Source organism: Budorcas taxicolor, chromosome 5, assembly GCF_023091745.1.
Source record: "Budorcas taxicolor isolate Tak-1 chromosome 5, Takin1.1, whole genome shotgun sequence".
In the NCBI taxonomy this organism is placed as follows: domain Eukaryota; kingdom Metazoa; phylum Chordata; class Mammalia; order Artiodactyla; family Bovidae; genus Budorcas; species Budorcas taxicolor.
In genome coordinates this window covers 108,140,131-108,212,219 of record NC_068914.1, presented here as the reverse complement: position 1 = coordinate 108,212,219, position 72,089 = coordinate 108,140,131, and the positions used below count along the sequence as shown (strand labels likewise).

General features: G+C 40.1%; 1 protein-coding gene across 1 annotated transcript; it reads right to left on the bottom strand.

The window, feature by feature from the left end:
* Positions 1-32,758: 32,758 nt before the first annotated feature.
* Positions 32,759-71,083, bottom strand: SLC17A8 (solute carrier family 17 member 8). The gene is made up of 12 exons (XM_052640811.1): positions 70,983-71,083; positions 64,443-64,695; positions 57,248-57,366; positions 55,316-55,430; positions 53,805-53,892; positions 46,718-46,804; positions 45,984-46,123; positions 45,703-45,852; positions 44,584-44,716; positions 40,111-40,221; positions 34,496-34,623; positions 32,759-33,103 (listed from the first exon to the last, which is right to left on the bottom strand). Exons 1-12 carry the CDS (start codon positions 71,081-71,083, stop codon positions 32,759-32,761), a joined length of 1,770 nt encoding a protein of 589 aa, XP_052496771.1.
* Between the last annotated feature and the right edge of the window lie 1,006 nt (positions 71,084-72,089).

Genomic DNA, 72,089 nt, shown 5'->3' with positions numbered 1-72,089 from the left:
GTTTTGTTTTTTTCATATTAAAGATCCCACAAATAACTGGCTTTAAAAGCTGTATATTTGCTATTGACAAGCACATCACCTTAAGCTTTCCTCTTTCATAGCATGCAGCCCAGGGTCTTGTAATTTTTTGTCTCCTGTCTGTTTCATCCATAGGAAACTCCTTGAGGGCTGCTGGCAGATCTCATTCCTCACTTTTAACCCAGTGGCAAGTATACAGCTGGTGCTCCATAAATATTCAATGAATCAATCAATTAATGAAAAGCTCCATGAGTGCAAGGACCATATTTAATACATTGTCTTATCTTCCACAACACATAGTGAATGAATGAATCAACATCATTAAGTCCTTGAGATATGAAGAGCTTTAAAAATACTAACAATTTAAACCTAAGTTTTAATCTTATGCCACAATATATGGACATTTTTTTTAAGTACAAGAGTTAATTCTTAGAGATCTTTCAAGCTATGGCCAGCATTTAAGAGTCTGAACATCTTTGTGACTATGTCCACCAAAATTTTCAAACAAATCTCATTGAGTTCATACAGTGTTCTGGTGTGGAGTCTCAATGTTACACGTTGTCTCTCAGTGATAGGAGAAGCTTGGGCTGAGGATAAATGGAAGCTCTCAAGATCAGACTAAGATTAGCAAAGCCTGTAGCTTCAGCCTGGGTTGTGCTCTTCTTAAAACTCAAGCATATCTGGCAGACATGAAAGAGACCTGCCAGGGCTTCATTCACTGTGAAAATTTAGAAGGTTCTTGGAAACTAACTCCTCCAAAACTGGGTTCAAGGACAAGCCAATGGAAAACTGAGGGGTGATTCTGAGTACTTTTATTTGTGAACTGTTTACTTTCTCAAGGAATCTCTTGTCATGCATGATACTGGCTCACACAGAAATTCAGTCCCTTCCTAGATTTCTACACATCAATATATAAAATCCAACTTCACAGAGTCTTTTAAAACAATATATTTATTTATTTGGCTGCACTGGTTCTTAGTTGCGGCATGCAGGATCTAGTTCCCTGACCAGGGATCGAACCTGGGCGCCCTGCATTGGGAACACGGAGTCTCAGTCACTGGACCACTAAGGAAGTCCCCAGAGAGCCTTTCTTTGCGTGGCAGACTTGATAAATGTTTGGGGAGTCAAGACTTCTGTCAAATAACTTAGTATTGCTCCCTCTTTCCTCTTTGTAGGAAAAAAAAAATGCAAATTTACCTATGTAGAGAAATATCCGAGTTCCTTTTACTACACCTTCTCTTTCTAGTCTCTGCACTGCATATATTTTTACACCAAATGACTGAAAGATAGTTCCCTAAAGAAGACATTTCTCACCCTAAGAATTTTCTACCAGCTGTTAAAGAATGAAGTTTTGCCACTTGACCTAAGATTCCTAATTGTTAACCTTCATGTGCTAAGAACTCTTGGGTTCTCATGACACCCAGAATAAAGGCAATCTTTCTCAGCCTCCCTTGCTGCCAGGTGTAGCCATGGAATGAGAGAATTGACAGAGTAACTTACTAGTCATGTCCTTACAAGGAAGAAGCATACTCTCCACTTTCTTTGCACCTCCTTCCTGTTGGATGAAATGTGGGCATGATGGTGAAGGCTGGGGCAGCCATCTTCGACCAAAAGGGAAGATTGTGTGTTGAGAATTGACGGAGCAGCAAGATAGGAGTTCAGGTCTCTGACACTTTCAAACTACTGTGTCAGTTCTGAACTACTTACACCTACGCTATGTACGCCAGAGAAACATACTTTTCCCTTGTTTAAGCTGCCATTTTTTTGGTTCTTTGTGACAGCCACTAAAACTGTATCCTGCCTAATATTCATCTTTACACAGATATTGGCAAACATCAACGGCATCAATAAATACTGTGACAGGCATTTTAATCAGATTATCCATTAGAGTAAGCCCTACTCATTTCCTTTCTATTGCTTTTTTGTTTTCCTTTTTCATGTAGAATCATTCTGCAGACTCTTATCAAGTTGACAGATCTCATTGTTTGAGGCTGTAAATAAAAATTTTAGCATTTTATATGGGATGGGATTTTTTTCCAATCATTTCCAATGAATGCTTCTGAATATAAATTTAGTTTACATTTAAAGTTTTCTGTTTAAATTTCTTAAGCATATAATTTTAATTCCTTTTAGATTTTTATCTTTTATAAATGTTTTTGGTATGAAGTCATCAACCATACAGAAAAACAGAGTATCTTTCTTAAAACCCTGAGAAATCACCAACTCATCAAAATCATATTTGGTTCATTTTCTTATTTGAAAGAAATAAAACCTTACACATAGTTGAAGGTCCTGTCAACCCCCAATGCCATCCACTTTCCTTCTTCTCCAAAGTTTGCCATTGTAATGACCTTTGTATGTGGCCATTCCTACACATATTACATTTTTATTATATACCAAGTCACAAACAGTACATAGTACTCTTTTGTGTGTTTTCATACTTGAAATAAATTTTGGATTTGAAATAAATTTTATTCACAAATAGAATTTATGAAATAAATTTTTCTGCAAATTGCTTTTTCAACACGAGGCTCTAATTCATTTGTTTTAATTCTGCTTCACCATTATCTGCAATGTCGTCATTCTCCCATAAATAGACATGAAGGTTTTTTCCAATTTTTCACTACTTCAATTAATCCTGCAACAAGCATTCTTGCATCTAACGCCAGGCATACAGGTTCAAATGTTTTCTAGGATATGCACTTAGAAATTAAACTGTAGTATTGTAGTGTTTAAACTTTAATAGACTCCTGAATTGCTCTACAAGCTTGCTCTACCAATTTCTACTCTTATTCCCCTATATTTTTACTAGCATATCATATGGTCAGTTTTCCTACTTTGGGGTATGAAATAATAACACATTTATTTTGGATTTCTTTGATTACTGATTTATTTGGCCTTTGGGAGAAGGAAATGGCAACCCACTCCAGAACTCTTGCCTAGAAAATCCCATGGATGGAGAAGCCTGGTAGGCTATAGTCCATGGGGTCGCAAAGAGTCAGACATGACTGAGCAACTTTTAATTTATTATTTATTATTTTGGCATTTAGTTTTCCAATTCTGTGACCTGCCTCTATATTCTTTGTTCATTTTAGCACTGGGTTGCCTGGATTTTTTGTTGATTTGTAACTAATTTTTATATATGTGGGATCTTAAATCTTTCTGGTTATATGCATTGGAAATATCTTCTCTCAGCCTATGGGCTATCTTTTAATTTTGATACATAGAATTTAAACATGTTAATGTCAATTCTTTTTTCTACAAATTGTGCTTTTGTCTTCTGGTTAAGAAATCTTTTTGCTGTCTTAAATCACAAAAAAATATGCTTCAGTATCTTATTCTAGTAATTTTGAAGTTTTGCTTTTCAAATACAGCTCTTTAATCTATGGAAAAATAAATGTAAACAAATTTAAATGTATAATTCTGAAAATACTAAATTCTGGCTTTTCTGACATTTGACGGATAAGTTAAAAAAACAAGATCGCATTTTTAAACAAATGACATCCAAAAGTATCTGGGAAAATATCAACAGTAGATGAAAGAATTCTGCCATATGTACTTTTTACCCTTTTTGTCACCTTTTAAGTACTTACAGGATCCTTTCTTCCATTTCTCACGCACTGTGTGATGTTTAGTTCATGCACCACACCAGATCTGCTCATCCTCATGTGCTCTGCAGCCCTGCTCACTTGCCCTTCTTCCTAGATTGGAGCCATCCCAGGGATGGCTCACACTCCAGCTGCTGCCACCATCACCTCATATCCTAACATCTTCAGTTTTCTCAGCCTCCCCCGGGATGAGGACTGGGCTGAGACATGGGCTCCACTGTGCCAACAGCATGGGAGCTATAGCAAGTCTGGTGCAAGGCCAAACCTGGCTGAACTCCATGAAGACTGTAGTTTTTCCAGCCAGTGGTTGTCCAAAAGGGCTGAGTGAAACAGGGGCAAGAGTGAGATTCTCAATGCCTTGTAGGCAGGTTTTCACCAATGAGCCAGAAGATAGAAACAAGACTGCAGATATATGTCATGTCCTTATTCTTCTTTCACAAAGGACTGTTTTGAAAAGCAGTGAATCCACATGACTGACCCCTCAGGAGATTTCCCACATTAGCTAGCCATGTTTTCTTGAGAAGTGAAATCGTTCAGTCATGTCCGACTCTTTGTGACCCCATGGAATCTTTTCTTGAGAAGGCATACCTAAACTTGGCAATACACCAACTTCTATTGTTTTCCCTCCATCTCTACTTTAGTCCTTTTTCCCCTCTCTCTTGTGTCCTCAAGATTGCATCCTTTCCTCCAATAAGTGTGCAAATTTTGCTTCATACTCTCTTTTCTAGGGACCGTACACTAACAGAATTTGCTTAAAAATTAAAAAAACGTGTGCTATCCATCAATAACTAAAACAAAAAATTTTTAAATTAAAACCATAAAGTTTTAATAAAAAATTTTAGGAATACAATTTGAAAAATTTGTAAATATTATATAATGAGTTTGTTTGTTAGTGATTTTCCTTATCTGAGCCATATTAAGAAGACACATTGGGAATTTGTGATTGACTAAATGCGAAGGTTAAGGGATAAGGGATGTTAAAGTTTACACCTAGGTTTTTGTTTTGGGCAACTGAATGAATGGCAATGTCATTTGTTTCATTAAAGCAGAAGGAGGTCTATGTGTGCAATAGGGCAGGACCTCGGGGTTTAGGCAAAAGACTGTCAGGGAAAATGATGAATTTATGGAATCTGAGAAGTGTGAGATAGATGTCTTGCAGGTATTTGCTTAAATGGGACTAAACGTAATGAAGTAGATTAGGGTTGAAGATATTGATTTTGGGTGCTATGCTTGACATTATTAATTAACCATCCAACGACCACTCCCTCCCATCTTCCTTGCTAACAGAACTCTAATTTTATTCACGCAGTGATGTACTCAGTTCAAAGAATGAAATAAAAATTGGTTAAGTCAATCCTTAGAGAAGGAAATGGCAACCCACTCCAGTACTCTTGCCTGGAAAGTTCCATGGATGGAGGAGCCTGGTGGGCTACAGTCCATGGGGTTGCAAAGAGTTGAACACAACTGAGCGACTTCACTTTTTTTTTTTTCATAGTTCCTTTTGGAGAGGGAAATGGCAACCCACTCCAGTGTTCTTTCCTGGAGAATCCCATGGATGGAAGGGCCTGGCGGGCTGCAGTCTATGGGGTTGCAGAGAGTCAGACACAACTAAGCAACTAATACACACACACACACACACACACACACACACACACACACACACAAGTCAATCCTGGTAACCCCATTTCTCTTTGTCATTGGTATGATACATGACTTACTTCTAAGGCAAGTGAAGTCCACTGAGCAAAGATTTTCCTCCTTATAAAGCAGAGAGCAACATGAGAAGAGAGCCCTCTTCTGCCTTCAAAACCCCCCTCCTTCCCACTTTAAAAGTATTATGTGAGAAACTGAGGTTTGGAGCTTCACCGGCCATCTAGAAACTGGTAAGATGGCTCCGTGAATGCCAGAGCTGAAAGATGTAAAGAACCTTGGTACCTGATGACATCTCTGAACTGCTGAGCCAACCCTGGAACACACTATCTCCAGATTTCTTGTCCTGTGAGGTATCTGATATCATCGTTAGGTCATTATTGTGTCCTCTGTTGCTGCCAAAATCTCCCTAAATAATACAGATATCACTTGCACATCCTGGTAACTGGAGCTATAGGTTAGATGAGACCAGCAGAAAAGGCTTTGGGTATAAGTCTAAAAAATACCAACGTTAAGAGGACAGACAGAGGAGAGTGGAAACAGCCAAGAGGTATGGGAATGATTAGCTTAGGAAATGTTAATAATCCCGTAAACAAAGGTAACAGGTCATACTCTAGCAGCACCACAAGGAAACAGATGAAAAGAAATGTAACTGAAAGCTGTCAGTTCAGCTCTGTCATTGCAACTCTGTCCAAATGTTTGGCCAAAGATAAGGTAGAAAATAGGAGTTGTAGGTTTTTATCTAAATAAAGGTGTTTTTTTTTTTTTTCCCAAATTCTGGAAACTTCTTTCTTTTCTTCACCACATTATCCCAATCTAGAATTTGTTTAGAGTCATTCATTGATAAAGTAAGCATCAAGTTTCATGCTTAAGAGTTTCCTGTGGGCTTGGGTCATGAAATTCACTTGCCCTACTGAAATGATCACTTGTCAGCATGAAGCTAGCCTGATGAATAATTCTGACAACACCGCACAACTAATCAGGGAACTGGCCAACTTCAAATTTCTCTACTAGCTCCTGTTTATGCCAAGTTTTTAATTGTGAATGGAAATGATAAGGTTATCCCTCTCCCTTTGCATAGAATAAATATTTGTAGACTCATTGACATTACACTATCCATATAATCCATGTATTCTTTCATTGTGCTATGGGTGACTTAAGGGACTAGTACTCCTTAGGACCACAGCATAAGAAATGAGGTCAGAGAATACTTCATATGAGATAACAGTGCAATTTTAGAAATGTTCAAGGTAAACTAAGTTAGCACTAGGAAGAAAAAAGGTCATGGGAAAGAGCTCTGAAAGTCAAACAGAAATGGTATGAAATTTTGGCCCCACCACTTAAAACTGTGAGAAATTAAGCAAGATGCTTATAAATACTTTCCGAATCTCAGTTTTCTCTCTGCCAGATAGGGGACAAATAATATCAACTTCAGTTTGTCCTCTTACTCTGAGAACTAAATCGTGTCTGCAAATAATTAACACAGTGACTGGATTATAAGTACATTTTTTATAAATATGTTGCAAAAACATTCTCCCAAGCAGTCATAAATTTCTCAAATACAGTGTCTTTCTTTGGATAAAATAATTTCTATTTTTCTGCAGTCAGCTCTATTCATTCTTTTTCTTCATGGTTCCTATGTTTATATTTTGCTTAGGAAAGTTGTTCTAATTTTCAAGATTTAAATACATTGTCACATATTTTTTCATAATAATTTCTTAGTTAAAAATATTCCATTAATCTGAGACTTGATGTTTAATTATGACCTAACTTTTTTTCTTTTCCAAATCAATATTCAATAGTCTCTCTTTTCCAATGCTATTGAAATGATAATTTTACCATAAATTCCATAAATGTATGCCTCTGTTTCTAAATGTTATCTTCTCTTTCAATGATCAAATTATCTATTTTCACATTAAGTGTCACATTATTTTAATTAATATCACCTAATAGTACATTTTACTATGTGGTAAGGCAAGCAGACACTTTACTCTCTGAGCCACCAGGGAAGCCCCTAAGGCAAGAACCTTATTCTTTCTTAAAATTTTTTTATTCCAGCTCAATTTTTTCTAATCAGATGAACTTCAAAAATCAGTTTATTAGTTTTCCTTTTAAAAACATCTAGCTGTAATTACTGTTGGGACTGAATTAAAGTGATACTTTTACGAAATTCAGTCTTCCCATCTAGGTCTACTTATTCAAACCTTCTTTTGTGTCCTTTAATAGAACTTTCTATACATTTTTAGGTTTATTTTTATATATTTTATAGTTTTTATTCTGTCTACAAATCTTGTTCTGTTTCTGATATGTGTTTTACACTTTTATTGTAAGATAAACAGGAGTTTTATATTTTCTAATTGGTCATCACTGATACACAGGAAAGACATGGTGTCTAGTTTTTCATATGATCATGTATGTATCCTTCTGAATGTTTATATCAGTCTTACTAGCTTTTCCATTGTTTTTCTTGGATTTTTAAAAATAGTACATCAGACTTTTACCAAAAGTAACAATTTTATCTCTTCTACTGAAGTGTAAATATTTTCTTCTTTTTCTTATTAAGTTGTATTTTTAAGCCCTCCAGTGTAATGTTGAAATGGAGCAGTGATAATATGCCTCCTTGTCTTATTTCTGGCTTTGGTAAGAATTTTTCTGATGTATCACCATTATATACAATGATGCTTTTCTAACTAGTTTTGTTAGGCGATTTTATCAGGAACAGGCATTGACTTTCATCAAATGCTTTTTCAGAATCTACTTCTATCTGTTGATAAATAGCTTTCTGAATGTTGAAGCTTCCTTGTATTCCTGCGATAAACCCTACTTTGCTGTGATATATTTTTTTCTACATTGTTAGGTTTAATATGTTAATGTTTTGGGTTTTTTTCCCCATCCATTTATAATATGGGATGAGTGTAAATTTTCCTTGTTTATGTGCTCTCTGAGCTCTCTCAGTTCCAGTTCAATTCAGTTCAGTCACTCAGTTGTGTCCAGCTCTTTGCAACCCCATGAACAGCAGCACGCCAGGCCTCCCTGTCCATCACCAACTCCCGGAGTCCACCCAAACCCATGTCCATCGAGTTGGTGATGCCATCCAAACATCTCATCCTCTGTTGTCCCCTTACCTCCTACCCTCAATCTTTCCCAGCATCAGGGTCTTTTCAAATGAGTCAGCTCTTCGCATCAGGTGGCTAAAGTATTGGAGTTTCAGCTTCAACATCAGTCCTTCCAATGAACAACCAGGATTGATCTCCTTTAGGATGGACTGGTTGGATCTCCTTGCAGTCCAAGGGACTCCCAAGAGTCTTCTCCAACACCACAGTTCAAAAGCATCAGTTCTTCTGCACTCAGCTTTCTTTATAGTCTCAGCTCCATGCCCACTCTTCTATATGTTGATTTGTGATGCTAGGTTTGGAACTGTACAAACTGCATTTCTGCTTTGCCAACTGGCTTCTTCCTAGTCTCTGACTAACAAAGGAGATGACAAGGCTAGAAGAGGAAGAAAGGATTTGCTTCTCCCTGACAGCTTGCCATGATCTTGCTGTCTGCCTCCTTTTCCTGTGTACAGTATCCTAGCAACACTTCTTCACCCAGCCAGGGCAGTTTCTTCTCATAGCAACAGCTGAATCCAGTTTGTTGTTTTTCTGATACTTTCAGAAGCAGCCTCAGCAACCACCACATCCCTCCATCTCCCCACAAGGCTGATACACCAGCACAGGTATGGCAGCAGCCTCTCTTCAGAGATCTGAGTTTCAGCTCATGGGCCCTTCTTCATATGTCTATATTTTAATATGTTCAACTTCTTTACTCCTTCACACCCTACCATGTAAACTGCTTTCTGCAACTGCTACAATTCTGATACCTTAGACTTCTCCTTTTATCCTTTAGGTTACCTGGGTGACAACTTTACAACTAGTTTTCAATTCTTTCCATCATTTTCAACAATTGGCAAGATTTCTGTCTCTTATTGAACCTTCATTGGTCTTCTGTGCTTGTCTGGCTTTGTTAACATGGTCTGGTAGCCTCTTAGAATGAATGAGAAAGCTTTTTATAATTTTTTCACCTGTTCTTTGAAGTTCAATAGAACTTTTCTATAGATCCTTCTGGGCCTGGTGCCTTTTAATAGGTATATACTGAATTTAATTTTCAACTTCTATGAATATAGGTCTATTTTTTCAACTTCTATGAATACAGGTCTATATTTTCCAAGAAAATCATCCATATCAACTTTATTTTCAAAGTTGTTCCTATTAAGCTGTCCACAGTATTCTCTTAAAATTTTACTATCACTCATATTCTAATTTGCCTGGCTACAGAATTTTAGATTTCAAAATCAAATCCTCTAAAAATTTGGTCTGCTAACTTTTAGCATTCTGGCAATGAGAATCCTGTTCCTACTCGGCTTCTCTTTGTTTTATACAGAAAGCTTCCCTTTCTCTTTTCTTTTTTCTCCCTTTGTAGAAGTTTTCCATTTTTTCCTTTATTCTTTTAGAGTTATGAATTTTCACAGGGCGGATGTGGTTGCATTCACTCTGCTTATAATGTCTTCAGCCCCTTCAGTGTAAAAGAAAGTGTCTATTCAGTCCTAAATTTTTTTTTCCTATTGCTTCAATAATCATTGATAATTTTCTCTCTGTGTCTAGAAGTCTTATCAGTTGAATATTGGACCAGCTTATTCACTTTCACATGCTACCACCATTGATGGGATAACAGGGACTGAATTTAAGCTCTTACCTTAAACAACTAGATAAGCAAACAAAATATATGAAACAATGGGGCTTTTTGGACATTGGATAGTAGAATTCAGGATTATCATCCCTGTGGAAAGTGAAAGAAATGAGGTGAGTCTTATGACTGGCCCAGCTTCTGCATGGAGACAGTTTCCATGCCACAAGGCAGGGAGGATGCAGCCAAACAGAACTCACTTGGCAATCTTGCTCAGTTGAGGAGACAGACCTCAGAGTATGGGAAGGTACCATTTCTCAGCTATCAGACTGACCAAAATTAAAAATTATGACTGCACTTTCTATTGACAGAATGTGGGAAAACGGGCAGGCACCCTCACACATGCTGATGGCTATACAAACTGGTAAAACCCTTCATGAAGAAAACTTGGCAACACATTACAATAACTACATGTATACTTATTTGTTGAACCAACAATCCCAATTCTACAAATCTACCTTGAAGATATACCTCAACAATAAAAAGTATATATACAAATACTCATATAGTTATCCATTGCATCATTGTTCACAACTGCAAAATACTGAATAATCTAACTGCTCAAATATAGATTAGTCAGATAAACTATGACATATTCACACAATAAAATGTTACCCTGCTATAAATAAATAAAGATGGGAAAGATTTCTATGAGCAGATACTATGGTCTCCAGGATATACTGTCAACTGAAAAAGAAGCCAAGAACAAAAGAATGTATATAGTATGCTACCTTTCCTGTAAGAAAGAAGTGTATGAGAAAACAAACACGTTTCCATGAAAAAGAAATTCAGGAAAGATAAACCAGGAACTAATGAGATTGTTTTCTGTGAGGAGCGGGTGGGATGAGATGGGAAGAATGGAGGGAGGGGAATGGGGTAGCAGGGATGAGGTGGGCAGTGATACTTCTCTGAACATACCTTTCAGACAGCCTTGACTCTTAGAATTATGGGAATGTTTCAAATGCCAAAAATAATCAGTTAACATCAACTAAGATAAGGGTATGAATGGAAGCAGGGAGGCAGTGGGTGGGGAGGAGAGACCCAAACAGAATATAAATAATAAGTGAATCTAACTGTATTTCAGATGAATAACATACCCATACTTGCTGCAACCCTGCAAAGCCGAATCAGAATCCAAACTATACGGCAAGGATTTACTGTGCAAATCTAAGACTGCCATTTAGCCAGAGACCTAACTTTGTCCTCATGCTTCATGCCCAAACCTCTGGAACCCTCCAATAGTTTTTACTGAATTCCAGTTATTTGTCATCATCCTAAGTGACATTCTTGGCTAGCATCCAGAGAAGCTGTAAGTTTAGGAAAACGTTCATTGTTTTTAGATTTGGCTCTTAGTTTTAGAAATGTCTACTACTGGGCCCACAATCATGCCCTGCCAAATAGGGGGCAGAGAAAGGAAAAGGGTTGGTGGAAAAGGAAAGTCTTCGCCTATGAAATAAAAAGCACTGTGGTAGATGAAAAGATTTCATAATCATCAGTTTCCACATGACTTTCAAATGCTCTTCATGCTCATTAACACAGATTAATTATAGTTAGCCTTTTCAGTTTAATCAAAGTTGCAAGAGAAGCAGACACTAGTTTTAAAAGCCTGGTGAGAAACTGAATAAGTGAGTGTTTAAATGATTCACCGTTGGGGACCTTAAACTCTCAACTTATCATCAAAATGTGTTAGGTATAATGCTGAGAAATGATCAATTATCAAGAAGTCATTTTTTTTAACCTTTAAAATACTGACTGCTGATTCCATGTTTAGCAATTTCTCGTGAGGAAGTCATCTGTCACACACAAATATTTACATGCAAAGATTGCAGCATTATTTTTCATAGCATGAAAATGGAAATGACATCCAAATAGAGCAACAGCTAAAGACATTATGCTACAGCTATACTGTGGTACATTATTTATCTATTAAAAATGTCTTCTTAAACCATCTATTGACCTAGGGAAAAATATTCAGAATATCAGAAAATAATGCTACAAGGAAGTTTGGTGGTATTATGCTGCTTGCTGACAGAGAAATGCTGAATATGAATAGCTCAAAGATATAATTAGGTTAAGATTTTTTTTTAAAGCAGGACAGGGACTTCCCTCGTGGTCCAGTGGTTAAGAATCTTCCTTGCAACACAGAGAACATGCGTTCAATCCTTGGTCGGGGAGCTAAGATCCCACATGCCATGAAGAAACTAAGCCCACGCACCACAACTACTGAGCCTGTGTGCCACGGCTAGAGACGGTCCGCCACAAGGAAGAGCCTGCGCGCCGCGGCTAGAGACGGTCCGCCACAACGAAGACCCTGTGTGCCACAACCAAGATGTGACACAATCAAACGAAGGAATAGTTTTTAAAAAGCAGGATAAATATGTATTCTGTACAGAGAAGAAGAGAAGGGGACAACAGAGGATGAGATGGTTGGATGGCGTCACCGACTCGATGGATATGAGTTTGAGTAAGCTCCAGGAGTTGGTGATGAACAGGGAAGCCTGGTGTGCTGCAGTCCGTGGGGTCACAAAGAGTCAGACATGCCTGGGCGACTGAACAACAACAATAACAAGATGATGTCAGGAAAAAGATGGGCTGGGCAGATGCCATTCCTGCACTGTTTTCTAATTGGCTTCATGTGAATATCTCATTCATCTTTATATGCCCTACACATACCACAAGACTCTTCACAAAGTAGGTGTCAGAAACAGCCATAAAAGGAATGGATTAATGAGTGAGGAAGGAAAGAGGAAATGGAGTGATGGAGGGTGGAGGAAAATGAATGAATGAACGAACAGATAATAAGAACGGCTAGTGTTTCTGGAGCATTTTCTCACAGTTCTAAGGGTTTCCATGTATTAACTCATTGACTGGAGATTACAATTCAGTTCCCCTCGGCTTTATGCACCTTGTATATTTTCATTATCAGCTTCACCCGCAATCAGATTCATGGTGCAAAGAAACTCTCTAATGAGATGGACAGAAAAAGCAGATGTCCTTAATTGAAAAGAGGATGCTCATCAAAGTTGTTCTTATGTAAGTTGTCCAGGTGCTGCTGGCTTATGGAAAGGCATATGAGTACCAGAGGCTAGAAACTCTGAGGGGATGTCCTCATCATTCCATTATATGAACAATCAAAAGTGACAGGCTGAGTCAAAGCAAAGTAATTATCCTGTTAATTAAGGCCTCCCCCAAAGCTGCTTGTCTTGGCAGTTTTCTTACTTAATAATAAACCTAACATAGCCTTACAATTCCCACCCCCAAGGTCCTTGAGTACATTCTCCTCCATCTAGTCATTTGAGTTTGCTGAGCACCTACAATGTCACAGGCACCATTCTAAGTGTGGGTCCAGCAGTTAACCAAACAAATCACTGCTCAGAGTTCACACCGTCTCATAATTGAGACAGCAGAACAGTGATCCCCATCTTACAGAAAAAGAACTTGGGGCTCAGAAAGATGAAGTAACTCTGACCATGATCAAATAGAGAGATAACAGCACTATATTTCTGATTCTTGAGTCTTAAAAATACTGTGTCTTACATAGAGTGACTGTTTTTGATGAAATAGTGTAAGTATTTTGGTTCCTCTTCACACTGAAAAATATTTTGCCACATGACGCACACATACCGTGAAGGTTCTTGAACCCTCAGCTGCCTTGCAGCAGAATTGCTTAGAAGATTCAGTGGGGAGATGTCTCGTGGGGAAGTCACAGGTATCCTTGATTCCTCTCTTTCTCTCAAATCCTTCAGCAAATCTTATCCAGCCCAATCATTTCTCTCTCCCTCCATTGCTACCACTCTGGTCTAAGCCATCACCATTGCTTGTCTAGATTTTTGAAGGAGGCACGTATCTGGTGGGGCCATCTTTCTCCCCTTTCACTGTCCTCAACACAACAGCCAGTGGGATCCTTTTAATGTGTAAATTTGATTCTCCTCCCCAAATCCTACAAAGACTCCCCCCATTTCACCGAGAGTAAAAGCCAACCAATATCTTAACTGTAACCTATGATGCACAATCTGGCCCCCGTTCCGCCTGACCTCATCCCTCCCACCCCACCAACATTCTTCGCTTCCACCCTCACCATGGTTGTCACACTGACTATCCTTACTGTCTCCCAAACCCATAGGACATGATCCCACCTCAGAGCCTTTGCAGTAGCTCCTCTCTCTTCATCAAACATTTCACTCCAGATAACTGTATCTTCAGCTCCTTCAAGTGTTAACTTCTGAGTGAAGTTGCCCTGACCACTCTATTTGAACATGCCCCTTACTTTGCTCTATTTATTTCCCTCATCACATAGATCGCTTTGAAAAACTGCATAAACTGTTTCTATATTATACTGATTGTCTTTCTTTCCCCACAAGGGCAGAAATTTGTCTTGCTTTTTAAAAACATACCCCAGAAGCTAGAATAATGTAGACACACCCTAAGTATGTGTTATAATCATCACCATCATCATCATTATTTGTGAACGTCAGGAGGTAGGAACTATGAGATCTGTACTGAGATTTTCCCACCTGGAGACACTAGACTTCAGAAAAAGAGACCAGAGATTTTCATAACAGATCTGAATAAGGAGATTTGAATCCTAGTTCTGCCATTTACTTGAAGTTTGGGGTAAGTTAGCCTCTGTCAGTCTCAGATCTCTTGAAAGTAAAAGGAAAAGATAAGTTCTATCTCAAAGGTCACACTACTGATGAAGTATGTGTATACAATCTGCATAGAAAGTGTCCAGTGTAATCAGAGTACAATTTGGATGAATTCTCTCAAATTAGTACTAGCTTCATTTTGCTTTGGCAGATTCTTATTTTACAGTGTGGCTTTAAAAACATTACTTCCCCTTTTGGAGCCTCATTTCACACAGCTATATAATAAAAAGATTCCTTGATGTTCTCCCTCACTGGCTCAGAAAGTCTCAAGAGGGCTCGTGGGAACCCTAGGCCTCACAAGACATTGCTTCACCCTGCTGCTGTTCGTTACTGAGCCTTTTAAAAAGTCAACAGATAATAACGGGAGATAAATAAAACCTTTGTCACTTACTGCTGCCTCAGTTTTACACAAGTGCTGCCAAAAAAGAGTTGCAAGAGGAACCTTTGGACAGTAGACCAGTCAAATGGTACATGCTGATAAACGTTTGTTTAAAATGTAGCTTTTTTTCTTTCCTGGAATTTCTCAGTAATTAACCAACCACATTAACCAACATCCTTTCAGATAGTCCTTTAGAGGAATTGTTCCCAAATTTCTTACCATGAGGCACTCCCTGGGTTCCCCACAGCCTCCCCCAGGAGAGACCCAGGTTTCTTAAGTTTTTTCTACCAAATAAACTGGTGCCTCTGAGAGACAATGCCTGTATTTTTCTTTTACATTAGTCAAACTAATGAGTATAGTCAAAGACTTATGCTCTTAAGAACTTTTGATCAGCAGGAGTTAGACACACTTTCATACTGAATGGTTATCCTTCCAGTCAACGCCCCCCACCGCCCCCCCCCAAATCTGTTATTTTAAATAGCCTAAGCAGCCTAATTTTAAGTATATTCACTCATTCATTCTGCAAATATTTAACACCTATTATCTGGCAAATGAAATTCTAGGTGCTGGGAATATGTGGATGAACACAATGCATCAAATTTCTTACTCTTACAGAGTTTGCATTTTAATGAAGACAGACTATAAATATGAAAATAAAATATATAGATAGAATAAGTTCTAAGGGAAATACAGCAAGAAGGGAGATGGGATATGCAAAGTACAGTGGGGGGACAAGGGTGTTCTTTTCAACTCTGAGATCAGAAAAGGTCTGAGCGAGGAGGTGACAGTGATCCTTGAGATCCCTGGGAGAAGAGGTGCAGGCAAGAACCAGAAGAGAAAGCCTACCCAGTGCAGCTGAGTACCACCTAGAAGGCCAGGGCATCTGAGACAAAGGGTGGGGCCAGGAGATACAGTTAGAAAACAGACTGAAGAGAGCCTTGGAGCTTGTACTCAGGATTGTCTTTTACTACAAGTGATAAGGGAGTCATTGGAGCATTTTGAGAAAAGGAGTGGCCTGATCTTCCATTTTAATGGCATCATTCTAACATCTGTGTGAGCCAAAGGATGTTTCCAGTAGTCCCCTTGAAATACTGAAAATAGCACATGAATGTAGAATGTAGTAAAGGCAATCTTAAAATGCAGGATTTAGGCATTATTCATAAAAGCCAAAAAGCATAAATAACCCAAATAACTGATGAATAGATAAAATGTGGTATATCCATACAATGAAATATTATTCTGCCATAAAAAGGAATGAGGTGCTGATATCTGCTACAATGGGCTTCCCAGGTGGCTCAGTGGTAAAGAATCCACCTGCCAAGGCAGGAGACACAGAAGAGGCAGGTTTGATGCCAGGGTGGGGAAGATCCCCTGGAAAAGGAAATGGAAACCCACTCTAGTATGCTTGCCTAGACAATCCCATGAACCCAGGAGCCTGGCAGGCTACAGTCCATGGCATCACAGAGGGTCGGACATGAATGAACAACAGAGCATGCATGCCTGCATATGCTACAACATGGATAAACCTTGAAGAAATGCTAAATGAAAGCAATCATAAAATACCATATATTATATGATTCCATTTATATGAAATGTTCACAATAGGCAAATCCATAGACAGAAAGTAGATTAGTGGTCGCCAAGAGATAGGGAAAGGGGAATGAGGAATGGTTGCTAATGAGTACAGGGTTCTTTCTGGGGTGATAAAAATGTTCTGGATTAGACAGTGATGTTGATTGCACAATCTCTTGAATATATGAAAACCACTGAATTATACACTTTAAAAGAATGAAATGTGTGGTATGTGAATTATATCTCAATTTAGAAACTAAAAGATTTAGGTTTTTGAAACGTGGTGCCAGGCTTTTTCTCTCTGCTCTTTGCCCTGTCATTCAGATAACACACAGCATTACGTGAATTTAATTCTGTGAAACTGATCAATATAAATGTTCACCAAAATAATTTAACCCATAAGGGTAAGGCCACCCTTCCCTCCTAGCTGTTACACTACTGACCCATCATCATGACTTGTGACTTGCTTTTTTTCCGCAAATGCCTCTCACATCCACCCTCAACTTTATGTCCCCATCACCATGACCCTTATTCACTGCATGCGGATAAATACACCAGCATGGCTGGGGTACCTACCTCTTTCCTTTTCTTGCCTCTAATCTCCAATCTGCTCTTACAGAACAATCCTAAAACATCACTTTTATCACTCCTGTGCCCCTAGTTAAGGATACAAAGTTGCTTTCTTAAATGACAAGATTTTTCATATCAGAGTAGCTATTAGGTTGGTACAAACGTAATTACGGTTTTGGACTGTGAATTTTAAATCATTATAACTAAGCTCAAACACATCATTATTAACCAAAATAGGAACCATTACAATCAACACATTTTTGCCAATGAGAAATAAGTTTGTTTATTACTGTAGTATAAAAATCCATGCTTTGGGATTCAGTGAACTCTTGGAAAGCATTTTCTGCCTCCTGCTAGTTATGGAAGCATTTTCCCTGAAAAATGTTGTTAAGATGCTTGAAGAAGCAGAAGTCAGTTGGCGAGAGGTCAGGTGAATATGGCGGATGAAACAAAACCTCAAAGCTCAATTCATTCAGCTTTTGAAGCAGTTGATTGTGTGATGTGTGGTCCTGCATTGTGTGAAGAATTGGGTCCTTTCTGTTGACCAATGCCAGCTGCAGGCATTGCAGTTTTCGGTGCATCTCATTGATTTGCTGAGCATACTTCTCAGATGTAATGATTTCACTAGGATTCAGAAAGCTGTAGTGGATCAGACTGGCAGCAGACCACCAAACAGTGACCAAGACCTTTTTTGTTGCAAGTTTGGCTTTGGGAAGGGCTTTGGAGCTTCTTCTCCAACTCATCTTGTTGTATAAAATCCACTTTCCATTACACATCACAATCCAATTGAGAAATGGCTCATCATTGTTGCATAGAATAAGAGAAGATGACACCTCAAAATAACAACTATTTGATTTCCAGTCAGCTCACAAGGCACCCACTTATCAAGCTTTTTCACCTTTCCAATTTGCTTCAAATGTCGAATGATGGAAGAATAGCTGACATTGAATTCTTTGGCAACTTTTCAATTGTAAAAGGATCAGCTTCGATAATAGCTCTCAGCTGGTCAGTATCAACTTCTGATGGCCAGCCACTGCACTCATCTTCAAGGCTCTCATCTCCTTTGCAAAACTTCTTGAACCACCACTGCATTGTATGTTCATTAGCAGTTCCTGGGCCAAACGGCTGTTGATGTTGCAAATTGCCTCTGCTGCTTTACAACCCATTTTGAACTCAAACAAGAAAACTGCTCGAATTTGCTTTTTGTCTAACATTATTTCCCTAGTCTAAAATAAACAGTAAGTAATAAGCCATTAGCAAAAATGAAAAGCAAGAAATGTGCATTAAAATGATGTATAACATAACCACATTTATTTAGACTAATTTCCAATATCAAATAGCAAATTTCAACAATGCAAAAACCACAATTACTTTTGTACCAACCTAATATTTTCTAAAAAATAGTCATTTTTTAAAAAATTCATGATTTTACTATGATTTTGTGTTCCTTCTACCTTAGAGTTGGAGTTTAGATGCTCAAATGTTAAAAGATGTGTTGCTGATTTGCATGGAAAATGGAACACAGTATTTCAAATTAGCTAGTCTGGAAAATTCAGGAAGAATGGTCAATGTACCGACAGCTTATCAAATCAAGTTAACAAGTCGATTCCTGGCATTACTCATTCTGCAATATCTAGTTCCTTTCCCTGTTGCTCCTCCTACATCCTTTCTGAGAGGAAGGCTTTCTTCTTTGCTCCATGTCTCTAAATCTTGCCTTCCCTTTAAGACCCAGCCCTGGTTCCTGCTCTTCTCTGAGGTTTTCAGGCTAGCCAGTGGTCCTTCCTTTTGGCTGCTCTATGGGATCCTTTTGGCATTTCTAGTTGTCTGGAGTACAGCCTGGGCATCACCCCACACCCTCCAGAGCATAGCCAAGGTTGAGGACCATTACAAAGACACATTCTCATCCTTGAATAAATAGGAATAAACAAGACAGACAAAGCCTTAGCTCCCAAAGACCTTAAATTCCAATGGGGAAAATAAGCAATAAGCATATTTTTTAAAAAAGAGATAATTTAGAAAGTGATAAAATAGATAAAAGCATACAAATAATAAAGAGTTGCTAAGAAAGTGGAAGAGGCAACTTAAGACATTCTGAGGGTTCTATTATGTGGAATCTAAAACAGATAAACTCGAGACCTCCCCTCGCCACCACTGGTGAGCCAGTGGTTAAGAATCCATTCTTCCACTGCAAGGGGCATGGGTTCAGTCCCTGGTTGGGGAAGTAAGATCCCACTTGTTGCACAGTGTGGCCAAAAAAAAAATGTCGAACTCACAAAAGCAGAGTAGAATTGTGGTCACTGGAGTTAGGAAGCAAGGAAGGGATATGAGCAGGTGATGGTCAAATGGTACAAAATTTCAGTGATGCAAGATAAATTCTGGAGATCTATTACACAGCATGGTGTCTAGCCAACAGTATTGTATACTCAAAATTGACTAAGTATAGATCTTATGTTCAGTGTTTTCAGCACACACTAATAATAATGGGAGGAACTCTTTGGGTGGTGATGGATGTGTCTATGACCTTGACACTGATGATGGTTTCATGGGTATGTATATATTCCCAAACTCATAGAGTTATATACATTGAATAAGCATAGCTTTTTTAATGTGCCAGTCATACCTCAATAAAGTGTTTTTTTAAATATACTTTTAGTGACGTTTAACTAAGACCTAAATGACAAGAAGGAGCCTAGATATGAAGAAGGAGCATTTGAGACAGGGAGAACAACAAGGTTAGGTCATTTGAGTAACAGAAAGGAGGGCAATGAATGAAGGGAGGCGTGGAACAATACAAAATTGAAAAGGAAGTCAGAAGATGTAGGGACTTGGGAGCCATAGTGAAAATTTGGTTTTTATTTTAATTGAGATGAGAAGTTATGGTAGGTTTGCTGCAAAGATGATCACTATAATCCTTGCAACCCAATATAGATGTCCCATTGCAATGTGATTTTGAGGCTCCTTCCGTCAGCGGGTGAAATCTATCATCCCTCTCCTTGAACTGGGGATGGCTCTGGAACCAAAAAATGTGGGAGAAGTGACACTGTGAGGCATCTGAGACTTAGCCTCAAGAGGCCCCTACTGCTTCCATTCTCTCCTTCTTACAATATAAGAAGTACATTATATCTATTATATCTATAACGTCTATCATGTAATGAAGCTGGGTCTAGCCATTCAGAGGATGTGAAGCCATGTGTTAGAGAACCAGGGCACCACAGGCAACAGCTAACACCAAAAGCCAGTAAAGCCATCTAGGTCATCCAAACAAAGTCAAGCACAAGATGACTGCAGTCACAAGGGTGACCCCAGGGAAGACCAGTAGAAGAACCACCTGGCTGAATCCAGCTGAAATAGCCAACCCATAGAGGTGTGAGCCAGTACATAGTTTAGTGTCTCAAAGACATAAAATCAGTGGTGATTTGCCCTGAAGTGATAGACAAGTAATACAGAAATCTCTGGGGTTTTAAATAGAAGTAAAATAACATTTGCATATTTTAAATACCAGTTTCATCCTTAAAACAGTAATGAATCCATCCATAAAAGCTATGGTCTTCGATCTCTCTAAAAAAGATAAAATAATTATAGCCTTCATCAGAGAGAGAGTGCAGCTCACAGAGATATGCTGGACAAGTGGTGCCTTAAATCTTTCTCTACAAAAAATGTAATCTTATCCTCAAGCATATTAAAACTGTGTGAAACCACAAACACTAGACAAAAAAGAGCCCAAAGTCATTTGACTCTTTACCCCATTTCAGCCAAAAATAGAGTGAGAGAAATTCTGATGAAAACCAGGATCACATTTTAGACCAAAACTCATTATGAAATGTGTTCCTAAAGAAGATTAAAAAGGAACTATCTGCAAACCTCAAACCATGGAATTTCCATTTTATGTTATGTGGAAATAATCAAGAAAGCATTACATCATTCTTAAAAATGTGATAGACTGAAAGATGATCTTTGAACATGAATCCTTGGGAACAACTTTAAAACAATCAGCACTATCAAAATATAAAAAGCTATTTTGTGGGAAAAAAATTCTGTAATTAGTGAAAGTCAAGATGCTTGCTCTTGCTGTGCATAATTGTTTGATCTGCAGAGAAATGGGATTCACTTTGGTTATATAAATAGCATTATTTCTTAATGGTTCTTCAAGTGATAATATTTAACCAGGCTTTATGGCTATTTATTCACAGTACTTCATAGTATTTTCCATTAATAGTTACATTCCAATCAAGGATGTTAACATTATCTTTCTGTGGTGTTTCTCATCACCCTTTAGTATTTATCATGGTCAAACATCATGTAGCTTGAAAAGACACCATGCAAGTACTTTCAAAATGAGTTTATCTACTTAATGTCAATATTTTATAATCACTACTAGGAACAATGTGAAAGATGATAAATAAATTGGAGAAGTTCCTGCCTACCTGATTGCCCCACCACTCCAAGCCAAGCTCCCCAGTGGATCTATTAAACAGTAGAGAAAGAAGAAAGGGGGTATGGAAAAGGATTAGAACAAAGACTCCAAATGAAGGAAGGAGATGGGAACTATGATAGAAAATGAAGTTCCATGAAGAAAAAAGAAGATAGGACTATGAGAAGGCCAGGTGCCTAAGCTAGAGAATCAGTCGTCCACAAAGAGCATCTCAGGCAGTGACTACAATTTACTAGATTTCCTTCAATTTAGTACTGGTAGTTCTAGTCAAATCTTATTTTATTTTTTTGGCCATGCTGTGTGTCTTGTGGGATCTTAGTTCCCCGACCAGGGATCCAACTAGTGCCCCATGGTAGTGCAAGCCCAGTGTCCTGACCACTGGACTGCCAGGGAATTCCCAGTCTTTGACTCTTTGGGATCATGGAAACCTTTGAGACTATGACAGCAGATAAGTCTTCTCTCCAGATGACTTTTGGAGAGAAGTCACAACTTACCATCTGGTTCATGTTTTCTTGGGTGTTCGCAGACCTCATGTTGAGAAATCAGCAGGTCTCCAGTACCTACACCTCACTACCACGACCCACAACATTAGTGGCTTTAACCCGCGTCAGGGGGCTTCCCTAGCTCAGGTGGAAAAGAATCTGCCTGCAATGCAGGAGACCCTGGTTCCATTCCTGGGTCGGGAAGTTCCCCTGGAAAAGGAAAGAGCAACCCACTCCAGCATTCTGGGGCTTCCCTGGTGCCTCAGACCGTGAAGAATCCGCCTGCAATGCAGGGGACCTGGGTTCGATTCCTGAGTTAGGAAGATCCCCTGGAGGAGGGCATGGCAACCCACTCCAGTATTCCTGCCTGGAGAATCCCATGGACAGAGAAGTCTGGCGGGCTGCAGTCCATACAGGACTAAGCACACAACCGGCTTCAGGATCTGTCTTTGCTCCTTCTTTCCTGTGAGACTGTATCTGTATGAAATTTGTGGCAAAGTTAATTTCATCAACAAATGTTCCCCTTCTTCGCCTCATTTTCATATGGCAGGTTAGTTCTGCTCAGCCACAAGCCTGACTGAAACGTGGCTCCATCCAGCCCCACCGGATTAAGCTGAGGAAAAAAAAAGAGAAGCAGATCCATCTGGGAGCAATTCTCTAGCCTGTTTACCCGGATCCTACAGAAGTCATCATACAGATAGTTGAAAGGGTCCAAAGTCTCTCACATCCATGATATGTCTAAGTTATTTGACTTCAGCTTTACTTCAGGATCCAGACGTTATGATTCGGCACGAGAAGGTTAACTCAACTTGTCAGGATCCCAAGATGGCCCCGCCCACATTTGCAAATCACATCTCAGTCTGCTCTTGACAGGATACACCTGACAGGGAAATCTAACCCCAATCAATCCTCCAGCTCAGCGTTGGTGAGCTCATCTCCTTCTAGAAAATAGGACCTGCACGCCTTATTAGGACATCCTCGACCTCCTAGCCAAGCACACCCAGCTTCTGAGTTGTCTCTTCTAACATTTTGTAAAATTTTTCTCTTGCCCCAAATCCCTGGGAAGACTGCTTCACTGCTAGTAAGCATTAAACTACCCTTTCCTACTGCCCCTCAGCCATGGGTTGTTTCCCTTAAATAAAGGACACCAAAGTCATTACTAAATTGTTTTAATTTTGTCATGTGATGGCAGAGAGAGAGAGAGAGAGAAGGGAGAGGGGAAGGGAGGAAAGGGGGAAAAAGAAGAGAAAGAGGTTACTTTGTGCTGTTCCTGTTTCTGTGTTTAAAGAGCTTTCCAGCCCTGGAGTCGTAGTCACCTCCCAGACTCAAAATTCTCTCTCTCTAGCCGTATCTGCGTCTCTGGACATTTCTTCCTTTAAAAAACAAAAAACAAAGAAACCTATTTTTGCGTCACGCACTCAGTGACACAACTTTTCTGCTCTTTTAGATTAAGGTTTGTTCTACTCCCTGCGATGTTGGGTTTCCTCCGATTACCTTCCTCCCTGTCAATGTTGGGTTCTGTCTTTAGTATCGGAAACTTTCCTGAACTCTCAGCAATCTTTGGCTGTCTATTCATATGTAAGAGGAAGACCGTAAAAAGTCCAGCCTTTGTTGAATACACTCCATCAGGCTTTTATCCTCACCGCTACATTAAAACGATTCTTATCAAGGTCACCAGTGACCTCCATGCCGCTGATTCCAACGGCCCATTCTTAGCCCTCTTACTTCATTTAACAGCAGCTTTGATGCAACTGACTGTGCCCTGACCCTATGCTAACAATCACCACTCCTTCAAGCCATTCTTTCTTCACCTAGCAGCAGGGTGCCATCCTCTCTGGGTCCCCTTCTCTAGCCCGCTCCCTCCCTTTTCCACATCCTCTGCCAACTCCTCCTCGTGCCCTACGTCTCTCTCTGTTGGAGTGCTCCCAGGGCTCAGTCATGTGCAAGTCTTGATGGTCTCATCTGGGTCTCGTGGCTTTAACTACCATCGGTGTGATGTGACAATGACTCATGAATGTACAGCTCCAGCTCTGACCTCTGCCCTGAATCCCAGACTGCCTTCTACTGCCCACTGGTATTGCTACTCAGCAATCAATCAGTTCAGTTCAGTTCAGTCGCTCAGTTGTGTCTGACTCTTTGCAACCCCATGAATCGCAGCATGCCAGGCCTCCCTGTCCATCACCAACTTCCGGAGTTCACTCAAACTCACGTCCATCAAGTCAGTGATGCCATCAAGTCATCTCATCCTCTGTCGTCCCCTTCTCCTCCTGCCCCCAATCCCTCCCAGCATCAGAGTCTTTTCCAATGAGTCAACTCTTCGCATAAGGTGTCCAAAGTACTGGAGTTTCAGCTTTAGCATCATTCCTTCCAAAGAACACCCAGGACCAATCAATAGGCAAATAAAATTTCCAAGTCAAACATGTCCAAAATTTTTGATCCTGGATTTCTCCCCCTACCAAGTCTGATCCTCCCCAGTCTTCTGCTTCTCAGCAAATGTTCTGTCTTCCTTTGAAATATGTCTAGAACCTGACCACTTTAAAAGACTTGGTGTTCTCTAAATATGCCAGGTATATTCCCACTTGTGGTGCACGGCCTTTGTACTTGCTTTTTCTTATTCCTGGAACCCTTGGCCCAAATAGGCTCCTGACTTGCTTCCTCACTGCCTTTAGGTCTCTGCTGAAAGTTCACTACATCCCTGAATATGCCAACCCCCTCACTCCCTGTCCCCTTACCCTTCTATGTTTGTCTTTAGAACTTATCACCCTCTCACATGCCATATACTGAATTTAATTATCAACCTGCTTACTTGCAGTGTCTGTCCTCTACAATGTAAGCCCTATGAGAGCATAGACTTATTTTGTTCACTTATTTTCTATTCCCAATGCCAAGACCATTATAGGAGAAGGCAATGGCACCCCACTCCAGTACTTTTGCCTGGGAAATCCCATGGATGGAGGAGCCTGGTGGGCTGCAGTCCATGGGGTCGCTAGAGTCGGACACGACTGAGCAACTTCACTTTCACTTTTCACTTTCATGCATTGGAGAAGGAAATGGCAACCCACTCCGGTGTTCTTGCCTGGAGAATCCCCGGGACTGGGATGCCTGGTGGGCTGCCGTCTATGGGGTGGCACAGAGTCAGACATGACTGAGCGACTTAGCAGCAGCAGCAGCAGACTATTATGGGTGCTCAATAATTGAAATGCTCATTATAGGTGATAAATAATTGTAGATTGAATGAATGAATGTTTATTCCCATTGGAAGGGCATGGTGGGTGGCCTCCATAGGGAAGGATTGGGCAGGGGTCTACTTATTTTGATGGGGAAACCCCCAAATGTCAATGACTGCAAGGCTTTCTCTTAGAAAGTGAGTTCCCACCCCTCACACTGTAGATCCTTAGGTCTCTTGCCTAGAGGGTATGAGCTTGATGACCAGCATTTTGGAAACTTGGCGCATGAATGTGACTGAAAGTTTTCAGTGTTTAGGATGGAAACTTTTAATTAATACCCCTGTGTTTACTGAGGTTCATTCATTCATTTATTCATTTATTCAACAAATATTTACCAAGTGACTGTTAAATGCCAGACACTGTTCTAGGTACTTGAGATTCATCAGTGACCAAAACAGACTGAAGTCTCTACCTTTTGGAATTTATATGCAGCTATGACAAGTGTTCTTGAATCTAGAGATTTACTGTCCAGAAAATAAAGCTCCCATTTTGTACTAGGTGTGGGGAGGGGCAGTTTAGTGGTTGAGCTCTGCAGTTATAACTGCTTCTTACATGCACTTTCACTAGGGTTGCTACATCAGGCATTTCTAACCTTCAACCAGCCCTGTGTTTTCAGTTCCCCTCCTCTAATGTCAGTCTACCCACTCACTCTGTTCTCCAGAGGTACCTGTCCCTGGTACCTCCAATGTCTCAGCTTCCCCTCATTTGGTAACACAAAACAGCTTCCTTCTTTTCTGATTTGGTTCTGCTGAAGTCAGTTAAGGCTGATGTATCCCTATTTCACTCCCCAAATGTGGTTGTCTCTTCCTTTCTCTTTGTCCTGGAAAATTTATGTGCTCTTTTATTCCTTATTTATAGTCTTAGGAAGTAGACTTACATTTAACCTGCCATGTTTGACCAATCAACCTGAAAATCACCTCCAGCATAATCATCCTTAAGTACATCAGATTTTGAAGAATATGTTTATTGAGCCTCTATTCTGCGCAGGGCATGTACTTAGCATCTGGAGAGTGTTTGTGTTTCCATATCTTGGATGTCTGAGAGAAATTCAATCTTCCGGCAACCCCCTGCAACTCCCCAACAACACCACCACACACACACACACACACACACACACACACACAGAGTAAGCACTGGGTTCAGCCTTCCTATGGGGTAACCAGGGAAAATTGGGAAAATAGAGGGGCCCCTATTTTCCCTAGGGGTTTTCTTCCATCTCACTCCAGTCCAGCAGTTGGTAGAAGAGGGATCTCACCTGTTCATCTGGTTTTTCACCTGGCCCTGTACTGGGATCTAGATCAAACTACCAGAGCTCATTTCATCAGTTCGCTCACACCTTCCTGAAATTACTGGGACATTCTCCTGACTTTAAAAATTACCATTGTCTGAAATTACTGCACCCAAGAGAAGAGGTGGAGAACAGATTAAATATTGAATTAAGGTTAATATTTAGTTAAGATTAATATGATATTGTAAATCAATATACTTCAACTTTTAAAAAAGAATTAAGATTAAAATATGGCCATTAGAGTTCTTGACTACAAGTTCTGCTCTGAAACACCATTTATATTTTAATAAATAGTTAAATACTTGGGAATAAATAGTTGAAATTTCCTCATTGAGTGGCTATGAGAATTAAATCAGATTATATATGGAAAGGGCCTAGCATAAGGTCCAGGATCCAGTGAGAAATGAAATTTAAAGAAAATTTCAGCTTCCTTAGCTTTTCAGAGTGGTCTGCATGGCTATTAAGGCCAGGTTTGAATCAGACCAAAATCTACTGTACTTTAATGACTTTCGATTCTAATAAAGATAGTAATCTCTGTGGTTTCTCCTGGAAGGGGCCCAAATAGCCCTTCCATACAAGATTTGCTCCGTATAACTTAGTTCCAATCTCCCAGAAAACCATGTAGCACAGTCACGGCATTTTTGGCACTCAGGGTTAGGAGAATCTTTCAATATGCCAAGTGAGAGTTCACAAGACCCCTACTTAGTAGAGTTGAGTAACAGAACTAGTGCTCTCTCAGGAATTCACATGCTCTCCTTTATTCTCCACCCAAACTAGGAGCAGAAATAACACTGCATTTCCAGGTAAGGTAGTGAAAAGCCAGTGTGCCTCCTTCTCCCTCCCCACTTCTTTGTTCACAGTGAAATCAAATCTTATAGAGAAGTGTGGTATATACATACAATGGAATACTACTCACCTATAAAAAAGAATGAAGTATTTTCATGTGCAGCACCAGGGACAGATCAGAGATTCCCATGCTAAGTGAAGTAAGTTGCACTGAGAAAGACAAACATATAATATCATTTATATGTGGAATCTAAAAAATTATACAAATGAATCTACATACAAAAAAAATAGACTCAGGCATAGAAAATAAACTTAAAGTTACCAAAGGGAGGTGGGGGGAGGGGTGGATGAGTTAAGAATATGTGTTAAGAGATACACATGACCTCATATAAAATAAACAACAAAGATTATTACACAGGGAACAATATTCAATATCTTATAATAACCTATAATTGTTCTCAGGTTTCTTAAAGCTGAGTGCTGAAGAATTGATGCTTTTGAACTGTGGAGAAGACTCTTGAGAGCCCCTTGGACTGCAAGGGGATCCAACCAGTCAATCCTAAAGGAAATCAGTCCTGACTATTCATTGGAAAGACGGATGCTCAAGCTGAAACTCCAATACTTTGGCTACCTGATGCGAAGAACTGACTCCTTAGAAAAGAGCCTGATGTTGGAAAAGATTGAAGTCATGAAAAGAAAGGGACAACAGGGGATAAGATGGTTGGATGGTATCACCAAATCGATGGACATGAGTTTGAGCAAGCTCCGGGAGTTGGTGATGGACAGGGAAGCCTGGTGTGCTGCAGTCCATGGGGTTGGAAAGAGTAGGACACAATTGAGCAACTGAACTGAACTGAACCTATAATGGAAAAGAATCTGGAAAAGTACATTTTAAAAATTGCTTATATGTTCCAATTGTGAACAACAAAATCCTGGGTACCTGACTGACTGTTTGGAATAAGCCTCCGGTCCACTCAATCCAACCTACACTCAGCTGGTAACACAAGAGAGAAATAAACATTTGCTGATATTTGAGGTTTAATTTAATACCACAATAACCCTAGGGAAATAAATTAGTTCTAGAGAACTTGTAAAGATAAATTAAAAGGGACTTCAGCATCCATTAATGGCAGACTAGGTAGTTCAGACCAACTCCACACTAGAAAAGACGACAAAAAATGTTTTTAATGTCTGCTCAAAAGCACTGTGGAACCATCATGGCAGTGAAAAATCACCTGGCCACCATCTGGCCATCTGGGAGAAGATGAAAGTCCAGAGAAGTAAGCCTGACATTTGAGGTCACTTTTCTCTTGGGAGCATTTGCTAATTATAACAAAGCCAGTATTTGATATCTGAGTAGTTTGATAACCTGGTATAGACATAAAAGTTGGATGCTGGGGAAAACACAGTAGTGTGGGATGGGACCCTGAAGTACTGTATTCCAGGAACAAGAGTGAATTGAAAGAGAAAGAGCCTCCACACTGCCTGTAGCCCAACTTCAGATCATCTAGGTGGCCCAGAATATCTCAGGCCTTTCAAATGAATTAAAGAGATTCCAGATTGCTAATGCCTTCAGGCTCTTAAAAGAAGCAAATGAAAATCCTTTCTGGAGAAAAAGGAAGCAAACACACACACACACACACACACACACACACACACACACACACACAGTATTTTAAGCCTAAAATAAACATATTTTTCTAAAAAATTCTACAAGCAATTTTCAAATATAATTTTGGATACAATCAAAGAAAACGAAGCGTAGACTGAGATAAGATACTATGAACAAGAGTCAGCAAAACCAGTAGAAAAATAGACGCACTCCAGATAGTGACACTGATCATACTTTAATTAGCTCCTTGAGTTCCAGGAAATAAAATACAGTGTTGAAAATTTCAGCAGAGAATTGGAAATATTTTATTTAAGGATACAGCAGGATTGAAAAAGAACCACTAAATGTTCTAAAATTGAAAACACAATAACTGAAATTAAGAACACAGTGTGTGGAGTTTAACTGAACCTTGTAGAGAGAGAAATAAAGAACTTAAAAATAAGTCAGAAGATATCCAAAATAACACAGATAGAGGCAAAAAGCCTGGAAAATACAGAAGTGATGGTCAGAGTGCTACCCGCAGACTAGCATCCGTTTTGGGTTCTCAGAAAGAGCCTACAGAAAAAAGGGGCCAAAAGCAGTATAGTAAGAGAGAGTGGCTGAAAATTTTCCAAAAGTGATGTAAGACATTGAGCTCCAGATTGAAAATAAAATTAAGAGGACTTGGCAGGGAAGAGAGAAAAGGCTACTTTCTTAAAAGTCAAAGATGACTCAAAGATTTATTTCCAGTGAAAGGGTGATGTAATTAACTGAGATAAGAAACAGGGAGGGAGGAAAAGGTCTGTTGGGCTCAGAAGGAATCAGTGTGAAATAGAAATAGTAGGTTCCAATTTTTACTTTGAATTTAACACCCAGGCAGGGATAATAAATGTGTTATTATTTCTTAAACAATTATATTTTTCTTGTTATGTTCATGTTCCAAAACTTTCATTGTTTCAAAAGGACCAGTCAAACTTTCTTGTCTCAAGAATCTAGCACCTCAGGTCGCCTTCCCTTCTTGCTAGAATCCATAGTTTGCCTCTAAGAACTGACCTACAAATGGATATTGGCAGCAAAATGTACAGTGACTTGCAAACCATTCAATACACTTGCCTGATGTTCCGATATAATTATTTGTTCATTGCAACCTTTACTAACCCCATCACAACAAAATAATGTGTTTTCTACTTTTTAACACCATAACTTAGGACCCCATTTTTTAAATACTGTAAGGACAAGTGACAGGTGCCCTAAAGGCTTTGATTTATCAAAGTAATTTGTCAAATTTCTACATATGCTGCTGACTTCAAATGTTGGAGTAAGTACAACTTTGTGTCACAGTCTGCAATATTGCCTTAAGGATTACCATGAGTTCTTAAAATAGTTATTGACTTCATTAACAGAAGGAAAAAAGAAAACGCTGGCCACCATAAATTTCTCTCTGTAATTTTTTTACTTAGAAAATGGCACAACTTTCACAATAAATCCTATCAAGAGTGAAAATGAAACAGCATGCTTTCTTTTCAACCCAAAAAAGGTTAAAATATGATAATGATGATGATAAGTAATGTTTATTGAGCACTTTCTATGTGCCAGGAATTGTTCTAAGTTACATAGTTTCACTAAAGAGATTTAAACACATATAATAACATAAATGATATACCAGTGACATAAATAATACTATTTGATAGAGAGTCAGGCATTTTCCCCCCAAAAGTATTCTTTTATAAAATACATTATAATTCTGCTGATACAGTTAGGGACCAGAAATATATATATATGGGAGAAACTAGGAAAAAAAATCCTACAATAACAAACTATAAGTAAATCTACCATTTTTTCTATAATACTATCTTTTTCTTCTGAAAGTAGAATTAAAAATTTCAAAAACAATAAAAAGGAAAATAATTTTATTTTCAAGCAACATTTTTACATGCCAACATTGTTTTCAAATATCATTAAATTTTAAAATATATTTAGAGAGTATCCATGTTATTGCCTTATGCAAAGATAAGTTTTCCAACACTAACTACGGATCTAGTTGTCCCAGATGTTTACGTTCAGTATTTCACTGTTTAACTACTGCTATGTTCTTGTGGTTTCCCTGAATATCATGCTGAGTAAAGTCATTAGGAATACTTCAATCATACTTTTGTCTAGTTGATCAAACTTCCATCACCAGCCAAAATGGCTAAAGACATACATTTTTTTTTAATAGAGGACTCTTCTAAGAGAATTTTACCTAATAAAATGCATGAACCAACTTCTTAAATTACTAAATGTCTTAAAGATTTACAAGTAATGTGGGACATTATTTAACCACATTGTTGACATTATAACGGGTTTAAATTGTATTTTTTAGCTCACACAACACAGTTTGTGGGATCCTACTTCTCTGACCAGGGATTGAACTGGGCCCCCTGCAGTGGAATGGCAGAGTCCTAACCACAGGATGCCAGGGAATTCCCTGAAGGGGTGAAATTTAGTTTACTTCTTCTCAGCCATTCTGACCATCAGATTCCGGGAACTTTGCTATTTTGCTTAGTTTTTCATTTTTCCTAACCTATTTGAATCTCTCATATAGTCTGTGACTCTTGTTATTAAAAAAATATAAGAAAAGTATGAATTCATGTTATGAGCTTCCCTGGTGGCTCAGGTGGTAAAGAGTCTGCCTGCAATGCAGGAGACCTGGGTTTGATCCCTGGGTCGGGAAGATCCTCTGGAGAAGGAAATGGCAACCCACTCCAGTATTCTTGCCTGGGAAATCCCATGGACGGAGTTGCCTGGCAGGCTACAGACCGTGGGGTCGTAAAGAGTTGGACACGACTTAGCAACTTTCACATATATATGAATTCACAGACTCATTTGGCTCTCAGATTACCTAGGGCCCTAAGGATCTTTGAATCCAGTCCCCCATATGATGTTTGAATGTTCTCTGCCACATCAACCCATATGTTCTCCATCCTCCATGCCTGCCAAGATAGGGAATTATCCACATGACAACACACTCCATTTACAGTTTTCATTATTAAAAATATCTCTTCTAACCTGAAGCAAACCCTTCTTCATCTATTTTGGACTCCACCAATCTCAACACTTGGAGTAGGAAATGGTAACCCACTCCAGTATTCTTCTCTGGGAATCCCATGAACAGAGGAGCCTGAAGGGCTGAAGTCCATGGGGTTGCAAAGAGTTGGACATGGCTGAGCATGCATGCATGCACGCAATCTCAGCACTGCCTCTGGCAGGATGACCCTGAGCAAGTCCATCTTTTGTTGCTTTCTTTTCCTCAGTTGTAAAATGGGGATAAGCATTGTTATATCATGGGGTGTGGAGATTAAATGAGAATGTAATAAAGCATCTGGCACAATAGAGGGCCTTTGAAAGCAGTGGCCTTTATTAGGAATAGGAAACCCACCCCTGCATGGCTGCTCTCAGAAAGGTAGCAACAGCTATTTTTTTCTCTCCTCCAGGCCAAATATCCCCATTTCCTTCCATTTTTCTTTGAAAAACATGGCATTTTGTCTCTTATTCTTCCAATCATTCCTTCCTGAATAGTTTATTCTTTGAGATAAGAATCAACTGCAAATCAAAAAACTTACAGCCATACATTTTATGAACTTAGAGCAAGTTGTTTCCCTACTGCTGAATAAATCTCTCCCTGCTCCCCGACATGCAATGTCCCTAGAGTTAACCCCCTGGCAAGCCAGCCTATGGAGAAGAAAATGGGTATGGATACTTTCTGGTTCTAGAGTGCGGAGGAGCCAAAAGTGCCCCTCAGACATTAGGATGCATCTGAGAAGTTTTCCCCTTCATTCTGGTAGGATGTCAGCTCTTCCTCGTTGAGGGTCACCCCTCTCTGTCCTCTCCATTCCTTTCTCTGGACTTCACAATTCTGGGTGGTGGCTCCATATGACATCTTCTTTCTGGGACTTGCAAAACTCTCATGGTTGAGTTCTGTCTCCTCAGCTAATTCATCCTGGTCAATGATTCCACACTTCTCCTCAGAAAGGTTTTCGGGATCTGCCCACTCCTGTTTCTCCCCAGAAGCAAAGACCCCGTAGAAGATGACGCCACTGTAGTGCACCAAGGCAGCTATGAGGAACACATTCTGCCACTCCTCACGGGTCTGAACAAGGAAACAGTACCAATTAATATTTTAACCAAAAACGGAAATTAACAGTATCTTCTGGAGTCCTCCACTGGGACAAAAGCACTTAGTCACCCCAAAGCAATGCTGTGCTTGCTGGGAAGATGTGTGGCAGATGCATGCCCAGGACCCAAATGGAATTTGAGTGTTTAAAAAAATCAAAGTTAAGACTACAGTGAATATGCATTTTTTTTAATTTAGAAAAATACTTTATAAAATAAACATCCTGTAAGATCCTTGCTGCACCATTTCACAGCTCTCCTAAATATACAAATGAGGTTAAATTAAATTTGCTTTAGGAACCCACCATTGTAAATATCAGAGGTCTCCTTCGTGCTTGCTTTGGATACATGACAATTTGAGTCACGAAAATGCTCAGTTTGGACTGCCAGTAGCTTATGTATAATCATATCTTCTGTGAAAATATATTGTATAAAAAATAATGGGAATTTGTGTTGAAAGATTTAATAACAGAATTAATAATCATATTACCAATCCTATCATCTCATGAACAGAGAGATAGTTTGGCTCCTCTGCCTGTAAAGTCATCAGAGCCCACCTTTCTTTTCTATCAAAAATAAGAAATGTTATCCCACACTTTCTTCTCCAAGAAACAGGAAGAATTTCTGAAGTTATATTTTTAATAGGATGTACAACAACAAAGAAATAGTTGGGTAAAAATGCCATAGTATCAAACATGTTAATTTGCAGAAGGCAGCATATCTAAAACCCTTTCAAAGACAGAGATGAAGAATGTGGCCTGTGGCTGAATTCTGGATGGATCTGGGATCCTCCTGTACTACCCACCTTAGTCTAAATACACAAACGTGCAGTAACGACCTGCTGCCGCACCTGCGTAGGTTCTCAGGAAGGGTCATTAATGTCTTGTTTGTTTTCTTCATAATAAGGAAGTATAACTGCACTAATATTTTCATGCTGGAGCATGCTAAGCAATAATTGGAAATGGTGATAAAGTCTAATTACTTGGAATTATAAAACAACCTTGGGTAATTTATTTATCTTGAGTTGATTGCCTCAGTTTCTTTTTTGTGTCTTTAAACAGTCTTTATGGTATTATTACTTCTTCTACACACACACACACACACACACACACACACACACATACACACCCCCCCACACACACACCCCTTCTATTTCTCAGTTTAAGAAACATAGAACCAAACATCAATCAGTCCTGCTGCCATCAATAAATGATAATTTTTTTAAAAGAAGAAAAAAAAATAGAAGCTCAAGTGACTCAGCCAAGTCAAGGACATACACATTTACACAGGCTGGGATAGGGCCTTGAGACTTTGTACAGTATTTCGGTCCTCTCATACTGTAACCCACAACCCCAAAGGAAACCATTACCTTGTGCTTGGTCATTGCACCCACAATAAGGGGACAGACCATTCCAGAGAGGGTTCCCACTCCATTTGAGATTCCCATGAGAATGCTGGCATAGCGAGGGGCAATATCCAAGTGGTTGACATTGAAACCTACAGTGAAGCCAAACATCTCAAAATCAGACTCAGGAACAGAATTCCAAATACATTTTGGAAAATATTTAGCTTTCCCCAACTCTCATCAATCTCTTTCCTCTACTAATGGATACCTTTACCAAAAGGACTGGCTTGAGGATTGTCAGGCTGTGTCTGCTCATAGCAGAAAACCATGGTATGATTGATTCAGTTCAGTTCAGTCACTCAGTCGTGTCCGACTCTTTGTGACCCCATGAACTGCATTAGCAATGGCTAAAATGGGTTCTTCATGGGGAGAATTATGGCACCTCTACCTTCTCGGCTTGAAACCCCAAAATAATGATGTTTGGGGCAATACTGAAAAGCACAGCCTGGATCACACATATTCAGAGTAAGCCATCACACAATCATATTGTTGTTGTTTAGTTCCTAAGTTGTATTCGACTCTTTTGCAACCCATGGACTGTAGCCCTCCAGGTTCCTCTGACCATGGGATTTCCCAGGCAAGAATACTGGAGTGGGTTGCCATTTCCTTCTCCAGGGGATCTTCTTAACCCTGCACTGCAGGCAGATTCTTTACCACTGAGCCACCAGGGAACCACCTGAGCCACCAGGTAAGCCCACACAATCACATACAGTGTGATTAAAACTATATCTTGCTGCATAATATCCTCCTTCCTAGCTCTCAGGTCACTCCCAAAAGGCTACCACAGGTAGGTCTGCCTTAGTACCACAGGGCATATTATAAAGGGCTCTTTTTGGATAAGAAAGATTTATACAAACATTTGCAGGATCCTCTGTAATTTATAAAACACTTCAACATACATACTTGATTTGGAATTTGTAAATCTGGATTCGAATCTTATTCTTATCTCTTAAACAAGTCATCTTTAGAACTTTGTTTCCTCATCTCTATTTTGAGGATCATATTACTCCTTAACTCATAAAGATGCTGTGAGATGAGACTTAGGGGAAATATGTATGCGAGAGCTCTCGGCAAACAGCTGAGCTCTAGCAACTATCACGGTGCCAATATCAGCATCACTGCTATTGCTGCCACTGTAAAACACACCTGTCACTCTGGGGTCTTTTATGAATAGGTAATGCTGCAGGGAGTGGTAAAATAAAAAATCACCAGTACCTCACTATTCATCTGTTTTTCAGGAGAAAAGGATGAGTGGAATGAAGGAAGCGGGAAGGCAGAGGGACAAGGCTTTGAAAGAGGAGGCATTGGGCACTGGGAACCAACTCTGCCAGTGTAGCCTAGGGTTGCATTTTAGAGTCAGACCTTGGATCTGGCTGTTTAATTGAGATGCAAACCTGGAAAAATGATTTAATCTTTCTGAACTTCAGCTTCTTCATCTATAAACTGGGATGATCATTCTTATAAAACCGTTGTAAGAATTAAGATAAATAATATATGTCAATTACATAGGTACAAAGAGGTAAAAGCCAACATGTTCTTTGCAGTACAACCTCCATCTACCCAGTTTACTTTCCTGAGCTGGCAAAGTGTCCGGTGCATAGTAGGTACTCTATATATAATTGCTTAATTAATTACCAACTTGAACTCTGAAATTACAGCAGTGGGTTGTAGGTCTTATTTACTCATATTTTTATTTTCCCTTATCTTGCTTTTTAATGCTCTATTTTGTGCAAATAACTAAAAATATAATTAAAAAAAAATTTCTAAACCAGCCTATTGGCTGCTTGTTTTATTTCCTACCTCTGTTCAGAGAGAATTTTAAGAAAACCTTTCTGGAATAAACATACCTTCTCTTTCAGACCAAAGTGGCAGAATATCAGAATATAAAACAGCTGCAAGATTAATTAATCTTACTATTTATTTGAATGTGATAAACACTTTATTAGAAAAGAACCCAGAGATAAGAAGCAATTAATATGATTGGCGAGTATTATATTCTGATACAAAGCCTAGACATCTGCGTTCAGCTAAAGATAATATGAGAAAAGCCATTTAGGTTTCTAGCTACACAATCCTGGGGTTTGGGGGAAAAATCATTGGGAAACTGAGATACTAATAGATTTTTTTTTTTTTTGAAGCAGACACATAAAGCAAGTTACACACAAGTTGAGACAGTCTGTCTTCTCTACATAGGACATCTTCTAAAGCAGATATCACCCATTCTTTGTATCTTTCTAATCTCACCTGTCTCAGCTCTTATATTTATAATCAGTTCCTAAACTGAGCAAGTCCCCCTTGGCATCCCCATTAACTCCTTATAAAGGTGACATACAGCAGATCCTAAGGAATCATCCTCCCCACGACCATAGTCCCTCCCATAGTCTCACTGTTGGATCAGATAAACCATTATTCCAATCCTAATCACTTAATTTACCTGAATAAGTTAAGTCACCTCCCAAGCCTCAGTGTCCTCACTAGTAAAAATGAACATAGCAATACTCTTCTCATCAGGCTGCTACAGGGATTAAATGAGTTCATACCTTAAAAGTGACCAGCACGGTGTAAATGCTGGAAAAAAAATCTCTGTCCGTTTGATTGTTGCTTAAACTGGCAATCTGGGGACAATATGAGCCTGAATATTTCAATATCTCTGTGGACAGGATATGAATCTCTTTTGCATTACAGGGCTATCAAAAGAAGATGTCCCTTAACATCCTACTGGGAACAATTCATGACTGCTCTATCCTTGCTACTCAAAGTATGGACTATTGATCAGTAGCGTCAACTTCACTGATCGAAATGCAGGATCTCAGGCTCCACTCTACACTGGCTAAATCAGAATCTGCATTTTTGCAAGATCCTAAGGTGACTTGTATGCACCAGTAAATTTTGAGAAGTATTGGGCTAGATTGAATAATAATTGAACAACCGTAGTGAATATTTTTTAATTGTTTTATGCATTTAGTACTGGGACTAAGAGCTTCAAAAGCTTTATTTCCACTAAAATGTAAACTTTATAAGGACAGAAACTTTTCTCTTTTTCACTGCAGTATCTGCTGTGCCAAGAACAGTGTCTGACTCTTAGGAAGTGTGAAGGAATGAAAGAATGACCTCAGTTCATTGCAATCTCCCAACAACCCGATGAAGTTGCCATTATATCTCTCTAGTCTCTAGATAAGGAAACTGAGGCTGAGGAATTAAATAACTCAGCTTTTTTTTTTTTTTTTGCCTTCTGTAAATAGTAAGTACTAAAGAGGGGCCTTACTCCTAGGTCTTTGCATCCCTAAACCCAAGTTGTTAGCTTCAGGCTACTTAAAGTGCAAACTTTTTTTTCCAATTTAACTATTCATCAGCTCTATTTATAGTTGACCCTTGAACAAAGTAGGTTGGAGCTGCATGGGTCTAGTTACAGGCAGATTTGTTTGTCAGTAGTAAATACTACAGTATTGCCGGAGATGCAGGAGACACGGGTTCAATCCCTGAGTCAGAAAGATCGCTAGGAGGAGGAAATAGCAACCCGCTCCAGTATTCTTGTCTGGAAAATTCCATGGATGGAGGAACTTGGTGGGGTACAGTTCACAGGGTTGCAAAAAGTCAGATATGACTGAGCAACTAAGCATGCAAGCACGCATGCACAGGATCTGTGGTTGATTGAATCCTCAGATGCAAAATCGAGGATACAACAAAACCCAGGATGCAGAGGAATACTTTATATAGGAGGGCTTCTCTCATAGCTCAGTTGGTAAAGAATCCACCTGCAATGCAGGAAACCCTGGTTTGATTCCTGAGTTGGGAAGTTCCACTGGAGAAGAGATGGGCTACCCACTCCAGTATTTTGGGCTTCCCTGGTGGCTCAGAGGTTAAAGCCTCTGCCTGCAATAAGGGAGACCTGGGTTCAATCCCTGGGTCAGGAAGATCCCCTGGAGAAGGAAATGGCAACCCACGCCAGTATTCTTCCTAGAGAATCCCAGGGATGGGGGAGCCTGGTGGGCTACAATCCACGGAGTCGCAAAGAGTTGGACTCAACTGAGTGACTTCTCTTTCTTTCACTTGTGGCTCAGCTGGTAAAGAATCCACCTGCAATGCAGGAGACCCGGGTTCAATCCCTGGGTTGGGAAGATTCCCTGGAGAAGGGAAAGGATACCCACTCCCGTATAGTCAGATTTTTGACTATGTGGGGTAGGGGATCAGCACCCATAACCCCCACATCGTTCAAGGGTGAACTGTATTTTGATAAGACCAAGGCCCTGTTTAAGAGTCGTTCTGACCACAGGTCAAACCAGAGGTGCTTTTCTGTTCTAGGTTGTTATCACCCTGTTTGATCTTTAAGACAGCCCAGAATCATGGAAAGAGCTCAGGCATGAAGACCAAGCAGGACACCTTAGTTCTTCCTTTGTCCCCAGTTGTGTAACAATAGGAAAGTCCTTCATTTCCTGAGCTTTAAGTTATTCCTCAGTAAAATAATGGTAATATCATTTGCTTCACAATGTTGTCAGAAATGCAATACATGTCAAGTGTTCCGTTAAATGACAATTTTTAGTATTATAATCTTTTTTAAAGATAGGGAAAAAATCCCTAAGTTTTGCTTTTTCATCCAGTTTTGCACAGGGAACTTCTGAAGTCTGTAATATGCTAGCGCTGTTACTGCTCATACAGTAGCTGGTTTCTGCTTCTATAAAATGGGGAGACTGAAGGCCCTAGGGTAGCTGTTAGAATTGCAGGGATTAATACACAAGAGTGGGCTGTGAACAGCCCCCAGCACAGAGTTTGTGCCTGATCAATGTTAGCTCACATCATCATTACTATTCTTCTTAAGTCTTGCTGGCTTAGCAAGTCACATCACCTCTCTGGACCTGCATGTCCTTGTTTGGAAAATGAAAGCCAAGGAGGAGACAGAAAACTAAAGAAAAATTCCATCCTTAAAACTTTCTGATTCTATGTGTGTGTATGCATGTGCTCAGTCGTGTCCAACTCTGCGACCTCATGGACTGTAGCCCACCAGGCTCCTCTGCCCTTGCAATTCTCCAGGCAAGAGTACTGGAGTGGGTTGCCATTTCCTCCTCCAGGGGATCTCCCCAACCCAGGGACTGAATCCACATTCCTGGCACCTTCTGCATTGGCAGACAGATTCTTTACCACCAGCGCCACCTGGGAAGCCCTTCTGATTCTATAACTTTATGTCAGATGACTACATCATTTGATTGTGAGTTAATGTTAGCAGTTCTCCTGTAGGAAGTGAGAATCAAAAGAGTCACAAGAGTCTCTGTTAGGTCGGGTGGCCTGGTGCTTAAGTTTGAAGGTGCCACTTTGCCCAGCAACACGCATTCTGCCCATGCCCCAGAGAGGGCTCCTGCATGTTGTCTTTCCCAAGATGGAGAAAGTAGTGATAATTCCAGCTTGGCTGGGCTCCTAAGCCCAGTTCTCAGTGATACTCAAAATCATCCCCACTAGATCTCTAGACAGTGGCCCTGATCCTTGGGAATGGCCTGGCTGCCAAAGGTAGATGCTCAATATCCTTTCCTTCCTTTTTCCCCAAGTGTTGCTATGGAAAAGATTTGGAAACACAAAGGACACTTTACCTGAAATAGCAAAACCACTAAATCCTACAGCAAGCACCAGAAAGGAGATAGCCATCCCTTTGGTATGGGAAAAGCCAACCACAAGGAGCAAGGTTGCCTCCATGCCAAAACCTGTGAATGGAAACAGCAGGGGAAAATGTCATTTTCATGTCAGTCAGCCCAAATTCATGAATTCATCACAAAGAATCTATTTTCATGGACCCAAGCTTTTAGTACACATATTCTGGCACGATATTTACAATCTTATAGGGATATTTCTTGACTCTACGACTTTGCTAATATTACCCAGGTGTTCTGTGAGCTTTTCAACAGTTTCCTGGTGTGCCTTGAACACTGTATAGTCCCAGGAGGTACAATGATGCCCATGGGATGAGGAATGTTTATTATCAGTTGCTCATGGGTAGTTCCCCCTGCCATTTCTAAGACCGTCAGTGATTCTCCATTGATTACACCAGTGATGGTCTTTCATAGAAAATGAAATAAAAATAAAATAGTATTATTATTGCCAAAAGTGATTAGAAAGCAGTAGTGAATATCTGAAACATAAAGCAGAGCCTCACCACCTAGAAAGCATAAGACAAAATTCTTCCTTTTCAGAAGTTTGCCAAGCCTTCAGGCCTCTTGATAATGCCATGAGATATTTGCACATAAAATACAGTGGGACAGAAGGACTTTTTGCGCCTTTCATTCAAGATAAGTGAATCCAGCACAATAAAAAAGGGTAAGCAAATGATGAAGATCCTTCTCACCAACACACAAAAACACATACATGTTCAGTTGACAGCAGATAGAAAGATGATATAAGTACTGTTTCCAGGGACAGGAAGTACCCTGGGAGGCAGAAGACAGTGAAATGATGCTTCATCCTAGAGACCCTCTGCTGCTTCCAGACGTTGCTACACGATTGTCCTTTGAGTTGGCTCAGAGATAACAGGCCCACGTCAAGTCTCTGTCCCCTATATTCACTCCAAAACATACAAAAAACCACCACCACACTCTTTCTTCTCTCAATTAATCTATCTGCCTGTGTTTAGAACCCAGACTTTATCAGGGTTCAGATTCCTGCCGGGTTCAGATTCTATCTCAAAATCACTAACGGTGTGATCTTGGACAAGCACTTCATCTCTTAGAGTCCTCATTCCTCCCTGCCAAAAGCTCATAATACAACCTTGGAGCATTGGAAGATTAAATGAAATTGGGTATACAAGGTGTTGAGCAAGATCGCCAGCCATGGGCATGACTCAACAAATGGTAATCGAATGTTTCAAGCAGAAATCTCAGAATGAACTTGGACTTTTTTCTCTTCTTCAGTGTTCAGATAAGAATCCATGACATTGGCCTTAGAAATATCTGCTTTTCCTTCCCCTACCACTGTCTTAGTTCTGGACGCCACTACCTCTCCCCTGGACAACTTCAAAAACCTCTTTATTGGTCTTCCTATCTCTTTTTCCTCTGATCCATTCTCTGGATCACTATTTTTATAAACTACAAATCTGATCAGTTGCCCCTTTACTTGAAACGCTTGTCAGTGGTTCCATACTAAGTGCCTATAATAAATTCCTCCTGCTGTCCCGGTTTCATTTTCTGTCACTCTTACCCCCTTGCTCACCATCCGAAGCCCGTGGAAAGCCCTCTACTGTTGCACACGTCTCTCCACCATTTCCTGATCACAACACTGTTTTGTGCCACACTGTACTTCCACAGACTGTTCCTTCACCTGCAGTACTCCTCTCGCATCACTTACTTCTCATTTCTGGAGAAACCCTACTATTCTTTAAAGTCCAGTTCAAATATTGCTTTCCTTAGGAAGCTGACAGCCCTACCACTCACCACCAGTGAAGCTGACATCTCCTTCTTCTTAATCATTTCATAAAACTTTTCAGCATTGCCCTGTAGTTTTTCATTTGTGTTTCTGCCTTCCCCCACAAAACTGTGATATTATCCAGGGAAGGTGCCATGGATATAGTACAGAGCCTGGCAGGTAGGTAGTGGGAACTTGATAATTAATGCAAAGGAAAGAAAGGAAAATCAAGATTAAGTTGAAATATAAGCCAAGGCACTTTGTTGTAAACCTTAATAAGTTGCTTACCTTTCTGAATCCATTCTTCAAAACTGTTCTAGAACTAGGGCAAGCATCAATGATTGTTTTAGATGGTCATCTAAAGAGAATCAGTGAAATTATGGGCACAGAGGTGCTTTTTAAACTGTGAGCTTCACAGACTCACTGATATAGAGAATAAATTAGTGCTTGCCAGTGGGAGGATGGAGAGAGGGAGCGGCAGTATAGGGGTGGGGGAGTGGAAGGTACAAACTACTGGGTGTGAGACAGGCTCAAGGATGCGTTGTACAACACAAAGAATATAGCCACTATTTTGTAACAAGTCCAAATGGAACAACAGCCTCAAAAATTGTATTTAAAAGTTTTTAAATTTTAATTAATCAATATTTTTTTAAACTGTGGACTTTATACCATTACTGGGCATCCATGTCCCATCACCTCATGGCAAATAAATGGGGAAACAATGGAAACAGTGACAGACTTAATTTCCTAAGGCTCCAAAATCACTGCATATGGTAACTGCAGCCATAGAATTTTGCTCCTTGGAAGAAAAGCTATGACAAACCTAGACAGCATATTAAAAAGCAGAGACATTAATTTGCTGACAAAGGACTGTCTAGCCTAAGCTATGATTTTTCCAGTAGTCATGTATGGATGTGAAAGTTGGATCATAAAGAAATCTAAATACCAAAGAACAGTTGCTTTTGAACTACCGGAGTCCCTTGGACAGCAAGATCAAGTCAGTCAACCCTAAAGGAAATCAGTCCTGAAGATTCATTAGAAGGACTGATGCTGAAGCTGAAGCTCCAATACTCTGGCCACCTGATACAAAGAACTGACTCCCTAGAAAAGACCCTGATGCTAGGAAAGATTGAAGGCAGGAGAAGGGGACAACAGAAGATGAGATGGTTGGATGGCATCACGGACTCGATGGAAATGAGTTTGAGCAAGCTCCAGGAGTTGGTGATGGACAGGGAAGACTGGAGTGCTGCAGTCCATGGGGTCACTAAGAGTCAGACACAACTGAGCAACTGAAATGAACCGTGCATCCACGCTCAGTTGCTTCAGTTGTGTCCGACTCTTTGTGACCCCATGGACAGCAGCCCCCCAGGCTCCTTTGTCCATGGGATTATCTCAGCAAGAATACTAGAGTGGGTTGCCACTTCTCCCTCCAGGGGATCTTCCTGAGCCAGGGATCAAACCAGTGTCTTTTGCATCTCCTGTATTGGCAGGTTATTTTTCCCTGTATATAATTCAAATTGTGGAAACAAAATTAATAACAAGTAGTAATGCTATAAGGGCTTCCCAGGTGGCTCAGCGGTAAAGAATCCGTCTGCTGATGCAGGAGAAGTGGGTTCAATCCTGGAGTCAGGAAGATCCCCTGGAGAAGGAAATGGCAACCCACTCTAGTATTCTTGCCTGGAAGATTCCATGGACAGAGGAGCCTGGCAGGCTATAGTCTACGGAGTAGCAAAGAGTTGGACATGACTGAGCACACACATACACACACACACACACACACCATTGTATACTAACTATTTGTGTTTTGGAACTGGCCTGTCTTATACAACAAGGTACATGGCTCAAACTTCCCTTATCTTAACACTATCAAAAAAGTGGAACCAGAAAGTTAATTCCCCCAAAAGATAGAATAATGACATTGTGTGAAAAACCTATAAATGATACATTGATTCATCAATAAGGAAAAAAAAAAAAAAGATTTTTGCCAAATAGTAGACTTTCAAAGAAAGAAAAATCATTTAAGAGCATAAGTGACTCCTATTTCTAGTGAAAATGCTAGGACGGTATGTTTCAGGAGCTGAAGGATAAAATTTAAACCTTATGGGTAATCAAGAGATCCTAGGAAGTGAAACTATTCCAAGCTGACAAGAACTAGAATTGAAAGGTCTGAGGAATTTTTTCATTTCATGTTAAAACAACCTGAGGTTCACATAGGCAACCAATTCAGCCAGACTAGGATGTTTTTTTTACCTCAGTCACACTTTCCATCTTCTATGTTGTTGTTCAGACACTCAGTCATGTCCGACTCTTTGAGACCCCATGAACAGCAGCACGCCAGGCTTCCCTGTCATATATTTTTAAAAAATATCTCTTTTTTGACCACATGACCAAAATAGTACCCCACATCTTAGTGCCCCAACCAGGGATTGAACCCAGGCCCTTGTCAGTGAGAGCCCAGAGTTCTAACCTCTGGAGCACCAAGGGATTCCCAAATTGTCATATCTCAGGTTGCACAAGCACAGGCTGAATGACCACTAGGCAGGGGTGTGATGGACTTAGGGGCCTTTAAGAGCCTTCTCAGTGCTTAGACATAACCTCAAAAATATGGCTTGCAATTCAGTTTCATCTCATTCTACAAAAGCTGCTTAAGCCACCTATGAAATCCACAGTACCTCCACAGTTCATGATTTTTCTGACAGCAGTTGTGGTCAAAATTTTTCTGCTTCTTAAATAATCAGCCAATTGTCCTCCAATAGGCACAATGATCGTCATAACCATGTGCGGGACTGCTGACAAGAGACCCACCTGGAATGAAAAGAAACAGTGAGCTGTTTTTAGCTGCTTCTGAGAGACGTACTTCTTTAACGCCCTCACCATCTCCACTGAGCCCCTCACCCTCACCACCAAATTTAATCATCTAATTATACGGGACTGAGACAGGCCTGAATTTTGTAATGAATAAACAATGAATGAGTGAGCAACTTTAAGAATAGACCTACTCGTCTCCTCTACCAGATAGGAAGCTCCTGGAGATGGGTAGGTCTATTAAAATCGTTCACAGAGGCCCCACTACCCAGTGGGTGTTTAACTACCTGGCACACGGCAGTTAGACTCTTGGCACAGAGTGAGTGCTCCCTGATGGCAGCCACTACTGGTTGAGCTAGCTCTTCCACAGTCACTTCTGACAGTACCTGTAGCTATGCAGATTTCTACCTCTACTAGGCCTCTGTTCTTTATCCTGTGGGAAGGAGACTTAATACTTTCGGGATGACAGCTTGTGTTTTACCATCCACACTCTTCCTACCTGAAACACAGGCAACCTAATCGCAATGGTTGGGGACATTGTAAAAGGTTCTTTCTAAACCATAAAGTACTGGTCATTAGTACTTGACCAGTACTTTAGTACATTAGTACAGCTATGACTGTGATCTGCAAAATGAGCTTTAAGGTTCTTACTGCTCCTCCCTGAATAATTTATAGGAAAAAAAACACCTCGCACCCTTAAATCTTTTGATCCTTGCCCAATATGCAGTTCTTGAGTCAGCGTCAGAAACACTTTGAGAATGGTGAGAACATAAATCCTTAAAAGCAGCTTAATACAGCTCTGATCCTTACTAAGAAGAAATTAAATAGCTATGTGTTTGTGCATAGAATGCATAACTTGTCTGACCTCCAGGGTATTAGATGTCACAGAACTATTATGAATTTTGATCAGTAATGTAATTATTTTATCAAGTAAAGATTTTCTCAGTAGAAGTAAGAGATTTAAAGTTCAAGAATCTGTATATTACCTTACTTATTGCAAATCCAAAGACCTCTTCAAAGTAAGCAGGCTGACTTATTAACAGCAAATAAAATGTCCAGCTTCTGCAAAAATTGGCCACAATGATTGCATACACTGGCAATGACGTGAAAAATCTTTTCCATGGTGTATTAAATTTCTAGAAAGTGAAAATACAGTGAGATTTTTAGTGAATATACTGATAGATTATTTTTCTTATGAGGCCAACACAATCACTGAAAGAAATACTCATAGAAAGAGGGAAGTCTTCATCTCTCCGTCTCTACTTACACTGAGACTAACCAAGTTGGCTCCTTCTCCTATACTTGTCTCTATATAGGTCCTCTCCTCCTGGGATATTGTTGGGTGAGCTGCTGGACACTCATAGGCTTGCAACAGCCAAAACATGTACCAAATAATCCCCAAGATACCTGCAATTGAAAAACAAAAAGCTTGATGACATCATCTCATTTTCTTCCACCTCTAAATTTGTCAAATTTCAAAGTATTTTCAAATGGCACTATATTCAGCTAGGAGAAAGCATTTGGTTGATTTTTCCTGTCATTCTGTTATTAGCTGGTATTTAAAGAAAGATTATGTTCTGCTCATTAAGAAATTTAACTTTTATATACACATTAAATGAATCATCGTTAGACAAGTATTCCATTTATGTGATAAACTTGTCTTAGTGATCCCTATTTTCACACAGTAAACTCTTAAGCCAACCCCATTAGATAGTCAAATGCCATATCTATCAATTACCCAGGTGTGCGTGTGTACTCAGTCACTTCAGTCCTGTCCATCTCTTCATGACCCTGTGGATTGTAGTCCACCAGGCTCCTCTGTCCATGGGATTCTCCAGGCAAGAATATTGAAGTGGGTTGCCATTCCCTCCTCCAGGGGATCTTCCCGACCCAGGGATCAGACCTGCATTTCCTGCATCTCCTGTATTGGCAGGGGATTCTTCACCACCGAGCCCAGGAAGCCCAGTTACCCATGGGAATTCATGGAATCAAATCACTCACCATAAATATAAAAGACAGAGGCCCATCCAATGTACTGGACCAACACCCCAGCCAGCGGCATGGCAATCACTGCTCCTGCATAGGAACCTAGACAAGAAAAGTTGAAGGAAACTCACCAGTCATCAGGCAAGCCCATCCAACCCATTTAGAGTTCAGCAGTCAACCTGAAGACCAATCACACTGAGTGGGAGTTAGGATGCCTCTGTGCAGAGGAGCTGGCCAACTCCCACCGTGCCTAAAAAGAGGCCTCCAAGAGAGAAAGGTCTCCAGGATACCCTTTAACTTCATCCAGATGCCATGGAAGGATTAGACAGAGATGGCTCAGGCACCTCAATTTGGAATTACAAGAAAATAGAATGAAAAAACTGAGAAAAAATGTGACAGAACTCTGAAAAATTCAACCAGGCACAACATTGGGTGCTGAAGACAGAAAGTGAAGGAACAGGGACTTCCCTAGTGGTCCAGTGGTTAAGATTCCGTGCTTCCATTGCAGGGGGCGTGGGTTCAATCCCGGGCCAGGAAATTAACATCCCACGTGCTCGGAGTACAGCCAATAAGTAAATAAATAGCCAGAACATTAAAAAGAAAGAAAGTGAAGGCACTTATGTATCTGTCTCTCAGGGTTCACAATTCAGAAGGATTATCACCTATATCTTTATTAAAAAATTTTTTCTTCTCCCAGTTTTATTGAGATATAATTATATTGATGTATAATTCACCTAGGTCTTTAAATAAGGAACTTCAAACTATGAAAGGATCATGCTTTTTAGTGTCTCAATTTTGTTTTTAATACCAGAAAACTGTTAAATTTCAAGATGGCAGGAGGACCAGGATAGCTACTGTCTTCATCGGCCTCCTAAATGGGTACATTTTTTAGTTTCTTACTTTGAAATACCTAACCTTGTAAGTAGTTACCTGTGTGTGGATGTTTATCTTGTCTAGACAAGATAACAAGGGCTAGAGGCAGTGACCTCACCTTCACTGTCTCCTGAAGCTCTATGATATCTGGTGGAGAGACACAAGCCCCGCGAACTCCCAATAAATATTAACTGAATCAAAAAAATTACTATATGAAATTTCCTCTTGGTATGAGTGGAAAAAATTCTTGCTTCAGCACAAGTGAGCAGCAAAAGGAAATGCTGTATCCCATAACCCAGTGCTAAGGAAGATCTTCAGGAAATGGAAGCTTAGAGAGCTTCCAGACAAAGAAATGAAATCCCATCTTTCTAAGGTGGGCCAAGCTGGCTATGAAAGGCCTGACCTGGAATCCAGGATCTGAACATCAGAACCCCTGAGGAAGTCTCTCAATTCCTCCAAATCATTTTTTTTTCAGATGGAAGTGAAATCTCTGTCTTACCAGGTTGTTTTGAGGAGCAAATAAGTTATTACATGAAGGTGCTCTAATTAAGTGTTACATAAACACCAACGGAGAAGGCAATGGCAACCCACTCCAGTACTCTTGCCGGGGAGGTCCCATGGATGGAGGAGCCTGGTAGACTGCAGTCCACAGGATCGCTAGGAGTCAGACATGACTTCACTTTCACTTTCATGTGTTGGAGAAGGAAATGGCAACCCACTCCAGTATTCTTGCCTGGAGAATCCCAGGGACGGGAGAGCCGGGTGGGCTGCCATCTATGGGGTCGCACAGAGTTGGACACGACTGAAGCAACTTAGCAGCAGCAAACACCAACTAACATAGTGGTTATCACATCTGCTTTATACACAGAAGGTCCTGGGTTCAAGTCCCAGTGGAACCAAGCCAAGAGGGCTGCTTTTTAGAGCTTCCCAGGTGGTGCTAGTAGTAAAAGAATCTGCCTGCAGTGCAAGAGACCTGGGTTTGATCCCTGGATCAAGAAGATCCCTTGGAGAAGGAAATGGCAACCACTCCTGTATTCTTGCCTGGAGAACCCCACAGACAGAGGAGCCTGGTGAGTTACAGTCCATGGGGTCACAAAGAGTCAGACACAACTGAGGAACTAACACTTTCACTTTCAAACACCAACTGGGCTTCCCTGGTGACTCAGATGGTAAAGAATCAGCCTGTAATGCGGGAGGCCTGGGTTCGATCCCTGGGTCAGGAAGATCCCCTGGAAAAACGAATGACAATCTACACCAGTATTCTTGCCTGGAGAACTCCATGGATAGAGAAGCCTGGTGGGCTACAGTCCATGCGGTTGCAAAGAGTCAGACATGACTGAGGGACTAACACTTTCACTTTCAAACATCAACTATTAATGCTGCTATTGTGTACAGAACGATAGAGCACTTTTAATTTTTTTAAACTTAGACTTCCTCAGACTGATAAGGCAAAGGTTCCAGGACATATCGTCTATAAAGAAGAGCTACAGATCTGATTCCTCTGTGGGTGTGGAGAAGGTGGTCTCCTTTCCTGGAGCAAATACCCTGGGAGTGGGAGGTGGGAGCTCCAGTTTAGATGATGCAAATAGGGAGGGTCAGAGGATAACCATCTATTTAACTTACATGCAGAGTACATCATGAGAAACGCTGGGCTGGAGGAAGCACAAGCTGGAATCAAGATTGCTGGGAGAAATATCAATAACCTCAGATATGCAGATGACACCACCCTTATGGCAGAAAGTGAAGAGGAACTAAAGAGCCTCTTGATAAAAGTGAAAGAGAAGAGTGAAAAAGTTGGCTTAAAGCTCAACATTCAGAAAACGAAGATCATGGCATCTGGTCCCATCACTTCATGGGAAATAGATGGGGAAATAGTGGAAACAGTGGCTGACTTTATTTTTCTGGGCTCCAAAATCACTGCAGATGGTGATTGCAGCCATGAAATTAAAAGACGCTTACTCCTTGGAAGGAAAGTTATGACCAACCTAGATAGCATATTGAAAAGCAGAGACATTACTTTGCCAATAAAGGTCCATCTAGTCAAGGCTATGGTTTTTCCAGTGGTCATGTATGGATGTGAGAGTTGGACTATAAATAAAGCTGAGCTCTGAAGAATTGATGCTTTTGAACTGTGGTGTTGGAGAAGACTCTTGAGAGTCCCATGGACTGCAAAGAGATCCAACCAGTCCATCCTAAAGGAGATCTGTCCTGGGTGTTCACTGGAAGGACTGATGTTGAAGCTGAAACTCCAATACTTTGGCCACCTGATGCAAAGAGCTGACTCATTGGAAAAGACCCTGATGCTGTTTGGAAAGATAGAGGGCAGGAGGAGAAGGGGATAACAGAGGATGAGATGGTTGGATGGCATCACCAACTTGATGGACATGGGTTGGGTAGACTTTGTTGATGGACAGGGAGGCCTGGTGTGCTGCAGTTCATGGGGTTGCAAAGAGTCGGACACAACTGAGTGACTGAACTGAATTGAATATAAGATGCACTGAGTGCTTTCTGTGTGATTTCTAGTATTGTGATGAGTACTCTGGATCCCTGATTTTATTTAACCTTTTTTTTTCAACCTGGTAACATTGGTACTAGTGTCATCCCCATTTTACAAGAATGCTTGGGATGGGAGGTAAATTTCCTGAGGTCACATGGGTATGAGTGACCAGAATCTAGGTCTGCAGGAATCCAAAGCCTTTAACCTTAACTGTTTAATACTTCATTCCTGCTTCTTCCATTCAACAATAGCCAATAATTACTCGTAGCAAGAAGCATTCTTCCATTGAGGAAATTTTACAGTTTGAAATTGTCCTTTCCTGTCTTTTAGACAACTCTTCCTCATCCTTCCAACTGTGGCTGAATATAATCTCCTATCACACCCATAGGTCCTGAGCATACCCCAGTAGGGCTCTCCACCCATATTGCCCTAACTGTACCTTGATCCCTCTGTGTGGTCAACACAGAGGAAGAGGAGGGTGCTTATTGAATGGCATAGACAGAGAGGAGTAGCTGAACTGGGGATGACAGAGTCCCCAGTTCTGTCCTCACTTTCCATGAAAATTTGTATCTTTTTTCCCCCTCCCTGAGCATCAGTCTCCTCTACTATAAAACAATGGAATTAGAAAAAGAATTAAGATTTGTGGCTATCAGAGGCAGGAGTTGGTAGAGGGGAAATCGTATAAAGGCAATCAAAGAGTACAAATTGCCAGGTATAAGTAAGTACTAGGGGTGTATCATACAACATAATAAAGATAACTAAACTGATATATGTTATAAACGAAAGTTGGTAAGACAGTAAATCCTAAGAGTTGTCATCACAAGGAAAAACGATTTTTTGCCTATTTCTTTGATGCTGTATCTGTGTGAGATGATGACATTCACTAAACCTATTGTGACAAATATTTCATGATGTATGTAAGTCAAATAATTACATTGAACACCTGAAATGTAAACAGTGCTATATGTCTCTTCCATCTCAATAAAACTAGGGGAAAACAAAACCAAAAAGCTATGTCTTTGAATAAAATCAGTTTTATTTCTTAAAAAATTAAAATTAATTTAAAAATTGAAGCAATGAGTGTGACTAGATGTTTTCTAAAGACTCTTCCAACTGCAATATTTTTTAAGTGTAAGAATCATTTATCCCCAAGCATGGGTTTACTTCTAATGACATTTTTGCTGTGCTCTTCTTTGAAACCAAGGCCACACCTTAGCTGGGAAATGCAATAAAGTCTATGACCTTGATCAGGTAACTTTCCTTGAGCATCAAATCATTTCTTAAATTAGCCATTTTAGGGCTATAAAAACACTAAGAATGGGGAGTGGCTGCTAGTTGTTCTTGTTTGCTGGCAAATCAAAATAAAAGGCCTTATAAGTAAATCATCTGAAGAAAACAGGTCAAGGTCAGCTGGGGCAGAATCTTACATTCTTCTAGAGTTGGTATAAGATCAGTAGGGGAGGTGGAGTTGATCTTGAACTACAAGCAAGGGACAAAAATGGTTCCCAAGGATGGGAGAGATTAAAGATGTAAAGGCATCTCAGCTGTGCATGCATTTCCAAATGAGACACAAAATAGGCACATGGGTGAATGTTTCACACCAAACTCCCTGGGATCCTTTATTACTACTATTGCTGCTACTACTACTGCTGCTGCTAGCACTATTACTACTTGTGCAAGTAAAGAAGAGAAAGTCAAAGTGTTAGTCACCCAATTGTGTTCAACTCTTTGTGACCCCATGAACGGTAGCCCACCATGCTCCTCTGTCCATGGAATTCTCCAGGCAAGAATACTAGAGTGGGTTGCCATTTCCTTCTCCAGGGGGTTTTTCCAACCCAGGAATCAAACCCAGGTCCCTGCATTGCAAGCAGATTCTTTAATATCTGAGCTATCAGGGAAGTCCCAAAGAAGGAGAGGGAAAAATAAATAAATATATTCAGAGAAGTAAAGCTTCCTCCTTAGCTAAAATGTACAGGTTAGCTTGTGTTAGGAAAGATACGCTAGCTTGAAAAACTAAGCAGACCTCAATTCTGATCCGAATTCTGTGTGGGCCCATTGTTAACTTTTGTGGCCTAAGTCACTTTTGTCTTCTTGGGCCTCTTCCCCCATTAAAAAAAATTTGCAAATATTAGTGGCAGCACATGCTGTTCTTGTTCAAATATTGATGGGTACCTAGTAGAGTCTTCTGAACACTGATTACTCTCAGAGACTCATAGAGGGGCCAGTCTCAGCATGGCTTCAAATGAGGCAACCTTAGCAAGGTGAAATTTGGAGACCCAGGAGTTAAAGTCACATCAGTACTTAAGGGCTATTAATTTGCTTTTGGGTAAAATGGATGATGTCCTTTTCATTTTGTTTTTCTGGAAGATAATAGCAAAAGTTGATTAAATGGTCTCTGTCATCACTGCAGATGGTGACTGCAGCCATGAAATTAAAAGACACTCACTCCTTGGAAGAAAAGCTATGACCAACCTAGACAGCATATTAAAAGGCAGAGATGTTACTTTACCAGCAAAGGTCTGTCTAGTCAAAGCTATGGCTTTTCCAGTGGTCATGTATGGATGTGAAGGTTGGACTATAAGGAAAGCTGAGCGCAAAAATATTGATGCTTTTGAACTGCAGTGTTGGAGAAGACTCTTGAGAGTCCCTTGGACTGCAAGGAGATCCAACCAGTCCATCCTAAAGGCAATTGGTCCTGAATATTCATTGGAAGGACTGATGTTGAAGCTGAAACTCCAATACCTTGGCCACCTGATGGGAAGAGCTGACTCATTTTAAAAGACCCTGATGCTGGGAAAGATTGAAGGTGGGAGGAAAAGGAGATGACAGAGGATGAGATGGTTGGATGGCATCACCGATGTGATGGACATGAGTTTGAGTAGGCTCCGGATGTTGGTGATGGGAGGACACGGACAGGGAGGCCTGGTATGCTGCAGTCTATGGGATTGCAGAGTCGGACATGACTGAGCGACTAAACTGAACTGATGACAGTGTGTACAAAGTAGTGTGAGGAAAGCTTTGAATCAAGAATCCAATGTTCTAGCTCCTGCTCCATTCTTTGGTAGCGATGTGATCTTGAGCAAGTCACTGGACTTCTATTTTAGTTCAAGGAAATGAGATTAAAAATTTTAGTTTTAATTTCTCCATTTGTAAAAAGCAGAGGACTGGGGCCTTGACTATTCTATATCTTCTACTTTCAACTTTGGGAAATATTTGTTGGCTAATCCTACAACAACTTCTAATGACTATGTTCTTACTTTTCTCTATTAAAGATGTTAGCAAAGCTAGGCACTGGCTTTCCCAGCTTTCTCTGCAGTTAGTAAAGCCTGTGACACAGTTAGGACCAAGCAAATAGAACTGGAAGCCTGCTAGGGGGATTGGGAAAGCTTTTTCTTTCCTGATGAAAAGAATAGAGGTGGTTAGGACACCCACCCCCTCTTCTTTCTGCCTTTAGTGTGGACTTCATGCCTGGAGTTGTGGTAGCCATTTTATGAACACGAGGAATATGCATGAATGCAAAAAGTTATCACTCTAAGGACAGCGGAGTAGAAAGTCAGAACATGCACAGGCCCTGGATAGATTGCAGGCCAATTACAGGCAGAATCAACACTAGCCACCAACCATTCACCTTCGGAACTCTGTTATGTGAAAAACTAATTCTATTTAGCACGGCCTTCGTCTAAGGCCAAAAGCATCCCTATATGGAACTTGCTGTTATTCCACTGCACTCACCACAGAAGGAGGTTGTAGCCAGTCTGCTTCTCTCCAAAGGTGGTGCCCACTTACTCCACATCCCGTGACACGCTGGGTATGTCACACCCTGGCGAAACAGTTGGAAATGGGTGATCTGACTTGACTCCAGTTTCTTCTTGTGTTTAAAACTTGGACTTTGCCTCTTTGACACTACAATATAAAAGCCCGACTGACAGAAACTAAATAACATGTGTCAGCTATTTTGACTCACAGCAGAGATGCTAAAATTCAAATACTAGTTCAAAGGTAAGCAAGGTGGGGAATAGGAAGGGGGTCTTCATATTTCTTCTTATTATTTAATATCAGCGTGGAACTGGATTTCCACAATCAGCTGATCCATCCTCTCATTTAAAGATACGGAACCTGAGGCTGACAGCCATTAAGTGACTAGATTCTAGTCTTCAGGGCTGCTAATAACATGTTCTTTCTACTGTGTTAGTATTTTCCAAAGTGTGGTATATGTCCTTCCAGTGGGATAAGAATTGGATTTAAAGTACTAAAACAACCTACATTCTTTATTATCATTGTTACTTATGTATTCTAATATGCTTTAGAAAAATATAACTAGCACATTAAACCCATGATATCAAAAATATTGTTGCTTATGATGAGGTTCTTTTATTTTGTTTTGTTTTTAAGTAAATTGACCAGGGAAAAACTATAGGCAAGTAACAGCATGAATCATAGTGTGAATACGACAAATGTGACAACGGTTAGAGGTGAATGACATCGTTTGGGAAACATTTCTCTACATCAGCTGGCAGTAAATTATGGCCTGATGTGGCCCACCATCTGTTTTTGTCCAGCCCTCAAGCAAAGAATGGTTTTTAAATTTTTAAGTCACCAGAAAAAATTTTTTTTAAAGAAGTGCATTTCCTGGCATGTAAAAATCATATGAAATAAAAAATATCAGTGTCCAAAAAGTTTCACTGGAAAGTAGCCATGCCTACACATTTTTATATCTCTGGCTGCTTTTGTAAACAATGGCAGAGTTGAGAAGTTGCATCAGACCACAGTATGGCCAGGAGAGTACAAAATATTTACCTTCTGGTTCTATATTATGCTACCCACTTCATCAAGCTAAATCTCTGTGTAAGACTACACCCCTGGAAATTTACAGATTTATTAATAAATCCATTTAAATTGTTTTAGTGGAAAGAGCCTTCGTTATGTGAACTGAAGGCTTTGGGCTTCAGTTTCAAAATTTATTAAGCAGAAGTGGTTGGATTAAATTACCTCTAAGATCACTCCTGGCTCATCTGAAATTCTGCACTCTGTGCAATGATCCTTCATTGTGTATAAATTTGGAATCACACATGGAATTTTAATTAAAGTATTCATAATTATAATCATAACCAGAAAGTTCAGATAGCCAGACAAGGTGGGAGATAGGAAAACTGATAAAGGAGGTTTTCTTCAAAAATTAAAATTTCTAAAGGATCATGCTGTCTCCAATAATATCAAAATTTGTTAAGAAAAGAGTCTCTTACCTCCACTAAACCTTGCAAAATCCTGACACACATAACGCAGCCGTAATGCGCTCTGGCTGCAGATGGTATCAACATGTTCAAGGTCGATGTTAAGAAGATGGCAGCCCCAAAGACCCTGAGGGACCAAAACACTGTGTTACTGGGCAGGCCCACCATGGACGTGGCACAGTAGTCAAACATCAGGAACAAACCTACCAGTTCATGGAAGATCACTGCATAAACCAATAGAGAAGCAGATGTGTTAGGGTCTGGGGTGTGCCATGCTAGGCTGTCAGGCTGCTTTGATTCCCAAGCCCCAGTCCTTGGGCCAATAATAGGAAGGTTGGGGGCAGCACAGGGGTGTTCTGCCTAGATAAGATCCAGAAGCTGGAGATTGACCTGCATGAAGTAAACTTACTGGAGACCCACCATTCTAGATTCTACCCGAATGATCCATTCTGACTGCTACCTCATGACTTCTGCACATTTGGGTTGTATCTCCTGCTTCCCAGTTCCATCCTCATGTTAGCAGATGGGGATACCAACTGTCTGAGAAGCATGCTGTGTCCTGGGACCAGACAAGCACAGGACAGGCTGGGTACCTGTCTCAGCCCCACAGCTTTCTGCCAAGTACTATGTGTCTCCTCTTTGCCTGGACAGGAGTGTCCCAGGAAAAGAGAGCAGGCATCATTTTATTTCTTTCTCACACATGCTAATGATGCTTCATATCTTTTATATTCTGGGAAATATTATTATGTGTTATTTCTTTTTAGGGCAGAAGTGTGAATAGTGACTTCAAAGACCATAGGAACCAGGATTTTATCACCTTGTAAGAAGAATACCACAGGTAAGTGATAATAAATAAAGGACACAAATTAGATAAGAACATAAGTAAAATATGAGTCATGCTCATAGAAATGACTTTACATATGGATATGACTTTCAGACTTTTTTTCCTTGATCCATATAACAAAATAAAGTTTATATTGCAACCCAACACACACTTATAACACACAGATGTAACCAAAACAATTTCCAAAATACGATTCTAAAATGTGCAATGAGCTAAGATATTTTCTATTCTATTTGATTATCTTTCCTTTTATTTCTCTCTCTTTTTAGAAAAGTAGATATTGGTAAATCACTATTGATTTTATTACCATCTAATGAGTTCTGTTTTAGAGTTTGAAAAATACTGCTTCATAAAATATACACTTCACAAAATCCATATATGTTAAGTCAATTACAATCAGAAATGACCTGGAAATAATTAGTACTCTCCTAGTACACTCCTTTTCTAGTACATATACATATTACACATGTCCCAAGTGGCCATCATCTTTTGCTTGAATACTTTTAGTAACAGAGAACTACTGCTCCTTGAGGCAGCTCATTTTTTCTTGGACCTACTTTTATTTGCTCAAACACCTCCTATAGAATCGCAAGGGTATGAAAGACATCTTACAGTCTAGAGACAAGCCCCTCCTACTCACATGACAAAACCAGTATAGTACAGGATAATAGCAACATAGTAAACAGCATCACAGAATGTCATTGGTCAAAGGGAACTCAGACACAATCTAATCCATGTTTCATTTCACAGATGAGGAAATGGAGGTCCAGGGAAAAAGAGGAACTCAGTAGAGGTTACCAAGTGAGTTACTTAGGGTCCAGAAACTGTTGCTCCAGACTCAGATGCAGTTGATTTTTTTTTAAACTACATAATCAGTTAAAGAATTGCAAGATAGATTAGAGTAAACAAAAAAGTAAACAAAAAGAGATTCTTAAGAACAGGATCATGTAAGATCAATGTCTGTGAATCATATCTTTAGGAATGACTTCTATCTATCATTCTGCACCCCTAAATTGAGAGCCAGTTGTATAGAATTGATAAAAGCATACAAAGCCACATTATGATCTGTGTAGCACTCACGTTAAACCAATTTATCTTACCTGTTCGCAGCAAATTTATTTGAAATGAAACCACCTGGAATTTGTGTCACAATATAACCCCAGAAAAAAGATCCATGGATAAGGCCCACTGTCTCTGGATCCCAGTTAAATTGTGCTGTCTGGAAATGAGAAATCAGATACACTTGGTTTGTAAGAAAACACTTGCCTGTCATCATTCTCTGATGATCCTATATAATAACCCTACGAAGTCTTTCTTTCCCTCCTTTAAATTCAGCAAATATCTTTTTAATTTTTTAATTTGTATTGGGGTATAGCAGATTAACAATGCTGTGATAGTTTCAGGTGAACAGTGAAGGGATATTCAGCAAATATTGATGGGGGGCCTCAATGACAGCAGGGACACAGCAAAGTCCTTGTTGTCATTGAGCCTAACTTCTAGTGAGAGAAAGGAGATTCTATGAACAAGTTAAAAAAAAAATGATGAAGGCTAAGAAGAAAATAAAACAACTTGTAAAGAAAACAAAAGGTAAATTCTCGGTTTATTGGGTTATTTAGGTACCAGTTCAGTCAGACACTAAGGGAATGACAGTCATGCCTCTCTTTTCTTTATGAAGATAATAAAACCTACTTACCCATAGGATGTCTGGGGATAAATGCCATGAATATTTCTAGTAGTTTATTCCTCTGCCTAGAGATTTTGCATTTAACACATTAGTGTAATGCCTGGAGCACAGTGTAGACTCAGTACATGTTAGCAGCTATTGTTGTCATGATGATGACAATGGCAACAAAACACCCTTACACGACTCTCAAACCACTGAAGCCTTTCCTCACTTTCTTTCCCAGCAAAGTAACTCACCCTTTTTAGATTTCTCACAAATCTCCCTCCTCTGAGAAAGCTCTTCAGCTGCCCTGAATTGAAGTGGTCATTTTTCCTAGGCCTTGGTCCACAGACCTCTGTTCTTGCAGTCATGGCACCCACCCTGTTCTCAAACTAGCCTGTCACATGTCCATTTCCCACATGAGGTGGCAGGTGACTCTAAGGTGGCAGCTGTGTCCTTTTGACTTTATAACCTCTGTACCTAAAACAAGTGTCTACAACATAGAAGATGCAAGTAAATATTTGCCAAATTAATGAAGGGCTTTGTAAAGCATTGGTATCAAAATCCAAGATGTTCCTGTTATGGAGTAAGAGTTCTTAATTATCAGCATAGTACCTTTTATGAATTTTCATCACATTTTGTTTTCCTATCATAAATTGTCATGTACTTATTTGCTCATTTATTCAATATGCACCGTGTGCTTCCTGTGTGCCAGGTCAGGTGATAGTATAAACACAAACTCAAGTGTTGCCTTTGCCTTCTAGGAGATCACAGCGCAGGTAATATTGGCTTATGCTCTGCACTGTAGTTCCCATTTTGTAGAGTAGGAAGTTGAAGCTCAAGAATAAAATGAACCTAACCATCATTCATTCAAATCAGTTCACCAAATTTTTATTTTATGATACTAAGTGCCACACATTGTACTAGATACTGGGCATATAGCAGTGAACAACAACAGTAATTGTTGTTTTCACAAAGATGTCAGTGGGGATGGCAGGAAGTATACACAGGTGTTTACTGTGTTAGATGGTAATCAGTGAGGAAGAAAGAAATATGAACAGAGAAGAAATATGACAGAAAATGTTGGGCAGGAGTGAAGTAGGGAGATATTTTACATAGAGTGGTCAGGGAAGCTTTCACTGAAGAAATGATTTCTGAGTGAACTCCTAAAGGAAGAAAGGGAGCAAGTGATACTTTTCCTTATCAGAAGAAATTGCTTTCTAGACAAAGAAATAGCAAGTGCAAAGGCCCTGAGATAAGGATGTGTCTTGTGTGTTAGAGGAACAGCCAGATGTCAGAGGAGCTGGAGGGTGATGGATGAGGAAGAGAATAACAGGCATTAAAACAGGAGAAATTCAAGTGATGAAGGGCCTTCTAAGTCACCATAAGGACCTTAACTTTTACTCAAAGAGAGATGGAAGCACTGAGCCGAAGGACACGATTTTAAGTCACTTTCCATGTATTTCCTCTTTACAATACCTAGAGTTAATTACGTCATTTTCTATAGAAGAAGAAATTGAGATTAATTTATTTGCCCCAAGTCATAGAACCAGTTGTAAAGAAAGCCAAGACCAAGACCTCTTACCAAAAATCTATATTCTTTCCATTGCTGTGGAGACTTGACTTTCTCACTAAGAAGAAGAGACTAGACTTCCTTGCCTTGAGTCACAGAATCCCCCCACGAAACCAAAGATCCAAGACAGAGGGATCCACTTCATTCAACAACTAACTGTTAATCACATAGTCCCTTGCTCATGTCCTTCCCTCTGACAGAATGGTGCTTCTTTCCATTTGGACAAAGTTAGCTGAAGAAAAGTACTTGTCCCTGGCAAGAACTGACTTGCACTATCATTGAGTCCATGAGAACCATAATGGTCCTATGTATGAATTCTTATAATAAGCCAGGTGCCATGTCATAGACAGTATTAGGCTGAAAAAATGGTCCCCAGAGATACATGCACAAAACCCCCAGAATCTATAGATGCTGTCTTATTGGAGAAAAGGGTTTTGCTGATGTGATAAAGTCTAGGATCTCAAGGTGAGTTCTTCTGGATTATCTAACTGAGCCCTAAATGTGATGACAAGTGTCCTTGTAAGAGAAAGGCAGGGAGAGACATGAGACATAGAGGAAAGAAGGCCATGTGAAGATGGAGGCAGAGACTGGAGTGATGCTGCTACAAGCCAAGGGACGCTCGGAGCCGCCAAAGCTGGAAAAGGCAAGGATGGATTCTCCCTTGGAGCCTTTGGAGGGAGTGTGGCTCCCTCTGAAGTCGAGTTGATTTCTGGCCTCCCAGACTATGAGAGACTAAGTTCCCACTGTTTTTAAGCCTCATGTTCATGGCCATCTGTTACAGCAGCTTTAGGAAAGTAATAGAGGTGTTTAATATGTTGGTACCAGATTATCTCATTTGATCTGCAACCAGGCCTTTTATTCCCATTTCACAATACAGCAATGAGACTTAGTAAAGAATTTCTAGAAATGCCAGTTCCTACCTCCCTGCTCACATTTCCTTCTAAGAGGATTCTCCTCCTCCCCTCAGTGCCAAGGGGCTCTCCCCTGTGACTGTGGATGGACACCTGAATAGAGGGAGCCAACGTATAGGCTGGACTCAGCCTACCTGTCTGTCTCTCTCTCTTCTTTCTTTCTCTCTCTCATCTGAACCCAGAGATTCTGGTTAGACAATACTGCACACTTGAAACAAGTTCCATCGGAGTCAGAGCCAGGTAAGTCAGCTCCCCAGCAAGGCAACGGCTTGAGGAACTTCGGCTTTGGAAAGCAGTGAGATACCATGGAAAAGAAAAAACAAAATAAAACAGTCCATGGAGAGACCTGAGAGAATGGCGCCGACTCAGAGAGAAGTAGATGCAAGACCCTGAAAGGCCAGCAAGTTGGAGAGTAAGCTGAGGATTTCCTAGTTCCCGTGAGGTCCGGCTCCACTCTGCCCCTCCTGACTCCTTATCCTCCCCACAGTGCGGTACAGCCTGGATCTCAGTCCCACCTCGGGCTGGCTCCCTCATCTGGGGCACAGACTGCACAAGCATACACAGCAGATAGCTTTCCACCCTTCACTTTCCTGAGATCCCCTATAGCCCTACAGTCATTTCCTTTTTAACTTGAGCTGGTCTCCCATTTCTATTCTTTGCAACAGCAATCCCTGACCAGGACAGAAGGGCAACTTGCTCAAGGTCCCAGAGCTAATAAACAACAGAGTCAAGTTTGAAACCAAGTCCGGCAGATTCCAAAGCCCAATTCTTCTTAACCCTACAGGGCTCATGATTCATGAGAAGGAGTTTGGATTTCCCCTGAGGATAATGAGAACTAATTTCCAAGTTTCTCAAACTTCAGTCATTTATTGTTTACCACATGCCAGACACTGTTCTAAGTGATTCACATGTCTTAAAACTCATAATTATTAAACTAAAAAAATGATTATGATTCACACATCAACTGAAGCTACCATTTATTCGACTAGCAGAATATATGCCAGTTATTTGCAAGGCCTACCTATTTATACCTGGAGTAGGAAATGGAACCCACTCCAATATTCTTGCCTGGAAAATTCCATGGACAGAGGAGCTTGGCAGGCTATACAGTGTATGGGGCTGCAAATAGTCAGACGTGACTGAGCAACTGAGCACATACACCTATTCATACTACTTACTTTTCTCCCTCTGTTGAAAATAAAGATTTAAAAATATCTCAGTGCAAAATATCTAGTTTTTCTCCAATAAAGCCAACCAAACAAAATTACCAGCCATTGAGAGGCTTTCTTGATACAGTTAGTGAAATCTTTGCCATTGGGTTGAACACGCTCAGATGATATCTCAGCTTTGTTCTGTTCGGATAAGTGAGAAATGGCCTGCTATAAATTGGAACTTCTGAAATGCTACTAAACTCTTACTTATGAGGCCAGAGAAAATGATGTGAAGCATATTTTAGATCTTAATCAGTTTCTCTAAGACTCCAGAGGGCAAAACCATAGAAACCAAAGAGCACACACAGCATTGTTCCTTAAGTTTATCAAAATGCCTTTTCCATTTGCCTCAAAGCAAATTCTGTTGACCTAGGCCTATCTTTTCATGCAACAAACAAATGCAAACCAGCATCTCATTTTGATCCAGGCCTTAGCAGACAGGTTTAATTAGCTGCCTTTCCTCACAAAAGACTGCCAGAATGCATGTGATACACATCTGAAACCTCATTAATGTCCATCATTCTTTATTTTAAAAATGTATGACATCCCTCTTACACCTCTACTCCCCTCCCTGCCCCTCTCCCCCAAAATAAACAACCAGGATATCCTTTTAAAAACAGATTCACCTGTGGCATAAAAAAGAGAATGGTTAGAAGAATCTCCATGGTACCCTTTTCTTCTGGTAGAATAATCTCTTAGTTAAAAAACAAAAAGGGCGGGGGAATCTGCAGGCCAACTAAAGACTTCTTTTTAATGAACTGAAATCAAATTTTCACTAACCAATATTTGGCGGAAACTGTTCCAGGTAATGCTGATAGACACAGTGTGAAGGAAAGCATTCTGCAGTTAAGCCCAGGAAATAATGCACACCACAGCCCCCTCTTGGAGATTCTCATGGAACACAGCACAGTACAGGTTCCTAGTTCATATGACACCTTCTTCAAAGCACAGCCTACAGAACAGTGGCGTCCAGACACCAGTTTGGGAAACTCTGATCTAAATGTTTTCCCAAACATGGGTAGGGACTGGAGAACTATTAGAAGTCTCTCTGCAAGAAAGGAACCCTCCTGCACTGTTGGTGGGAATGTAAATTGGTACAGCCATTATGGAGAACAATATGGAGGTTCCTTACCAAACTAAACATAGAGCTACCTTATGACCCTGCAGTCCTACTCCTGGGCATATATGTGTAGAAAAACATGATCTGAAAGGATACATACACCCTGATGTTCATGGCAGCAGTCTGCAATAGCCAAGGCATGTGTGTGTGTGTGTGTGTGCGTGCGCACTTAGTCACTCAGTCATGTCCGACTCTTTGCAAATGGACTGTAGGCCACCAGGCTCCTTTGTCAATGAGGATTCTCCAGGCAAGAATACTGGAGTGGGTTACCATGCCCTCCTGCAGGGGACCTTCCCAACCCAGGGATTTAACCCAGGCACTGCAGGCAGATTCTTTACCATCTGAGCCACCATGGAAGCCCCAGCCGAGACATGGAAGCCACCTAAATGTCCATCAACAGAGAAATGGATGAAGAAAATGTGGTACATATACATGATGGAATATTACTCAGCCATTAAGCAGAACGAAATAATGCTACATGCAGCAACAGGGATGGACCAAGAGAGTGTCATACTGAGTGAAGTAAATCAGACCAGAAAGAGAAGGAGAAATATTTGCCGTCCCTTATACATGAAATCTAAAAAAAAAAAGATACAAATGAACTTACTTACAAAACAGAAAGAGACTCACACTGAGAAAATGAACTTATGGTTGCCAGGGCTCGGGGAGAAGGGGTAGTAAGTACTTTGGAAAGGTCATGTACGCAGTGCTAGAAGTCTCTCTGCAAACAGATGGATTTCCACATGAGTCACTCCAGTGTGTGCATTCAACGCAATGAAACAGATGCATTGGGTATCCACTGGGAATACATTTTTATTTTATTCTCCTGTAATCTCAATATTTCTCAAGGCTTATCATTTAAGAAACAAATCAGATTTCATCTTTTCAGTGATTCATGAAAACAGTACTGTTTAAGTGACATCACTATAGGCTTGCTTATGACTACAAGAGCCTTTGAATGGGTGTATGTATCCTTTGAATGGGGCCTTCTGCTTCTATTCACTCCAGTCCTGATCCACTGGATCCATTGGGAGATGACTGGCTGGACAGTGATCATCCTGGAGTATGGATCTGATGGCACCATTTCTCTGCTTAAAGCCCACGCCTGACTCACCTTAGACTTGCCAGGCTCTCCACGACCTAACCTCGCTTTACCTGTTGCCTCCTTTTGATGCTTACCTCATTCTATCCTTTTACCAGGATTCTTAACTAGGTCTGTGGATGGAATCCTGTGGATCTATGAACTTGGATGGGGAAAAATCAGCATATTTATTGCTAGTAACTAATAAAGCAGTATTTCCTGTAATTGTGAATGTAGGCAACAAACCCCAGTCATATTATCAAGACTTGTAATTTTATTACTAGAGGAAATTATAAACATGTTTGTATCTCATGATGGCTGCTGCCATTATCTCAAATTATTGTTCATCCTTCAAACACCAAAATTACAGAAATTATTAGACCCATTGCTAGATTTTGTCATCTGATGTGCTCATAAAGAAACCCATATGTTTCTATATCACAAATTCAATTCTTAAATAGTTTGTTATCTGTATTTAAAATAAATGGCTTTCTTTGTGATCCTATGTGTTTTTTAAAGTTTCATTTTATTTACTTATTTATTTAAGCTGCACTATGTGGCATGGGGGAGCTTAGATCCCCAACTAGGGATCAAACCCTCATCTCTTGCAGTGGAAGTGCAGAGTCTTAACCACTGGACCACCAGGGTAGTCCCCTATGTGTTTTACTTTAAGAATTTAAAACATTAATATAGCTGTTGCCAAAAGACACTGACATAGACATAGACAGACACTGACCTGAATTTCCGGTTTTCCATCAACATATACAGTACTGTTATTGACCATTTCCACAATGGCAACTCCAAGATTGCACCGAATCCCAAAGGAAATGCAGAACCCCAGCCCACTCATGACAGCAATGATGTAGCGCTTAGGGACCCCACAGCAGTGGCAGTCACAGAGTGGGGGCCTCTGCCTGGACGTCTGCACTGGCCTCCCTTCTTCATTCAGCTCAATGTTACCTTCTTCCTCATTGGTCCCGTCAATTTTCCTACAGCAGGCAAATGGACAGGGAAGAAAGACCAGGATTACAAAGTATACTAGGCAAGAAGAAAAAGTGTACCAAGAAAGAAAATGGAAAACCTAGAATAGGATGCATCCTGCATGTTTTAACATCACCATCATCATTACTAAAATAAATTAAAGTGGTTAAAATTTACTGATATTCTGGATATTATGTTGCACCCTTATAGACATTAATTTATTTTAATCTCATAACAGCTACACAAGGTAGATAGTGTTATCTTGTCCATTTATAGACAAAAAACTAAGTCCTCTGAAGTAGAATGCAAGTTCAAGTTCAGAGTTTGTATCCTCAACAATATGCCTTACTGAATATCCTGCTGAAAGAGTATCTATAAACTTCATCTGCATGACATGACCCAGCTAACTATTATGTTTGACTTTAATTTTAATGTCACTTGAAGCCTGCTAAAAGATATACAGTAAAAAATCAATTTATTTTCAGATTCTTTTTTCTTCTTTTTCTAAGTCTTAATAAAATACTAGGTAAGGAGGTACATTTTCTATCACAGCACAAACCAGTTTGTTGTGTATCCGTTCTTTCTTAAGTGGTTCTAACATGATTCTCCGGCACTTTTTAAACAGAGGGCATGATTTCTCATTGAGTCCCATAAATTCAGATTATGGTAGTCCATTGCAGTGAATTTATTCTCTTCTTAAAAAAAAAAAAGTAATTGGGCAAACTGAACACTATCTGTCAATAATAAAAGGAGCTGTTTGCATCATCACATGTATCATAACCCTTCTGAAGATGCCCGATTAAGGTCCAAGTCTTTGTAAAAATAAGCAAAGCTTCTGTGTTTTCAAGAATATCATATTCACTAATAACTAATACAATGTCTAACAGACTACATAGAAGCACAAATAATTTGCCCACCAATTCATAGCAGAGATCATCTTAGTAGCTTCTTAGGACTCAAGCAAATGAGGTTAAAGCACATGTGGAGAGAGCATGGACAGGGAAGCCTGACGTGCTGCAGTCCACGGGGTTGCAAAGAGTCAGACACGACTGAGCAACTGAACTGAACTGAGAGAGAGCAAATGTACTGGATTTAATTCAGCTCATCAAATATTTACTGAGTGCCTACTGTGTGTCAGGCACTATACTGAGTGTAATGGAAGAATAAAGAAAGTGATATGGTTTCTGATCTCCTTCAGCTCTTAGAGGAAGAAAGACACATACACAGTTGTAATTGCTGGATGATGTAGGTTTTCTTGAAATCAAGGTGAAGTACAGTGATAAAACAGGAAAGGAACTTTCAATCTTAATTTGTGAAGTCAGAATGGTAGCTTAATAAATATGCAAGAATATGGAAGTAATCAGAAAAGAATATCATCAACCTCCCAATGCACTTTTGTAACCTACCTGCGTGTATGCTGATGTATTCTACGTTTTCTTCTATGATTGTCTTCCAAGCTTCTAGCTAAGGCCAACCTCTTTCCCTGGGCACGAGATCTCATTGCCTCTCATGTATTCAAGGAAATCCCTATCCACATATTTCATCAATTATTTCTCCTCTCTACTAGAACATTCCTACTGTCTACAAATATGCCCTTTATTTGTCCCACATCAACATTTAAAATAAAAACACTTTCTCTTTCAGCTACCTGCCTATTTCTCACCTTCCTTTTATAAAAAACTCAGAAGTCACTGTCTCATTTCCCTTTGTCCCATTCCCTCTTGGACATACTCCAAACAGGTATATCTCCCAACCTGTCCACCAAAATTGCTCTTCTTGGGCTGTCAATGCCCTCCACATGGTTCAGTTCAGTTCAGTTGCTCAATCGTGTCCAGCTCTTTGTAACCCCATGGACTGTAGCATGCCAGGCTTCCCTATCCATCACCAACTCCTGGAGCTTGCTCAAACTCATGTCCATTGAGTCAGTGATACCATCCAACCATCTCATCCTCTGTCATCCCCTTCTCCTCCTGCCTTCAATCTTTCCCAGCATCAGGGTCTTTTCCAATGAGTCAATCATGAGTCCACATGGTTCAACCCAAAGGCTCTTTCCAGTCCTCATCTAGTTGACCTGTCAGCAGCACTTGACACTACTGATTATTCTTTCTTCCTTGATGACTTTGATTCCTTCATGGATACCACACTCACTTCGTGGTCCTTCTAATCCCCTGAATACTCCTTCTGTTTTGTCTCTTAAGCTGAGTTGTTACTTCCTCAACCTGTAAACACTGGGATGCCCAGAGCTCAGTTTATAGATTTCTTTTGTTTTCTGTCTGTACTTTGTAGGTGACCTCACTCATCTCTGGGCTTTAGACACCATGCATATGCTAACAGATTTCAATTTTCATATCTAGATTTATTTGACATCTTTGTAGACACATGATCAGCATCTCAAACCTAACATATCCAAACTGAGTTCCTCTAAAAAAAAAGTTAATTCCTGAAGCTTTTCACATTTCAAGTAATGACAGTTTTGTTCCTTTGGTTGCTCAGAAAAAAAACTTGGGTGACATCCTGGATGCATCTCTTCTCCAATCTCCATCCAATCTATGCATCAGCATTCCTTAGTTTGAATTTTTACTCTTCCATTTACTTAGCTGTGTGACTTTGGCCTAGTTAACCTCTCTGAGCTTTCTTCCCAAGTGGCACTAGTGGTAAAAGAATCCACCTGCCAGTGCAAGAGATGTAAGAGACATGGGTTCGATTCATGGGTCGGGAAGATCCCCTGGAGGAGGGCATGGCAACTTATTCCAGTATTCTAGCCTGGAGTATCCCATGGACAGGGGAGCCTAGTATGCTGCAGTCTGTGGGGTCACAAAGAGTCAGACACAACTTAGCAACTAAACAACAGCAGCATAGATCATTTAGAACAGAACTTGACACATGTGCCACTATTTTTGTTACATTAATCCTCATAACCACTTAATGAGTCCACTCTGCTAGGATGAGCATAAATGCCATTTACTGCCATTTATGTTGATATCTAAGAGTTATTCAGATCATAAGACTCTTTATAATGTGAAGCCCCAGTGGTATCCATGAATTTCTGGCATGAATGAATATAATACTTATCTTATAGAGCTGTGAAAGTGAAAGTGAAGTCGCTCAGTCATCTCAGACTCTTTGCAACCCCATGGACTGTAGCCTACCAGGCTCCCCAGTCCACGGAATTTTCCAGGCAAGAGTACTGGAGTGGGTTGCCATAGAGCTGTGGTTAAGATTAAATGAGTTTCTACCACCAGACAGTTGATTTGTGTGGTAGCACAGTGTAATGATTAAGAAAGATGGGCACAAAATGTCTGGTCTGAAACCCAGCTCTGCCACTTACAAGCTGTGTCACATTGGGCAAATTACTTAACCTCTCTGTGCCTCCGTTTTTTCATACGTAAAACTGTGATTATAATTGGCCCTCCCTCATAGAGTTGTTAATAGAATTAATGGTACCTGGAACATAGTGTCATTACTATCATTTACTACACACAAGCAGTTAGATAACATTTATCATTTAAGCTGAAAAAGATTGTATATCAGTTTCTGGACATTAATCTCCAAATGGAATGCCTTCTATCTGTTCCAACAGTGGATGATAAGTGAATGCATCATCTTTCTTCCTACATTTCAAAAATATTAATGTACCTTTAGCTGGTGAATTGCTCAGCTGCTTCTTATCAATGACTGCTCTCCAGGAAGACTAAGAGTGTCTGGCTGTAATCAGCCCCATGTGTGGACTTCAGGTACTTCTCTATGCATTTACCTCTCCCTTGACCATGAGGAAGACCCCATAGTTCAGAAGCACATGGAAAATTCCATTTAGATGATGATCTCAGTAGTAAACATTATTAGACATCTATGACTTAGAGTGATTGCTAAGTTAGAAAGTCAGGATTCTTAACTTCCCAATGTTCCTGCCCCTTACAAAACAGAAAACATTTCTTTATGACTTTTTTCTTACACTGGATCCTGTCGACTGGTTTTATGTAAAAATCCATGAGGGGAGGAAACACCCACTACATACCAGGTTCTGGGCAAAGCATTATATATATATATTTATATATATATATAACTATCTTATAGATTTGAGGTTAACACCAAGTGTTAAAACAGCAGAGCTGTTTTTGCTGGAGGAACCCTAATTCTGGAGCTCTGCTCAAAGACCACTAGAGTTGAGGATCAGTTCAGATTGCCAGTCAGTTAATGCCTACTTCTGCCAACAATTTCTCTCTAGGGATCACTGAAAGACGAGGTATGAATTTGGCTTTATTCTAAAACCAATCATTCTATAATTACAACAACAATGATAATATCTAGCATGTATTTAGTGTGCTATCTAGAACTATGATAGCAGGGTTTTTTTTTTTTTTTAATGTTCAGTGAGCCAATTCTCAGAAAACTCTTCAGAGTAATAGACACATAGCTTAATTTGGGGTTGAAGTCACACAACTTGGAAATTACTGATTTTGTTATATCCCTAAAGCAAACCAATCTGGTAAACAAAAGAATATTCAAGTGGATCATTCAATCAAACATAGTAAAATCAGCACTTAGGCCTGAGAAAAGTGATTAAATTTTAAAAAGCAGCTAAAGTTGAAAAAGAACACTCCTAAGTATTTATCTAAAGCTAAATAAGTGTTGGAGATGACTCTTGAGAGTCCCTTGGACTGCAAGGAGATCCAACCAGTCCATTCTAAAGGAGATCAGTCCTGGGTGTTCTTTGGAAGGAATGATGCTAAAGCTGAAACTCCAGTACTTTGGCCACCTCATGGGAAGAGTTGACTCATTGGAAGACTCTGATGCTGGGAGGGATTGGGGGCAGGAGGAGAAGGGGATGACAGAGGATGATATGGCTGGATGGCATCACCGACTCGATGGATGTGAGTTTGAGAGAACTCCAGGAGTTGGTGATGAACAGGGAGGCCTGGCGTGCTGCAATTCATGGGGTTGCAAAGAGTCGGATACGACTGAGCGACTGAACTGAACTGAACTGAAATAGTTGTCATCACTTGAATACGCCAATTAAGCCACTGTGCTTCCTTTTGTATTTTTAATCAAATGAAACTCCGCCGTAAAAAGATGTTACCTGGGAGTGGTCGGCAGAAGAATAAAACACTCTTAAAAGAAAAGGTTATTATAATCATTTCCTGTGTTTAGCTAGTTTATCCTGCTGTCACTGAGGTAGGTTTTCATTTATACATGATAATTCAGTGTAGTTCTGACTGAAACTTTTTGTTTTTAATTACCAGAATAATAAGGTGCCCAACCCAGTTCTCTTGCTAAGCTCACCAAAGGGATACAGTGGAAAAATTAACACTGGCAGGAGTCTGTGTATTATAAAATGCAAGAAGTGGAATGAATCTGTAGGCTAGTTTTTAAATTTACGAGAAAACATAGAAAAGTTAAAAGCAGATGGCAAGGGAAATTTTCATTCATCATAATTAGAAATAATGATAAAAATTTTATCAAAGTTATTTTCACATTTATTTACATCAAAGAAATTAAAAGAATCATTTTACCTTGCACATAAGTACTGCTTATTAATTCATTTATAAAACCTAGGAGGGCATTTACTATGTCTATTTTAAAAACCACAAATTAAATATCACATCAATTCATTCATTTATGGCAAATTCTCCTTTCAATAATAATATATTTTACTTTAAAAAAAGATCTATTTTTTTGTTTGGACAAAAACATTCAGTTCAATGACACCACTTAATACTTTCCCATTTAATCATGTAAGATTTTCTGCTTTAAATACTAATTTTTAAAGTTACTTTCTTCATATTATTGTGCAATAATCCTTCTCTTTGAAAACTACACAATCAAGAACCACTTCATACAGTTTATACTACAAGCTATATAATTTGAAAATACCTAATTATCATCTGCAGTGAAAAATTCTTAAAAATTATTTCAACTCAAAGCATAACCATGCAAAGCGGTTCCTGGTTTTGTTGTTACTATTGAATTAACATAGAGTGTTATAGCCCCAAATATTTTCTAATTCAATGCCAAACACACAACTTGCAATATTACTGTGTCCAGTAAGTGCTAATCTTGCTGCATAAAAGGAGTGCTTGTCTTGGTGTTTTCCTAATTCAACATATCCTTTTGATGCATCTTTTTTTCCTCCAGGTATAGTCTGTTGGAGCTGGAAGGGGCTCCAGAAGCCCTTTATTCTGACCCTCCCACTTCTTTTTAAAATGTAGCTTTAAAAACATGAGACAAATTCTTTCAAACACCAGCAGCAATGTGAAGCTACTCTGAAATAAATCTAAAGTTTGCATTCAGACTTTACCTTTGTAAAATCCCCAACGAATCTCCCACAGCGTTCTTCACTCCCTCTTTTCCAGGTTTCAAAATTTTTTCTTTGAAGGTATCGAATGCTTTAAAAGGCATTGTGAGACGGGGGTACCTCCAAGCCTTCAACAGTCAGTCTCAGGAACTCTCATCGCTTCATTTCCAGCCTGGGGATCGCTCTGCTTTCCTCGATGAACACCTGGAAGTCAGTTCTCAGGGAGGTGAGTATTTAAAATCAAAAAGGCATGAAACCCAGCCCAGATCTTTCCAGATGAGATACAACACCCGCCCCCCAAAACAGGAGAGGCCAGATGATCTGTGAATGGGAATTCAGCCCCTCTCAGCTCCCAGCTCAGCAGCAGCCTGTGGTGCTGTCTCAGGCAGCCACTCTCAGGCTGAGCGCAGCCTGGCTCCCTCCTTGGGCTGCAGCTGGAGAAGCTAAAGGGGGCTCCAGCCCACGAAGTGTCCTGCGACCAGCGAAACCCTCTGCAGCCTATCTCCAGCCCCTCCTGCTGTTTCTGACCACATTCCCCTCCTGCCTCACTCAGCTCAGCTGTGGCTTTCACTGAGGGATCCTTTCCAAGGTGATGCCATAGTAACCAGCACAATACCTGTCCCTTGGCCACTGGGCTTATTAATGGGCTCTCAGCCAGAGCAAGCACCCAGGGCGAAGTGTGTTAAACACCCACAAGTCCTCTGCTTTTCTGAAGTCTGGCCCCCAAGACAGGCTCTCAGCCACTGCATTAGGGCCTTTTATGCCTCTCTTGGGAGAGTTAGACACCGGTACAGATGTGGTCCTTGGAGGAACATTTGCACTTGAGGAGGCTAAACACAAAACCCAAGCCATATGCCTCTGGGAGGGCATTTGTCTGATCAACAGAGCAGGCTCACTCAGGGTGTAGTGTGTTAAGTTCCATTGGGACCACCAAACTGAAGGTAACTGAGCCGGTCCCAGAACCTGCTTAGTGCTCTTCCCTGGTCTTCACTGTCTTCAGAATAAACCTAAATTCTTTATCATGGCACAGAAGGCACTCTGTGTGACTCCAGCCCTGCTTCTTGTCACTCTGCTCTTTCTATCAGCTCTTCACTGAATTCTGCAATCTCC

What these genes read in the sequence shown, in the direction of transcription:
- SLC17A8 (XM_052640811.1), bottom strand. Translation starts at nt 71,083, where the DNA reads ATGCCTTTTAAAGCATTCGATACCTTCAAAGAAAAAATTTTGAAACCT. An exon ending in CTCTGTCTTTTATATTTATG is followed by an intron (nt 46,124 to 46,717) that starts GTGAGTGATTTG and finishes TTTCAATTGCAG; the next exon opens with GTATCTTGGGGATTATTTGG. An exon ending in GTGCAATGACCAAGCACAAG is followed by an intron (nt 33,104 to 34,495) that starts GTAATGGTTTCC and finishes TTCCTTGTTCAG; the next exon opens with ACCCGTGAGGAGTGGCAGAA.